Raw genomic sequence first — 64360 nt, 5'->3', positions numbered from 1 at the left:
AGATGTATGGGATGAATGGGTCAAAATTGTACCTGTCTTGTACAATCCTGGTCCCCATGTCACTGTAGATGAACACCTTGTTCCATTCAGGGGGCGCTGTCCCTTCTGACAGTACATGCCCAACAAGCCTGCCAAGTATGGCATTAAAATATGGGCATCCTAGGATGCCAAATCTAGCTACTATGCATGGAATATGCAAGTGTATACTGGAAATATTTTCACTAAATAATTGGTAAAAACAGTTTTGGGGGAAAAAATGTTTGTGATGAGGAAAAAAAGTTAGTTTGGAGTGTATTTGCACTGTACGGGTCATTTTGACCCGTAACATCATCAATGTCATTTTTTTTCAACATAATACGAGGGTTAAACACTAGCTGTCAGTATTACATATTGGACCTTTAAGTAGATATAGACTTACTTTTGAATTGAGACTGTCCTCCCAGGATGAACGACAGCATCAGTGATTTACAAGTGACAAAGCCCTCTATCGAATGTAGAAATTATTATAGGCGCAAAGGAGGAAGTCAGGTGATGTTTTGGTGTGACAAAGTCTGCATAGCAGAGGTCCCGGGTTTTTGGGGTATAGAATGGGTCAACGAAACATCAACAAAGATCCCCTAACCTAAATGAAATTTTAACCCAAACCATAATGTTTCACTAGACCAAGTTGTTTTAGTGCCTAAATCTAATCAAACCTTAACCATAGAATTGTAACATCATAAAAAAGATTTATTTTCCAACAGTGATTTGTAACATTTAAAGGAACAGACAAATGATGTTGTCATGCCGATGGGAGCATCAAATCAGAAAACACTTTCATGAGTAGTTTCATTAGGGCTTGGACAAATGTTTTTTTTTTTTTGGAGAACTTTTTTATTCCATGACATGCTTTGACATGTATACTTACCACTTAGCCTACCTATGTATTCAAATAGCATGCTTGGATATGTACTTGATTTATATGGGATTGATATGATGGAGGCCATTCTGGCCATTTTGTCATCTTTTTAGTCTGATGTGCAAAATGTATTGCAATAGCATTTTAATGACATGCATTTATGATTTACAAAAATAAATAGCAATATTAACCAAATCGTCTCAGTCTCCTCATTGTGTCTCTGTTTTGGTTGATTGACTGTACATTACACAACCAAAAAGCAAGAAGTAAAATATAATACAAAAATACAAAAAATTTAAATTGCATTATGGAGTGACTGTGACAGAGGTCTCACTGAAGCATGAAAGAGTTGGTAATGTTCTTAAAAATGGCCATAAAATCCCACCTCTCTGTTACAGTGGTAATGAAAATACTCTCTCAGGCCCAAACTAAAAGTGGTATAAAAAAAATGCTTTTACTATAAATGGCAAAATGATTCATTAAAGACGCTGATATATGTTTACATAATCTTCAAAATTTGATAGCACATGGTTGCTATGGTGTTTGGGGCACAATGAAGAAGTGGAGGGGGAGCGGGACAGCATCTTAGACAGATCAGAAAGTTCATTTGAACGTACAATGTGTAAATTTCTGCCGCTAGGGGTCTCTCAATCAAACCCATGGATGTAAAGATGGGCTTTGATACTCTGTCTCAAGAGCCAAAAGGCTTGTGTACACTTTTCCGCCACTGCCTCTGATTCCCGTGTACAACATTAAAAGGATTTCATTAGGACATCCTGTTAATAGCTCCCCGGTGGTTAGGTAGGTATTAGTCTCGCATTGCCAGACCTTCCTCCACAGCACTGCAAAGAGGGGTCTGGCTAATCCACAATGCATTCCGGGAGTGGACAAAAAAACGTGCTCTGGTTTATTGGCATTTCTTTAAACCAATCACAATTGTCATGGGCAGCGCTAAGCGCCGGAAAGAGCCACGGTGCCGCTGCAAAATAGCTTCGGGAAGGAACTTGTTTTGGTGGAACATGTACGTTCAAAAGTTGTTTTAGTTGTGCAACAGAAAAATCTGATTGGAAAGATAGTCTAGCAAGCTGTCTGGATTTACCCTGCAGATAACTGAGGCGCACTTAACCATAGCCCTCATAAATCAGTTTAAAATTCCAACACAAAGAAAGTGTAAGGTACATCCGCCTGAAAAGAGTGAAATCCGGCAGAATTTTGTGCGGCAGTGGAGCAATCCCGGAAGTGGAACGTTGTGAATATAGACTAAATGTCTTTAAACTTGATATAGAGCTTGGAGGGTGCAATGGTGTTGCATGCTTAAAGCTACATTGTGTAAGAATTTCTCCCATCTAGCGATGAAATTGTATATGAAAACCAACGGAATACTACTTTCTAGCCCCTCCCATTCCGAGCACGTTGTAACTCCTACGGTGGCCGTATCATTCCAACAAGTACGACTTCGCCCGTTAGTGTTCTTTCCAGTGTAATAATAGTTTTACGTTATTTTGGTACCATTTCATTGCTAACATCAGTTATCAGGTTCCCCAACATATGCAAGCTAATGTTAGTAAAGTATCAGTGCTATCGTTATTCTGTATATTGTATGAAATTAATAGTGTAAGGCAATGTTTACAGCGTAAGAGACGAGCAACAGAGTTTTTTTTTTTTATATATATTTATATATATATATATATTTCTCTGAGCAGTATAAACAAAGTCAATGAAACCGAAATTAGCTCTTAGTATCTCCATCGTTTACACGCAGCTGTTCTAGCTGTACCTAGTCTGTGTTACAACTGCACATGACGTGAGTTGTCTGCCAGGGAAATTACGACACATGATTACGTTTATGTTACAAGGTAGACAATCCTTTTTCATCATTGACACAAGGAAAAGTATCCTAGACGTCGTTCTAGCGTTATGCACAACCATGGTATAGTTAGCCAAAAACTTTGAATTCACACATCGGCGTCCCTTTTAAAATCATTGCTCCTTATCAATTCTTTCCATCTTGGAAAAGCCACTCCAATATTAACTTTGGTCTTGTTGCTTTGCCTATTTGGACTTTTCTGAGTGATGGATACATAAATGTCCTATCTGTGTGTGCGACCCTGAAGTTACAGACTACAAGCTACTAGTTACAAGCACTTGACTCTGTTTTTACACCTGAGCTGAATAGCCAATCAGCACAATTCACATTAATGCCCTCTGGCACCACTCAGGAAATCAAACCACTATGCAAAGTCCTTCATGCTATCCGACTTTTAAACCTTGACAATAGTCTCTTGGAATTAACATCATACTGTATTTTACTATTCTAAGGCTTATTTTGCTTGTGTCCCATTTGTCTGGGAATCTTATTTATTTATTTTTATCATTGTTCTTAACTTGAACTGAACTGTGTATACTCATTGCTTGGCCCTCGTGTGTTGTCTCTGACATACCCCTGCCAAGCTGTTTATGTGTAAATGGGTTTGTTTGGTCTGCAGAATGTTGAACTGAATTGCCCTTAGGGGTAAATAAAATTGTTTGAACTTGAACTTGAGCATGTTGCCCACTGATCATCCAATCAGAGAGAAGTCAAATAGGGGGGCAAAGGGTTCTGTTTACTTCGTCCATCTGACATGCTGGAGTCAACATGGAGGAGCCCGAGCCTACTCTTCTGGGACACAGGTGGGTTAATTACACGTGTTCACAGGACACACAAGTAAAACATTTTTAATTACCTACAAATATCAAGACAGCTGTGCATGCATCCCAGGGTTATTTAATTTTGCATATTTATTAGTTTATGTGGTCGTTGTTGCAGTGTTAATGTGTAGTTAATTAATTGACAATAATTATTATTTAATTCATTGCAGAATGCCTGCACTCTGTTGGTAATTGGCAAAAGTTATTAAATGTAATTAAAACAAAAAATACATTTGGGGCACCATCTCAATAAAGAGAAATTGACAAATAATGCCTTTTCAATCTCATAATCTGGAGGTCTGCTACAAAAGTTGGATAATAACTCGGTGTACAGTGATTTCAAAACACAAATTCACGTATTCAGGTTCCTTATAAATAAAGAATGTTTACTTAAGAATATACACTAATAAATCAGAATAGGCATAAATGATTGAAAAAAAGGAATTAATTCAAACTAACACAGAATTAACAAATGAATGGCAAACAATGAATGAAGCAACCATTTATGCAGAATCAGTCCAAATGGACAGCAGCTTAAGTCGAAAGGGAAATTAACACCATGAAGGCCATATAGTCAACCTATCTTCCCTACACAACCCAAGGAATCAACCCAGTTCACAGGTAAACAAAGTTTTGACCCACTCAGATGAGTGGCTGGATGGATAGATGAAGACACTGGGAACTTGGTTTTCTCAGCTGGTTATTTCCCTCGGCGCAGCTTGGCTGTTTCTGTCTCTCTACAGCATGAGGCGAAGGAACTTGTTTTGTTGGAACGTGTACGTTCAAAGGTTGTTTTAGTCGTGCATCAGAAAACTCTGATTGGACAGATGTCAGACAGCTGTCTGGAGTTACCCAAGGGGGTAAGCTTCGCTTCAGAACTCGAACCTCCTATGGCGCCATTTTGTTGCTACCTGGCCATCACCTCCCGCTAGCATTCCACTGACTAGCATTCATTTTGGCGCCACTTGACAGTGAATAACTTTACATCTGAAGCGTTTAAAGACTCTATTTGTCCATTGTTTAGTTCTAAAGAAACATGACAATGTATAAAAGGCTCCATTACCTTGTACCTCACGTTATGGCTCCGTAGCAAACATTTTTGTAAAAATAGGCTAACGATTGTGTCACATAGTAGAGGAATTACCGTATAGTACAGGATAAGCTTGCAGGCAGTTTCGACTTACATGAGCTGTTTAGGATTAATTACTAATGTTAACTAGCATTTTAGTTAGCAATAATTAGCCTGTGCCCATGTTCTCTCCTTACATATACCCACCCTCTCCCTCTCTGTAAGATTGGGAATGATTGAGATTTCTCTTGTTACAGCTACCAGAAGACTTACAACTTTCAGACACGTTGCTCACGTCACATTTACGTTGTCTCTCTCAGTTGGAGGCTGTGCAGTAAAGCTGGCCATCACCGGAAAAGTGCTTCTAATAGCCTTCACTGGTCTCCGTCCAGAGCAACAGGGTCTGTTGGTCCATTATATACTGTCTATGGATTTAACCTGCAGAGATCTGAGGACCAGGTAACCATAGTCGTCATAAATCGACTGGAGTTTAAAACACCAACACAAAGAAAGTGGAAGGTGATGGACATCCACATGCACAAAATGAGGGACATCCGGCGGAATTTTCGGCGGCACCTGAACCATACCGGAAATGAAACGTTGTTGATATAGACTACCTAACAAAAGATCGATGCATTCCTATGTCTGTACATATATATGAGTATGAGGATCTGTGTCTACACAATTTAAAAATGAAATAAATGGTGATGAAATCGCATGCTTTTGTTGGGTTCATCTTGAAGTCTCTGTGAGACAAAGCTTTCTGTTGCTTGTGTCCCTTGTTATCAGGCATTTGGAAAAGTACTTAAAATGTAAACATCTGTGTATTTTGTTCTAGATTAGGATCTCCAGTTGTGTCCTCTGCTCTCAGGGTGTTGGGTGTTAAAGAGGTTGTAAAGTGAAATTCCTATCATCTTGAAGTCTGTAACAGACTTGCTCAGTTCTAAATGAGTTTGGAATTCACTAAAAGGCTATTCATGCTACATTGCTAATGTTTTAGAAGCTTCAGTCTGATGGTTAACTTTTGTTGTTGTTGTGCCGTTTGAACAAGTAACATTAATGTAAAATACATTTTTTAACAGGTGCTTCCTGACATTAAGCCGCGGGCACTTAGGCTATAGCTATGGTAATGTTGAATCGCTAGCAAGATTTGAAAGTATCTGCAGCGGGCTGCTAGGTCCATCTGCATCCCCCACCGCAGGGAGACTTCTTTGCGGAGAAGTCAATAGACAGCCCACGACACGGACAATCTGGTTAGCCATTTCCCAGTATACAGTATCTGCTGTTCTCCCAGCGGGGAGTGAAGCGGTTAAAATATCCCATTTCCCTTTTTAAATGACCGCCACCTGCTGGCATGGAGAGTCATTTCCTCTTATGCAGGCGCAGCACATACACAGGGGCGTAGCACAAGATCCAGTCCTGATGGGCCCCCATGTTCCTCAAACACCCCCCTCCCCCCACCACCACCAAAAAAAAAGAAAATCAATCAGATCTTATCTTTCTCTATGAAGGATACATTTGATATTAACCTTTTATCCTAATTGTAACCTAATATAATAAAACACACTAAGATGTTAGTGTTACTTAACACCTTTCAGTCAAACTGGCTAAACATGGTTTGCTTTAATTTTGATATAAGCTCACCTTGTCTCAAATCCAAAGAGGATGATGAGGGGTCTGTTGCTACAGCTGCAGTTTCTGAAACTGTGTAATGTTGACATTATATGTATCTACCGATGAGCTACCAAGCTACCTATGATGACACTAATTAGCCTATTATTGCTAATTATAGACATTATAGCCTATTAATTTTAAATTAAACATGTTTCAAATTAGGCTATTATAATGGTGTGTTGTGCGCAAACAGCATTGTTAGTGTAGTTTATTTATGTAGCCTTTACCTCAGATTACATGTATAACCAAATTATCATTTGAAAGTGTATGTTCTGCTCTTTCAATGGGTTGTCTCAGTCCGTTTTTAGCACTTACAGTCGCGGAGATATACAAGCAGTTTAGCACCATGGATTTCGTTTTCTAGTTTGTGCTCACCTTTCTTTGAAAAGAAGTCAGTTACCAATTATTTTCCCTCATTTTGTTTTCTCTCCTTCTCCTGTCTTTCCTTTCTTTTTTGGTAGCACGATTTGGCTTTCTTTGAGAAAGACATTTCTACAGCAGAAGTTTGCGCTCCACCACATGCTCAACTGAACTAACGTAAACAAAATGCGTGCAGATGAACTAAACCATTTGGCGCATTAGCAAGGGGTGGGTGAGACCTTAGTCTTTTTTGTATACAAAATGTAGTCAGTCAATCAACAAAGTTATTCAGCCAATACACTAACTTTACATTTCCTCTGACATGCATTATGAAATTTAATTAGGAAATGAAAATATCCAGGTAAAATAAAATATGTTCCAGACTTTTCAAGGGCCCTCTCTCCCTTTGGGCCCTGGTAATCAGTATTGGTTTTACCCCCAGTCCGACGCCCCTGCACATACATGCTACTCAGCTGTAGTCATTGCTGTGTGTTCAAGTGCAACTTTTTGGCAAAGACACAGGCAACATGAGGAGAGTTGAAGCAACGTCAGATTCAGGCTTTATAGCCACTAGTTCTTTGATGTCTGCTGTCTGCTAAACTGTTTCTGCTTGATGTTACTGTTCACATCTTGCTTATTTACTTTGCTCCCTGTATAGGGGAGCAAAGTACACAACTAGAAGGGGCAGGACTAAGATGAGCTACACTTTGAAAGCAAGTCAATTAGCTTGCCTCTTCTGTTCAGTCCAGTCCATCAACTATGTTTACCTCAATCTTCTTGATATGGCTCTGCATTGTATTCTTCATCTTTCTACTCAAATCCCGGAGGCCCAAGAACTTTCCCCCAGGACCCCCTATCCTGCCGATACTAGGAAACATTTTGCACATGAGCCTAGAGAACCCCCTGAAGGACTTTGAGAGGGTAAGAAAAAACCGTGAAATTAATGTTTTGCTCTTCCAATGCCTGAAATTGTTATGGCATTGATGTAGTTACTAATACATTTTAGTAGGTAGCTAGTTAAAAGGTGTCTACAATGGTTCAATACTTACACTTCTGGCCAGTGTGTTTTTCCTAATAGTAATAGTTTCAGCAATTGCTGGACCACACTGCATTTCTAGACTATGAATGAAACCTATTGGCTGCTGAATTTTAAGTGTAAAATAAAAAACAATTGGGAAAGCCAGTACAATCTTTGCACAATATGCTTCTAAGTGTAAAGGATACTCACAACAGGTTGTCTATACATAGTTAAGTGCTTGTGGATTTGGACAAAAGCCAACCAGTGGTACAGATATGGAGTCATTATTGTAGCAAAGTTATTGCAAATTTGTGTGTGGAGATTTCTGCAACTGTATCTCAATCCATGTGTTCTCATTTGCTGGTTCTTAAATTGCACTTTCAGATGATAAAAGATTGAACTTTTTTGTGTTTATTAGTAAATTGCCCTTTCAATGAGTAATGTCCATCTGAAGTTATGTGATATATATGCATTTTAACACATTTAACATTGTTATATTGTTCTTTCCCAGCTCAGGAATACTTATGGGAATGTCTACAGTCTGTTCCTCGGTACCAGACCAGCTGTTATCATCAATGGGATGAAGGCCATGAAGGAGGCTATGGTGACCAAGGGCACTGATTTTGCTGGACGACCCCAAGACATGTTTGTCAATGACGCCACCCAAAGGAAAGGTAGCTCAGACACAATATGTCATAGGGCAGAGAATGTTTTATCGAACTTAACATAATATAGTACATACTGTATGTCAGTAATGTATCTCTTTCTAAGCACGTACTGTATGTAGGGATGGGGCAGGTACCATGAATCCTATATCTTGCAAAAATGTATGGTTGTGCAGTTTAAGTTTTTATTGTCATAATTACTGTATCCCAGTAAATTAAATGCTGGGAAATGGTGAAAAGGGAGAAACAATCACCTGGGGTAGAAATTACAGGTCACATGTTGCCTAGTTTATCTTTGTAGGAGGCTTCTCATCACCACTCTAAGAAAAGCAGAAGGTGCATACCACTTGCCTAGTAGTAACCTGCTATACGACTGTACAGGGTATTCAGCCATGTTAACTAAGGGCACTTTCACATCTGAAAGTCCGAACCAAGGTCTGGACCAAGGTTCATGTTTTGGCATTTGATCCAGCAAGTTTTGGTTTCACACTGCAGTTATGCAAGCGCACTAAAGAACTATACGTGACAAAACTACATCCTGTCATCATCTCAAACTTGAGCTACATCTCCTGACAGTTGTAAGTGATTGGTTTGTAGACAGGCTTCCCTGTCCTCTCGTATCCTATCCTCTGTGTCTGAGTTTTTCCAGCTGACCGCTACTCTCCCCGCGCTGCCGTGGCTCTTTTTGTTTTGTTGCGTTGTTGAGAAGCAAGACACAGGAACTTTACTTTGGGTTTGAGGAGCTGCAGCATTTATTGAAAGACAAACTGCAACCTACACTGTACATTTACTACCACTTAACAAGTAAACCACTGATTTAAAAGCCTAAAAGGAAGTTTTTCCTCGCCACTGTTGCACCATGCTTGCTCGTGGGAAATTATTGGGTCTTTGGAAATTATAGATTGTGGTTTGGACCTACTCTATCTGTAAAGTGTCTTGAGATAACTCTTGTTATGATTTGATACTATAAATAAAATGTAATAGAATTGAATTTATTCGCTGCTCTGATAGCCGCAAGCTGTCTGCTCTGAGCGCATTCACGTCACACTCTCTCACGTACACATTAAGCACTGAGCTATTCCTTAAAGGTCCTACATAGGTCTTATAAAGCCAAGATAGCCTGCAAGAGCTTCCTTTATTTGGTCTGAATGTCCGAACCATCCAAAACATGCTTTCACACTAGAAACAAACCGGACCACGGTTCAGCTTGATCGGGACCAAGACTAACTCTTGTGGTCGAACCAAATTTCGGCTCTTTGGTCCGGATTGTGGCTAGCGAGATTTGGCTCCAAGATGGCGCCAATGTCAATGGCTTGCCGTCTGTCCGTGCCTAGTCTGTTTTGTATTACTGTTTTAGCACTACTTATGACTCTGTTTATACATGCCACTTGTGTATGATCGCTCTACACTTTTAAATATCCAAAATATATTTGAGGAGCACTCCAAAGAAGCCTGGGAGGAACTCCAGTCCTATGCTGAAAAACCGCCGCAAAGGATTCCTACGAGGCTGCAACATGATCCCTGGTTCCCTTTGCCGAAAAGACGGTGTCGCCGTGGAAAGCGAGGAGGAAGACTGGTCAAACTAAAGGCATACCTGGTCTCTTCCCCGGGAGTGCCGCGGCATGTGGATGTGCGGTTGTGGGGCTGGAGCGGCGGTCGAGCACTGTGCTGGCGTGCTGAGAGCGGGGTGTCTGGATGGATTCGGCCTGTGGTGCCGGAGGGGCCCGTGGCGAGTCGCTTTCGGCGTGCACGGCATTTCCACCAGAATGGAATTGACGCGCAGAATCTTCGCCCTGTGTCATTTGGTCGCGGACAGTCGCTGGAGTCCATGGACATTGAAAGATCAGCTATAAGGTTGGCTTTGATAAATGTATGCTCTCTGAAAAACAAGTCTTTTATCCTAAACAAGTTTATCAGAGCTCGGGATTTAGATTTTGTTTGTATTACGGAAACGTGGATGAACACTGACAATACATACGTTCTGGGAGAAGATGTACCAAATCATTTCTCAGTTTTTAATTCTCCTCGACAAAAAGGAAGGGGAGGAGGATTGGCTTCTATTTTTAAGAACAATTTCATTTGTACCTTACTCAAGTTTGAGCAGTTTTCAAGCTTTGAACTTCAAGCCTTTGAAATTCAATCAATTATATGGGATTAGTTTTGTGACTTTAATTCCAAGCAAAACTTCTCAAGTATCAAACAAAAAACACTAACTCAAGCAAAAAAATTGTCACCTCAAAGGTAAAACTTAAAACTTGCAAATAAAACATTTGTGTAGTTGTAAACTATTGGTCTTTTATTTGTTTGATATTATGTCCTTTTGTTTACAGTTCCCTCTGCTTCTTTCTCAATGATCAGTCTTTTGCTCTCTCCATCACGTTTGCAGTCATGCTCCCAGCTTTCTCGTTTGCGCTCCCTGAGTTTTTGCTTGCGATTCTGACACAAACATCTCGCGTGGGCGGGTCTTACAGGGGTGCATCCCCATTGGCTAATGAGTGTTAAGGGGAAAGTTTGAGTGACAGCTCAGCCTCAGTGCAGGTAAACTAACGTTAGAGACTCAGAGTCTGGTCTGAAGGACATACAAGCCACTCCACAGGGGATTCCTACAAGATTAATAAAGTGTAAGTATTATTAATATATATATTATCTGTGATCTACGTTGCAGCATGGTTACTAGACATTTGTTGTTTTGTTGTATTAAGTTACTAGCTAGCTAGCTAGTAAAGCTTTCTTAAGTTAGCATTTAACGTTAGCTATACTGCAAACGTTATCTAAAACTTGTAGCCACCGGCTACCTTACTGAGCTAACCATGGGAATCATGTATTCTTCGTGAGGCCTTACTCAATGGAGCTGTATTAATTATCGTCTTCTCTCTGTAGAGACCTGCAGGACCCGAGCAGACCTACGATGCTCTCCCATGTAACCTTAGGTTAGTAACGTAGCTATATTATGGTCTATTATGAAAAATTATTATCCAGCTAACTACTAATTGTTGTGTTTGCTATTGGCTTGATAATACACAATGCTAGGGTATTGGTTAAGTTGTACAATGTAGAAGCTGTGAATGTAATATATATAGGGTTCGACACATACATTAGATAATGTTCCATCTGTAGACACTGTTCTTTCTTTGCACTACCTTAAGATGGCAGATAACGGACATATTTTTTGTATTTTTTAGCGCTGTAAATGTCAACAATATTTAGAATTAATGCATAGTGTTACTACTGTCCAAACTATGTACTTTAACTAACACACCAGGCCCTTGACAAATACTTTGCTTAGTGATCCTGATGGTTTGATGTGATGTGCATGTGTCCTGGTGGCTGGCCATATCTTACTTTACACATGTAGTCAACGTGGAGGTAGGAATCTAGAAAGTGTGATCAATAATATTCCAGAAATAAGTGTTCCAGTAGTGTTCAGAAAGCTAGAAAAATGTTTCTAGAGTGCAGGCTTTATTACAATTATTTATTATTGAGCTAATTTCAAACACTTTTTTATCATCCAATAAGGTACTTCAAGCTTTAAGAAGTCAAGGAAGTGAAGGACTACAGCCACATCCCAGCCCTTCAGAGAACTGTCCTGCAGAAAAGGCTGTCGTCCAGACTGGAGCGGGGGGGGCCATCAGTGAGCCCAGGAGACCAGATGATCCCAGGCGTCCAGGAGTTGTGTGTGATATTCCTGCACCACCCTCTGTAGTGTTGTTGCAGACACAAGTCAGCAGAGAAATACAGCTTGCCTTAGGTGAAACTGAATATGTGAAATATATACATAACCCAATTACTCAGTATGTTTGTGTATTGTTGGTGATGAAAAACTGACCCTGACCTGTGATGTACTGCAAATAATGACTGACACTGAGTCCCAGCTTCTTCTACCACCGGAGCCCCAGCTAAATATGTTCAAATATCCATTATGTATGTGAAGTTTTATATTGGACTAAAAATAAAGCATTATAATAGTCTCAACCTTATTTCCTGTTTTATATAATGAACCAAACAGACAAGGGTGAATGTAAATTTTTTTTTAATATATTATGTGCATTTTAAAATATAATTACAGTAAGACAATGTAAACACAAATTAAATTACAGGACAGTATACTGTAGTAGGATATATTGACATACAATGGACACTACAAGTACACCAATGAAAACTTAAGAAAAAGGTTATTGTAAGTGTTAATTGAGTATCTGAGCAAAATATGATCAATACATACACTATTGGTCTATACCCTGGCTGTTTGAAGCCTTCGCACACAGTGTTTCCTCCACAGAGAGACCGAAGGCTCCTCTCCCTCTGCTGCTCCACGTCCTCCTGGTTGGTCTGCTTGCTGCCTGATGTGAGCTGTGATAGAAAATTATAACAAAGTTTCTTACACAAATCAAATGGTAACAAAGTTCTTACTGATAACTGAGGCTTCCAAGGTTGTGTGATTTACAATTAAAATAACTTGCTTTTAAGTAGCCATTAGCAAATGTGTAGGCTTTAAAAACACTATGAACATTTTCCTTATGCTGACCTGCTTGCAAATGCAACAGAATACATGTAATTAGAGTTAGAATAGCCAGTCTTTGTCATAATTAGGAAAGTACAGATGAGCACAAAACTATAAAGATGAACCAGTTAAGCAGTGTTAACACTGCATTTGTACTGTACAGTATGTGTCGACCTCTAGATATAATACATTACATTCACAGCTTCTACATTGTACAACTTAACCAATACCCTAGCATTGTGTATTATCAGGCCAATAGCAACCACAACAATTAGTAGTTAGCTGGATAATAATTTTTCCTAATAGACCATAATAAAGCTACGTTACTAACCTAAGGTCACCTGGGAGAGCATCGTAGCTCTGCTCGGGTCCTGCAGGTCTCTACAGAGAGAAGACGATAATTAATACAGCTCCATTGAGTAAGGCCTCACGAAGAATACATGATTCCCATGGTTAGCTCAGTAAGGTAGCCAGTGGCTACAAGTTTTAGATAACGTTAGCAGTAGCCTATAGCTAATGTTAAATGCTAACTTAAAAAAGCTTTACTAGCTAGCTAGCTAGTCACTTAACACAACGAAACAACAAATGTCTACTAACCATGCTTGCAACATAGATCACAGATAATATATATATTAATAATACTTACACTTTATTAATCTTGTAGGAATCCCCTGTGGAGTGGCTTGTGTATCCTTCAGACCAGACTCTGAGTCTCTAACGTTAGTTTACCTGCACTGAGGCTGAGCTGTCACTCAAACTTTCCCCTTAACACTCATTAGCCAATGGGGACGCACCCCTGTAAGACCCCAGCGCGATGTTTGTGTCAGAATCGCAAGCAAAACTCTCGGGAGCGGAAACGAGAAAGCTGGGAGCATGACTGCAAACGTGATGGAGAGAGCAAAAGACTGATCATTGAGAAAGAAGCAGAGGGAACTGTAAACAAAAGGACATAATATCAAACAAATAAAAGACCAATAGTTTACAACTACACAAATGTTTTGTTTGCAAGTTTTAAGTTTTACCTTTGAGGTGACAATTTTTTTGCTTGAGTTAGTGTTTTTTGTTTGATACTTGAGAAGTTTTGCTTGGAATTAAAGTCACAAAACTAATCCCATACAATTACACCTGTCCTTTGTGCGGTTATTTACCGACCACCGAGAGCAAATAAGGATTGTATTTCAGAACTGGCTGCCTTCTTAGCCGACATTGTTCTAAAATATGATAATATCTTAGTGATGGGGGACTTGAATATCCATGTATGTTGTCCCTCAAACCCCTTAGCAAAAGACTTTTTAAATCTTGTTGATTCTTTTGGTTTTAAACAAATGGTGAACGGCCCTACACACAATCGTGGCCACACTCTGGACTTGATTCTATCACTCGGCTTAGGTGTCAAGGATGTTATTATTGAAGATTTTGTGTTATCTGATCATAATCCGATTTCATGTACTGTTTCTCTTCCCTGTCAGCTGAAAAAACCTTGTGCAGTTAAAAGATTACACCGTCCTCTAACACCGAACTCACACGTAGATTTTAATGTGTCTTTTATGGAGAAATTGCAGCATATGACTACGGACCTCCTATCTCCACATCTTGGTGTAGAAGAAACTATTAATAATTTTAATACTATATGCACAGAAACACTAGACTGTATTGCTCCTTTGAGACAGGTGAGCAGAAAAAATAAGCCTTCTCCCTGGTATAATGAACACGTTAAATCATTGAGAAGAGATTGTAGAAGATGTGAACGTAAATGGAAGAAAGATAAATTACAAATTTCGTATGAAATGTTAAGAGACTCCTTAGGTAAATTCCAACAGGCTGTAAAAACGGTTAGGTTCAGATTTTTTCAGACATTATTGAGAAAAATCGTCAAAATCCAAGAATCCTTTTTTCAACAATTGATATATTTCTGAACCCCAGATTAGAGGTGCCTGGAGTTATACCTATGGACTTATGTGAGAATCTTTTGGAATTCTTTGTCGGACGTATAGCGGACATCCGCAGGAATATATATATATACATATGAGTCTATGGATATACCTGTAATTCATGCTGTGTTGTCTGATTTTGAGCCTATTTCTTTATCCACACTTTTAGATATTGTTGGTAAATTAAAGTCGACAGTCTCTCCTCAAGACATTGTTCCTACAATACTATTTAAGAAAGTTCTTGAACTGATTGGTCCATTTGTATTATCAATAATTAATAAGAGTCTTCTGTCTGGAATTGTTCCAACTTATTGTAAACATGCTATAGTGCATCCTCTACTGAAAAAAACAAACTTAGATAAGAGTGTGATGTGCAATTATAGACCAATCTCAAAGCTGCCCTATCTAGCAAAGATTCTGGAAAAAACAGTCTTCATTCAACTTGAGTCCTTCCTTATTAATAATTCTATCGGTGAAGTTTTTCAGTCGGGGTTCAAAAAACAACACAGTACAGAATCTGCGTTATTAAAAGTTTTTAACAACGTTTTTATGGCCACAGACAGTGGTGACGTGACCTTACTTCTGCTATTAGATCTTACAGCAGCGTTTGACACAATTGACCACAATATTTTAATTGCACGCTTAGAAAATTATGTAGGTATCCGAGGTAATGTCTTAGACTGGATTAAGTCTTATTTTCAAAACAGAAGTTTTTCAGTGCAAATGAGAGAATGTATGTCAAGTTCAGCATCTTTATCATGCGGTATTCCACAAGGATCTATTTTAGCGTTTTTTTTTCCTTATATATGTTGCCTTTAGGTCAGAGTAAATATGATGTCTCCTTTCACTGCTACGCGGATGACACGCAGTTGTATCTTCCCTTACAACCAACTGTCCCTGCTGCTGTTGAAAGGCTGGCAGAGTGTTTTGGGGAGATTAAAAGGTGGATGTTGGCAAATTTTTTATGTCTAAATGAGTCAAAAACTGAAATGATTTTATTCGGCCCTTCAGAGTCCGCTAATATATCGGAAATTGAATTGGGCACACTATCTCCTTATCTGATGAATCAAGTAAAAAACTTAGGTATAATCTGCGATAGTGCACTGAAATTTGATAAACAGATAAATCAAGTAGTCAAAATGAGTTTCTTTCAGTTAATGGGATACTTCACCGATTTAGCATTCAGCTTTGTATCAGTAGAAACCCGATAGTATTTCTGAATGACCGTGCCTCCCTCCCTCATGTCCCCCTGAGACGAGAGATTTCTGCATTTGGGGCCTGGAAAAAATCTTCGGATGACGTAAAATGACGATTTTTGCGTCATTGGAAGATTTTTGGGCCAGAGGCAAAGGACTACAGCCAGTAGTAGGATCTACTTCTTCGTATGTTTTCAACACGCCCACAGGGGTTGGACCGGCCGAGTCTGGCCGAGGTATTCGGAACGAAAACGCCATCTTGAATCTTCGCTAAACAGGCTTCTCGGTTTTCAGCAGAAAACATTTACAACAATTATCTGCATTCAAACTACCGGAGCGCGTGTACCACCGGATACATCGGTACAGATTACAGACGCAATTCCGGCATAACTCACGGAGCTTCGCCTCGCACGGAGACCAGCGGTATCGCTCAATGCCGCTTGCCGGCTAGGGGACATCCTCATCGGCTAGGTGGAAAGCTAACGCTAGCTGTCCACCTGTCCCAGCCATCCTGCTTGCAAGTGTCTGCTCATTAAACAACAAGCTGGACTACATCCTCCTTCAACGAAAATCCCAACGTGAGTTCAGTGACTGCTGTGTTTTTGTTGTTGTGGAAACATGCCTGAACAACAGTGTACTGGACTATCCAGCTACCAGGCTGCTCTCGCCGGCCCGTGGAGGTGGGCTGTGTTAAACGGACTGGTGTAGAAATAAAATCCAACTAGCTACTGCTAACTGCTGGTGGAGCTTGTGACTGTTAAATGCCGACCATTCGACATTCCACGCTAATTCACGGCTGTGTTTATACTCTGTGTTTAGCTACACCAATGCTAGTATGCGTTAGCTGAACTTTACGGATCCTGCTTGCAAGTGTCCCGCTCATTTAGACCACAAACTGGACTACATCCAACTTCAACGACATTCCCAACGTGAGTTCAGAGACTGCCGTGTTTTTGTTGTTGTGGAAACCTGCCTGAATAGTGTACCGGACTGTCCAGCTACCAGGCCTGCTAGCCCTCCGAGCTAGAGATGCTCTGTCGCCAGGTAAAAGAAGTGGGCTGTGTTAACACCGAGTGGCGCAGAAATGTGGTGATTTGTATCCATTTAACTGCTAACTGCTGGTGGAGTTTGTGACTGTTAAATGCCGACCATTCTACATTACACACTAATTCACGGCTGTGATTATGCTCGGTGTTTACAGCCCACCAAGCGCTAATGCTAGTATGCGTTAGCTGAACTTTACGGAGCCTATAAAGTGTGTGTACTAAATGTAGCCTGTTTCGTATGTCGTTTTTATATATGTTAAATGTGTAACACCACTTGAGTAGCGATGAAACGTTGTTTCGTGTATATGGTTGAAATGACAATAAAACACGCTTGAGTTGAGTTGAATGCCTCTGTCGGTCTGTCAAGCGGTAGGCGTGGCTGGGGAGTGGACTCAAAGCAACGAAGCAGGTGCATTCTGGGATTTGGTGTTTTTCATCCATATAAGACCAAAACACATTTTCTGGCTTTTCTCGGCCTAGAAGGCACCAATTTCAATTTTGTTTTCACATTTCTACTACATAAGTGACCCAATTTAAAGATATATTCAGCTTTCCAGCGGTGAAATATTCCTTTAAGACTAATCTACTAAAATTAAGCCTTTTGTAACATGGAAAGACCTGGAAAAGATAGTGCATGCGTTTATTTTCACAAGATTGGACTATGGTAATGCATTGTACTATGGTGTTCATCAGAAAACCTTAAACAGACTGCAACTAGTCCAAAATGCGGCCGCAAGGCTACTGACAGGCACTCGGAAAAATTAACATATTACTCCTGTATTAAAAGAACTACATTGGTTGCCGGTTTTTGGGATTAATTTTATTAATTTTTTAAAGGATTAATTTTAAGATACTTTTATTTGTTTTTAAAGCACTACATGGCACTGCTCCGACATATATAGCCGATCTAATCCAGGTGAATAAACCAAAGAGAGCACTTCGCTCCGAATCATTAAATCTCTTGGTAGTCCCGCGGACGTACAGGAAAATGAGAAGGGATCGTTCTTTTGCGGCCGTTGCTCCCAGGCTGTGGAATAGTTTACCTCCTTATATTAGGAAATGTTCCTCTCTCACAGAGTTTAAACGACATTTGAAAGCTTACTTTTTCACTCTGGCTTTTGATCATCTATGAGTGCTGTGTTAATGATGTGATAGGATTTTAGTATTTTTTACTAGTGGCAAGGTCCAGAATTTATATGTGCTTTATAAATAAATTGAACAATGAACATTGAACAAAAGGTTTCACACCTGTAATTTTGGTTTCGGATCAAACTGAAAAGTCTGTGAGTCCGGACCGGAGGTGTGAAAGCCCCCTAAGATTACAAACTGTAGGAAGCAAAAATGCTCAGTTTAAAGGGAACTGTGAACTGAAAAACTAAACACCGGTTCATAACTTCGCCAGACATTCACATGCAATATTACCCATCAGTCATTGTGTCTTGCTGACATTTACGCCACATGGACCGAATTGGACCCTTGCCGACACATGGAAGGTATACATGTAGCTTCATAGTCTCCCTTTATCAAAACCATAACATTCAACCAGACAGTTAGACTTAAGAATTAACGTCACTTTATTGTCCTACATTGTAGGAAAATTGGATTGGGCTTCCACCTATGCTGCATCTATAAAAAAAACATTTCACACACATAAAAGAGGGGTAAGACAGCTACAGGAAACAAAAAACATAACCAAGAGCATAATAATAAAAAACATACACTGATGCAATTAATACAAAAGTATTAAAGTTAGGACTGATAACGAGGACATTAAGTGTAACGACGGGCCATCTCCTCCTCCTGCGAATTTTCAGTTAAGATTTGAGTTGGATTTTACAAGGTGTTTATGGAACAATTTTCACTCAGTACAAGTGCAAATAACACTGCTGGATTTAATCTTCATGGTAATGTGGATGATATGGAGTGAAGAAATGTGTGTGAGACATCCTTTACTTGAAAATATTACTAGTAATTGTTATTCCCACGTTTACTTTCTACAGTCTGACATCAGTTCACCACCTCACCATCTGCGTCGCCAATTCCCATTGTCTCCAAAATGTGCGTACGCGTGGGTCACAGTTTGCGTGGAGGACCGCACATTCTGCCATCAAGATTGTTTTTTATAAATTACAACCTTTGCGTGGGAAGTGGCGCACAATTTCAGCCCCGTTTTGTGCATACGCCATGTTTATAAATGAGAACCCAGGTTATGTTGTTCCTGCTCCAAATAATGTAATTTTGACTCAAGTTCAGATAATTCACCCAGTCTAGTTTTTTTGAGGTTAGAAGAAAAAGATATAGAGGAATTTCAAATACAGCCCTTAATTGCGTACCAAAGCATACGTGGATCATCAACAGAACCAGCATTCTCAGCCAAGAAGTTATTCAATGCCGTTTTAAAGTATTCACAGAAATCTTTGTTTTTAAATAGAGTTATGTTAAAGCGCCATCTTGTTGCCCTGAGGCATCTGTCCATGAGAGTTAATTTAGCAATTACTACACCATGGTCAGACAGTGGGTTAGGGCGAACATTTACGTCATGAACTTGTGATATAGCAGATGGAGAAGCCAGTAAATAATCAATCCTATAAGTCTTATGTCTATTAGAATAAAAGCTTTACTGTCTATAAGAGGGATTAATGGCACAGAATGAATCAGGCTGAAATCTGACATAAGACCTTGAAATGCAGCAGTTGCAAAATTATCAGAATGCTGGTTGCCCCCATGAGAACGGTCAAGCTCAGGGTTTAGAGTAGCGTTCATGTCTGCTCCTATAATAATAAATAAAACTTTGCATATCTGATAAAAGTGCAGTGACATTGTTATAGATATCTGGATCAAACTGATTTGGAGCGTAAATGGAAATAAAGCAAATTTTACACCCTGCGATGACAGTTTTGAGATATGAAATGCAACAGTCTGTGCTGCCTTAATGTTCTAAAATTGACAAAAGAAAGAACACGCTGAAGCACGAAATTTTTTGTTGTCAAACGAGGAAGAGGCAGCAGTATAATAACGCCTATTGGCAAAACAATTTAACATCTCTGTCTCTCATTTGCGACTCCTGTATAAATGCCACGTCAATATTATGCCAGGTGTATGTATGTAAACACATTGCCCGTTTAATTTGACCATTCAGCCCATTAATGTTCCAACTCACAACTTTAATAGCCGTCATATCAAAAAGCGAGAGTGGGCAGTATTTGAAATACCACTATAATACACCGAATGAAAACAAGTAATGTAAGCATTAATTTCAGTAAGAGATCTGGGTGGTATTTCAGGTACAAGGTTTAACAAACTCTGAGTCTAACCCTGAGGTCTGAGTTGATTTACCCTGAGATGGGAAACTCTGAGTTTTCGGTTTCAGAACAGCTGATATGAGTTGATTCAATCAACTCGGAATAGGTTCATGCGCGTGCACCACCACAATAAAAAGGCAGCATGAATGGAGCCATGATTCTACGATTCACCATGGTAACAACCACAAACAAACGGGTCGGCGGAAATACTCATGCGCACATACAGCGAGTTAAAAAAAAAAAAGCAACACAGCGGCTGCTGCAAAAGAGAGAGAATTTGCGTGGGAGAAAAGTGCTGCTAGAGTAAATGCGTATATTCCAATATAGTGTATATCATATTTAATCATAAGTATAGCCTAATATTACTGGTGAAATGGTATTGAACCTATAATCTATTCATTTAGGAGCAATCCTGCGGGCGAAAATGTCCTAGGCCTACTAATCCCATTCTGAGCCTGCAGCACCATCATTATCAGAATTATAATCCATAATCTTTTATTTCAAAGGGTTTACATCATTCACCTGCAATAATGTGGAACTCCTTTCAAAAAAATTTAAAATACGTTTCAGATCGAGTCACAGTCTTCTGACGGCGCTTTGCTGCAGTACGTGGCTGTACTAAAATGCTCCGCATCACCAATGTTGTAAAGACAAATGCCGTTTGCAAAAAAAAACAGTAATGCGATAATCTGCTGGGATGTAAGAGCATAGATGGGCGACGTTAGTGATATGAGGATGAATAAGGTTATGTATGCTACATAACTGATCAACTGGGAAGAAAAACGATACCGCTCAAATAGGAAGTTATCTGAAAATTAAAATGTTGGGGCTTCAATATCATCTCCCGACGTATGTTTAACTCTCTGTGAAGTAAAGCAGCTTCTTCATCAATGGGATCGTAGACAAAAGGAAATGCCATGTTTTGAGAAATAAAATGTTTTATAGGCTAGTCTGCCTAACATGGTTAATAAACCAATATATATATATTTTTTTTATTCATGCCGATAACAAACTGCGCTAAAATGCGCCTGATACAGACTGAATGAATGAATGAGGAAATGAAAGAGCGCTGTGTCAGAGGGAGGAGACTGAGACAAACTCGAGGTTTCTTGAAGAAAACCTGCTGGCGACCAGGTTAGGTTCACAGACTCAGTTACCATAGTAACTGACTCTGAGGTGAAGTTACTTCTCTTTCTGAAACAGAAAACCCAGAGTTTCCCTCATCTCAGGGTTAACAAACTCAGAGTTTTCACTAAACCTGCTTTCTGAAATACCACCCTGTTCCACCCCCTGGGTCGCCACAACCCCGATAAACAAACTATAAAACAACAATAAGAACACAAACATCCCCCTCACAAATACACTCTTTACATTCACTCGCAAGAGCTATGTCCCTACCCATGTAACTCAGTCCACTTGACTCTGAGAAAGTTCCCGTGCAGGGTTATTACAAACAGATACCTTGCCTATATTAGAGAAGATTAACTATAACATGACTAATTAACTTCAGTTTCTAAACGTGATTTTAACTATCCGAAAAACAAAATAGTACGCTAAGATAACTGGGCTTCAGTTCTCACCAACCATGACAACAAAAAGTGTCCCACTGCCGAGGAAGATGGAGCAAAAGAAAAACATTTAAAGGAATATTTCACCGCTGGAAAGCTGAATATATCTTTAAATTGGGTCACTTATGTAGTAGAAATGAGGAAAAAAAATTTAAATTGGTGCCTTCTAGGCCTGGGAAAAGCCAGAAAATGTGTTTTGGTCTTATATGGATGAAAAAGACCAAATCCCAGAATGCACCTGCTTCGTTGCTTTGAGTCCACTCCCAAGCCACGCCTACCGCTTGACAGACCGACAGAGCGTGTTTTATTGTCATTTCAACCATATACACGAAACAACGTTTCATCGTGACTCAAGTGGTGTTACACATTTAACATATATAAAAACGAAATTATATAAAAACGACATACGAAACAGGCTACATTTAGTACACACACTTTATAGGCTCCGTAAAGTTCAGCTAACGCATACTAGCATTAGCGCTTGGTGGGCTGTAAACACCGAGCATAAACACAGCCGTGAATTAGTGTGTAATGTAGAATGGTCGGCATTTAACAGTCACAAACTCCACCAGCAGTTAGCAGTTAAATGGATACAAATCACCACATTTCTGCACCACTCGGTGTTAACACAGCCCACGTCTTTTACCCGGCGACAGAGCATCTCTAGCTCGGAGGGCTAGCAGGCCTGATAGCTGGATAGTCCGGTACACTATTCAGGCAGGTTTCCACAACAACAAAAACACGGCAGTCTCTGAACTCACGTTGGGAGTGTCGTTGAAGTTGGATGTAGTCCAGTTTGTGGTCTAAATGAGCGGACACTTGCAAGCAGGATCCGTAAAGTTCAGCTAACGCATACTAGCATTGGTGTAGCTAAACACGGAGTATAAACACAGGCGTGAATTAGCGTGGAATGTCGAGTAGTGCGGCATTTAACAGTCACAAGCTCCACCAGCAGTTAGCAGTAGCTAGTTGGATTTTATTTCTACACCAGTCCACCTCCACGGGCCGGCGAGAGCAGCCTGGTAGCTGGATAGTCCCGGTTCCGGTACACTGTTGTTCAGGCATGTTTCCACAACAACAAAAACACAGCAGGAGTTTCGTTGAAGGAGGATGTAGTCCAGCTTGTTGTTTAATGAGCAGACACTTGCAAGCAGGATGGCTGGGACAGGTGGACAGCTAGCGTTAGCTTTCCACCTAGCGGATGGAAGGCCTCCCAGCCGGCTAGCGGCATTGAGCGACACCGCTGGTCTCCGTGCAGGCGAAGCTCACGTAGTGTGCTGAGTATTGCGTCTGTAATAACGTTTCCTCCATATTCTCCGATCTGTACCGATGTATCCCGGTGGTACACACGTCCAGTAGTTTGAATGCAGATAATTGTTGTAAATGTTTTCTCCTGAAAACCGAAAGCCTGTTTAGCGAAGATTCAAGATGGCTGACAGTCGTTTTCATTCGGAATACCTCGGCCAGACTCGGCAGTCCAACCCCCTGTGGGTGTGTTGAAAACATACGGAAGTAGATCCTACTACTGGCTGTAGTCCTTTGCCTCTGGCCCAAAAATCTTCCAATGACGCAAAAATCGTCATTTTACGTCATCCGAAGATTTTTTCCAGGCCCCAAATGCAGAAATCTCTCGTCTCAGGGGGACATGAGGGAGGGAGGCACGGTCATTCAGAAATACTATCGGGTTCCTACTGATACAAAGCTGAATGCTAAATCGGTGAAGTATCCCTTTAAGTCAAGCAAAGATGACAGCAACTGTCCTGATCCATGTTTAACCAAACTATAGCCTAGTCCATCCACATCCTAGTCCATCACTCGCTGAGTAACACCTGTTTATGAAACCTGCTGCTTAGAAGCAGCAGGGCTCATAAACAGGTGTTACTCAGCTCCCCGGATCAGCTTCAACTTGGCTGGGTAAATCAAGAAGGCTTGGAAGCCCTGCTTTCTCGCAGGATCCATCGCATCGGAGAAGGCTCAGCGTTCGGTGACGGTGTAGTTGCTGTTGTCAGCAGTAAGGCGAATGTTGTTGTTGTTGATCTTCAGTGGAGAATCTCTGGCAGCTTTCAAGATGCATGAAATGGAGCATCTTGCAAATAATTGTGCGGGGGCCTCTGGCTCCCTCATGTGGCGGGCAGATGCAGTGAGCTCTCATGATCGCCAACTTTCTCCAATTGCAGGGAACCATTTGGGGATGGATGAGTTAACATATTGTAGCGAGTTGGTGCCCTCAGCAAGTTCGGGGACGCCAATGATGCGGATATTGCCCCGACGGGACCGGTCCTCTTGCTGAGCTAAAGCTGATTCTAGTTCACCGTATTTCCCCATGGCATTAATTTAAATCATAGACTGTAACCTTCGTTATTCGCACGTCGAGTTAAGACCATTCCTTGTTTAGTTTCTTGATGTATGCTGTGCAGACTGAGATGTCCGACTGAATCTGGTCCAATTTTCCCACGAAAGTTGTAAACTGTGCTTTGATAAACAACCACTGCTCCCTCAAAGCTAATTCAATGAAGGAGGATAGCTTGCTATTAGCAGCTAGTTTGTCTATACTCACATCTTCTTTCGCCATTTATTGTTGTTTGCTTCTCTATCCTTCAGCCATTGCACACCAAGGTGCTCAGTACACAAAATAAAGTTATTTAAGTTAGGAGGATTTTGGCCTGCTCTAACATTCAATTTAAGAAAGCAGTGTTTTCAAAGTACTATGCCTTTTTTCTATTCAAAGCTCAAATCGAAGCTAAAATAAATCAATATAATTAATTGATATAATATATATATAATATAATTCCTGATATCAAAATACTGAGTGAAGTTTAGAACGAGTGAACGCAAAGTCTGATTACGTCATTCATGTGCATATAAAGTAGCCATGTGGTTTTATCACTCCAGCGGAGAGGATAATAATAATTTGACATGACAGGACTCTTCCTTGGATCACCAGTAGTCTGGATCGATGACAAGATGTCCCTTACCCTCCACTTTCTTTGTGTTTACATTAAACTCTGGTCGCATCAAGGAACAGCAAACCAAACATCTGAGCTATAAAAACTAACATTACACGCTGAAAATGGTAAATTTTGAAGAAAGTTTGAATTGTGCAGCAAGGCAGGCCTGCTTGGTTCTTTTGGGGAAGATTCACAAAGAATATGTTTACGGCATGTACTCTCTCTACTCTCACACGACGATACACAGGTAAAAGCAAATTATGTTTAACGATGTATCCAGCTACTTTATATAGCTCACTTTACTGTATTGTGTGAACAGTTAAAGTTTTTTATATTACAGTAATGAACAGCCGTTACATTATTGCCAAATGAGTTGACACAAAGCTTATTAAGACTATCAGCACCACAAAACTCTCTCTGTATTTCTCAGTATGGCTATGTTCAGATAAGTGTGTCTTCGACGACTTTCACACGCAGAAAAATCGAGCGAAGATAATTACCTTTCCTGAAGGGTCTATGTTTTTTTTTAATTCAATTCAATTCAATTTATAGTATCAAATCATAACATAAGTTATCTCGAGACACTTTACAGATAGAGTAGGTCTAGACCACACTCTATAATTTACAAAGCCCCAACAATTCCAACAGTTCCAGTAATTCCCTCAAGAGCAAGCAGTGCGACAGTGGCGAGGAAAAACTCCCTCTTGGGAAGAAACCTCGGACAGACCCAGGCTCTTGGTAGGCGGTGTCTGACGAGCCGGTTGGGGGTGATCTGAGTATATGAGTTAATCCTCTGAGTTGGTTACAAGCAACTGCATGGAGGAGGGGCTGGGCATGTATCATGTGGATGCACTGACAGTTTTGTTGTCATCAATTAGAATTCCTCATGGGCGAGACAGAAACTACACACTATAGCTTTAATTTAATTAATTAACTTAATTAAAAGACCTGTAAGCTTATACTGTATATTCCTTGTTGTCCTACACTGTAGGATTGATTTTGGCAGATTATGGCTCTATTTGGAGGGACCATCGTCGCTTTGCTCTGGCGACCTTGAGGAACTTTGGTCTTGGGAAACATTCCATGGAAGAGAGGATTCGGACAGAGTTACAATACACCATTGATACACTGGAAAAGAGTATTGGTATGTCATCTGAGGGTCCACACGATCCTAATACGGATGGGAGGGTTTTCTGAGCAGCACAAATACTCATTACTACTCATTGATAAGATGGATTTTGATTGATGTGAATGGATTTTGCATTGTGCTAGTTCAATGTTCTTTTGTGTTCTTGCACAATGCTGTATCATATTTTATGTCAACATCGTCTTTTACAGGTAATACCTTGAATCCTCAAGTTATATTTCATAGAGCGGCCTCCAACATCATCTGCCAGGTTCTGTTTGGTACACGCTACGAGTATGATGATGAGTTCATCAAAGTGATTGTTCAATGCTTTACTGAAAATACCAAGATAACCAATGGACCATGGACTGTGGTGAGTGAAAGCATGCTTCTGCCTTCAAACCTTGCTCAGAAATATTAACAAGTATAATTCCCAAAAGGATTGCACTCTTTTACAGCTGAACCTGCACAAATAACACAAAAGACTGGGGTAATTCTCAATGCATCAGCAAAGTGTAAAATGAACCCTAGGTAATTTGCATACATTCAGTGCAAAATTAGCCCATTTCGATGCAAGTGAGCCTTATTGCAAAAACAGTTCAACTCACAAAGGTTAGGACTAATAGCCACAGACAGTTACAGGGAAATTATTGGTGTCTTTAGAGAGTTGGTGGTAATGAAGCCCATTAATTAGGTGTGTCCTCTGCTTCAAATCATGCCATCTTTTTTTTTAAGTCTGATGGTGTGTTTTGGAAAACACCAACAGCACTGACAGACTGGCATATTCAAATCCCAAATACGGTTTCTCTCTGGCACATTTAAATACCTTGCCTGACTCATACCAATGATATAGGCTTAAGCAGTGTGCAAATAAAAAAATATCCGTCTGTATACAGCGCCCCGATTCCTCTACTTCTTTAAGGTGGGCCCTTTCATTGTTGAAATTTCACATCCAAGCTGTATAAGCATGTCAAGCTATAAAACAGTTTCACAGCACATTAAAGAGCACGTTGAGAACATTTGTTGAGACACAGCCAAAGAAATAGGATTAGGCCATCCCATTCTTGTTATTTGCTGTTCAAGATGCTCCCACTAAGTCTCTTGGTTTCTGTCCTTTTGAACTCATTTTTGGTCACGAGGTGAGGGGCACGTTGCACCTGGTTTAGGATCAGGTTATTAAACCGACAGGGAGGATCCTACAGTATGTCTCTTCTTTAAGAGCCAGGCTGCAGTCAGCCTGTGTAGTTGCAGGGAAGAACCTGGTTGCAGCCAAGGCTCAAATGAGGACCAGGTATGACAAGAAGGCTGTTTTGCGCACTTTTTATCCAGGTGACCTTCTGTTGGTGTTGGTTCAAGGACCATGTGATCAGTTGAGACCTGGTTTTACTGGTCCATACAGAGTGTTGAGGAAGGTTGGGGACCTCAATTACATTTTCAGCACCCCTTATAGGAAGTCTGAAACCATACTGTGCCATGTCAATGTGGGCATATGAGGATCGGGAAGTAGCAGCTTGCAATGACTTGACGTTTCCCTATCAAGTTGTGTTAATGTTTTGTCCGCGTCTTAAATGTCTACAAATGAACTGTCAATGGAGTGTCGAAGCTGATTCACACCGCGCCAATGACCTGGCTGGTCCGAAGAGCGGAACAACGGCCCGGCTATGACAAGCAGCAGCAGGCCGAGTGTTTGGCTCTCAAAGATTCATCGGCTCGAGTAAACCTAACTCTGGAAGCCTAGACACTGACAAGTTATTCCCAGGGTTGTAGTTATGTAGTGACAGTACTTAAGTTTCATATGATACCAATATCTTAACTTGGATCATTTTAGAGCCTGCTGCAGCCTCGTAAAGATGGTAGTGCCTGCAGAAATCACTGGTGGCCTTTAGGGATTTACACTGGTCTGACACTTTGGGCCAATCAGGTAGCTAGGCCACCGGGATTTCCCCTGATGCTCCAGATACAGTCTGGGCCTGCACCAATCAGATGCAAAAAAAAAAAGCAAATTGCACTCAAAACTTTATAGGCGTGTTTGTGCTGTAAAATCATTAGCTCAATATCTTTTGCGAATCGGACCTTGAGACAGGGCAGATAGCGGGTACAAGTGATGCACAATGTCTGTTTTATACAGACTACGGTTTGGATTGAAATAAATTAATGATTTATCTTCTGTTACAGCTGTATGACTCTTTCCCCATTATTCATGACCTGCCGCTGCCCTTCACTAAGGTCCTTAAGAATGTTGAGGTATGTTAAAATTATACAAAAATATGTGGGGTTGAGAATTTAACATGAAATTTATCAGTGGGAAGAATATTTTTTAATTCATTCAAATTATGAATGTTGACTTGAATTCTTTTCAGACTTGTAGGAATCTTGTGATTGGTTTGATGAAAGAGCACAAGAAGACCAGAGTCCATGGAGAGCCACGAGACTTTGTTGACTGCTATCTGGATGAACTGAATAAGGTCTGTGAGTGTGCGTGCGCCGCATGATCTGCATGTATCTTTAGCTTACGTGTGCACACAAGTTTTACTATTACTATTACTCATCATTAATAGAAGAAAACAAGAACAACCCAAGGTTTCTTTTCAGCACTGTAGCCAGGCTGACAGAGAGTCACAGCTCTAGTGAGCCTTCTATTCCTGTAGCTCTGAGTAGTGATGACTTCATGAGCTTCTTTAATGATACAATTATAACAATTAGAGATAAAATCCATCACTTTTTGCCCTCAACTTCTAATGGTTCACCTTTCAACGCAGGACTCCTAGAAAGAACGACTAGACCTGACATATACTTAGATTGCTTTTATCCTATAGACCTTCAACAATTAATGGTAAAGGTATCTTCAGCTAAGCCATCTACCTGTCTCTTAGACCCCATCCCAACGAGGCTACTCAAAGAAGCATTACCCGTGGTTAACACTTCACTACTAGATATGATCAATATGTCTCTATTAACAGGTTATGTACTGCAGTCATTTAAAGTAGCTGTGATAAAAACCTTTGAAAAAAAAAAACTTCTGAAAAAAACCACCCTCGATCCTGAGGTCTTAGCAAACTACAGACCTATATCTAACCTTCCCTTTCTCTCCAAGATCATTGAGAAGGTAGTTGCTAATCAGTTATGTGATTTTCTCCATAGCAACAGTTTATTTGAAGACATTCAATCAGGATTTAGAAAGCATCATAGCACAGAGACGGCACTGTTGAAAATTTCTAACAACGTTCTAACTGCTGCAGACATAGGACTTGTCTCCATACTCGTTTTACTAGATCTTAGTGCTGCATTTGACACTATTGACCATACAATCCTGTTACAGAGATAGGAACACTTAGTCGGCATTAAAGGAATTGCACTAAGCTGATTTAAGTCCTATTTCTCTGATCGATCTCAATTTGTTAATGTTAATGATAAATCCTACAAGTACGCTAAAGTTAGCCATGGCGTTCCACAAGGCTCAGTGCTTGGACCAATTCTATTCTCCTTATATATGCTTCCTCTTGGTAATATTATTAGGAAACACTCAATTAACTATCACTGTTATGCGGATGACACCCAATTATACTTGTCAATCAAACCAGACGAAACCAGTCAGTTAGCTAAACTTCAAGCATGCATTAAAGATATAAAATCCTGGATGACCTACAATTTTCTGATGTTAAACTCTAACAAAACTGAAGTTATTGTGCTTGGCCCTAAACACCTCCAAACTTGATTATCTAAAGATATAGCTACTCTGGATGGTATTGTCCTGGTCTCCAGCACTACTGTCAGAAATCTAGGAGTTATTTTTGATCAGGATATATCCTTTAACACCCATCTAAAACAAAGCTCAAGAACAGCCTTTTTTCATCTTCGTAACATTGCCAAAATTAGGAATATCCTGTCTCAAAACGATGCTGAAAAACTAGTCCATGCATTCGTTACTTCCAGGCTGGACTATTATAATTCCCTACTGTCAGGTTGCTCAAATAAGTCCCTTAAGACTCTTCAGCTGATCCAGAATGCTGCAGCACGTGTTCTGACAAGAGGTCATATTTCTCCCGTATTAGCTTCTCTGCATTGGCTTCCTGTAAAATTCAGGATTGACTTTAAAGTCCTTCTCCTGACCTACAAAGCCCTAAATGGTCAAGCACCATCCTATCTAGAACAACTCCTAGTACCTTATTGTCCCACTAGAGCACTGCGCTCCCAGAATGCAGAGTTAGTTGTGGTTCCTAGAGTCTCTAAAAGTAGACTGGGGGCCAGAGCCTTCAGCTACCAGGGTCCTTTCCTATGGAACCAGCTCCCAGTCCGAGTTCAGGGGGCAGACACCGTCACCACATTTAAGAGTAAACTGAAAACCCTCTTCTTTGATAAAGCTTATAGTTAGGGAGTGAGGAGTTGCAGCGTCCGCCTAACCCGGCCCACCTGCTTCTCTTCGTAGTCATCAGATTTATTTATCATATAATCAATAATAGAGTGAGAGTAGAGGGAGGCAGGCCAGTACAGCCCGATCCGGCAGGGGAGAGTTCAAGCCAGATCTGGCACTTCTCTCTAAGCTAACCTGCCTCTTTTAGTTATGCTATTATAATTCTAGACTACCGGGGAAGTTCCTTCCTTCCTATGAGACACTGAGCTGCTCTCTCATCTCTGTTTTCACTTGTTTCCTTTTGTATGCATCCTGTCCCAGAACTGCTTGTTACTAACCTAGCTCTGGGGAGTTTACTCCCCGGAGTCCTTATGTTTTTTTCTTCTTCCCCTGCAATGCCCGGCCGCGTCCTGCTGCGTCCTGCTGCGTCCGTCGCATCCACCCGTGCTCTGCAGTACCACGTTACATCCCACAACACCCTGCTGTGATGTTCATACACAGAGTAGTCAGGATCCGGTATAGGAGACTGCACTACTCAGTATGCCACGATGTGCCCTGCTATGACATGAACTACAACGACTACCTTCGAAGTCACTGTTGCATTATCTTTAATGTGACTATTATTGCCACTGTTCATCACACCCCCCCGTCAGACACCGCCTACCAAGAGTTTGGGTCTGCCGAGGTTTCTTCCTAAAAGGGAGTTTTTCCTCGCCACTGTCGCAACAGCCACTGCTAATGCTTGCTCTGGAGGGAATTACTGTAATTGTTGGGGCTTTGGAAATTATAGAGTGTGGTCTAGACCTACTCTATCTGTAAAGTGTCTCAAGATAACTGTTCTTATGATTTGATACTATAAATAAATTGAATTGAAGTTTGTGTAGTTTTAATGCCCCATAGTGTGTATTTGTGTGTATCTATACTGTCCTTGCAATGAGTTGCTTCTTCAAAGCTCGACAGTTGGCTGACAGTGTAAAGTTCTCCAAAAAACACAAGGCATAACTTTTCTAGGGGTTCGACGAAGAAACTTTACTTTCCTTATTGTTTTATACTGCAAAACCGTAACAAGGAGCAAAAGACAATCAGAAATGAGATGAAACCAATACAGAAACCCAAAGTATAGTGCAAACCCACAACTTATAGCAACAGAAAATGCTGAGTCATAACTAATAGCCATGCTAACTATCAATTTAGTGATTTGACATTAGAAAACTTCAATAAACAAAGATATGCCATGTACAATTCCTTTTACATTTTTTTAGTAATATATACTAGCCTGGGTAAACGAGACGACGACGTCCAAGACGAACTTCTGGCAAATTTCAGATTTGCTCTGAAGGGTCTGGTGTCAGCCAGGCTAAATATATACAGTACTTACGGACAAATAGTATCCAAGGCAACAATGTAGGAAGAAACAGCACTGGCACTCTGATCTGCAGCACAATCAATGGACTTCTGATGGAAATTTACAACTGAAAGTGAAACTTAAACTAAAGCTACTGCTGCTGGTTAGCCAAAAGGGGGCACTGCTGCACACACAATTATGTTAAAAAACCAAACTCTTTCTTAATTTACTTCAGAGAGGTCAGAACAGTATCAGGAATGCATAATAGCATTTAATGTCTGTTTATATTAAACAATCATTCTCCTCTTTTTAGAGAGGCGTTGATGGTTCTAACTTTTCAGAAGAGCGACTGATTATGTATGCTCTAGATCTTCACTTTGCTGGGACAGATACTACCTCCAACACCCTGCTTACTGGTTTCCTCTACCTTATGACCTACCCACACATACAAGGTATACATGCACATGTAAATTGCTTTTCTGCTACCGGCTCCATAGTTTTACCATTGCCTTTCTATCTAAAATATGTATTCATTTCACGGTTAGGAATTTTTTCTATGAAAGCCATGAACAGAAAAGGCATTTTTTGTCTTGGGACTGAGTTGTTCAAATACCATTAATTGTAGACCATCTAAAGCTGGTAGAGGACTGTGTGGTGGTTGTCTTTCCAACCCCCTATACAGACACCATGGCTGCCTTGAACAATAAATTTGCCAGCCTCACCAGTTCACACTTAACAAGATAGCTACAGTGATGTATGCTTCTGATATCCACAGAGGTAAAGTCAGAGCCTTTAAGAGATTTGCTCTCAAAGTTTGAAGCCTGGTTGGGATGCTCAAGACCCTCGGTGCTGACTGTAAAACCTTACTAAGGTGTTTGCCGTCCACCCAGTCCTTCATTCTGCTCATCCAATAACCACGCTCCTATTCCAGGATTAAGACTCTAAACTATGCCATCTGGGCCCAGAAAGAGCATTTTGGGAGCTGTGTCGCATTCTGGATTTTGATTGCCAGTGAAGCAATATAAAGACATAATTACTATTTGTTTTGAGTGCCGAAGATTGAAGGCGTCAATTCCAAAAATGGCTGATTTACCACCTGCAAGGCTCAGACTCTCAAAGCCAAAGATTGCTTCGGGCCATTCTTCATCAAAATTGGCAGACACAGTAAAAAGATGGGGAGTTGTTTTTAGGTGCCTTAGGTTTGCACCTAGATGTCCTGACAAACATCATTGTGGATTAATTTCTCATGGCGCTGAGATTTACTGCCCGCCGAGGAACCCCTGCAGAACTTTTAGGCTAGGGAGAAAAAGTTGAGACAAAACTGAGTTGACCTAAGCCTAGACCAAGTTGAAAGACCAACTGGCCAAACAACAGATATCTTTCCGGTTAGAGTGCTCACCCATTAGAGACCTTGGCAGTGGTCGGGTTTGTATCTGACCCACAGACCTTTGCTAGTAAGAAGATAGCGGCCCTGCACTTTGGTGGTGCATAGTAAAGAGAATTTGTTTAAAACTAACCCCAAAGCTCTTGCTAACCGGGCATCAAGGCACTGTGAACTTCTTCAAGTGATTAACAATGCAATGGAGCAGCTAAGCAAGCACCGCTGGAGATACAGCTTGATGCTTGCTACCCATTTCTGGTCACAGTTTGTGAGAAGCTACCTACCCAATTTACAAACCCGTCTGGCTGCACAAGGCAACATTCTGGGATAGGGGCAAAAACATCTGGGCATGTTTGTATTTCTTTAAACCAATCACAATAGTCTTTGGTGGTGTTAAGCCCCAGATGCAGAGACAGTAGGTGTGCCAATTTATGTTAGTTAAATTATATTGCTAATTATTGTTATCTCTCTGCTGTATCTGTCAGAGCGTTGTCAGCAGGAGATCGATGAGGTGTTGGAAGGGAATGATCAGGCCAGTTTTGATGACAGACACAACATGCCTTACATGCAGGTACATAGATTTCACTTAATAATTGTATTTTTATTGTATGTGTCATAATTTTACTTTCATTGTTTCATTGTTGTCATGGGTCTGCATGTTTTTTAGAGCATGACACAAACTTTGCTACAGGTAGGGGGTCATTTGCAAACATGTTAAAATCAACCATGAATCTGGTAAAATAATCTATTTAGGTTGGGGTCCTTGGGTTAGATCAATTATAATCTCTGCTTTTGAACCACATTGATCATGATATTTTTTGCCTGGTTGTCAGCACATTGCTGGCAGGTTCCCATATTGCAAGTTTATTGGTCTACTGTTTTGTGGCTGAGCTTCTGAGAGCCCGCATTGCTTTCCTTCTGCTCCATAAAGTCACATAAAGCATAAGAACATGTTTAAATCTCTCTTCATTCAGGCTGTGATCCATGAAGTGCAGAGGATAGCCAACACTGTTCCACTCAGCGTCCCTCACTGTACGACTAAAGACACAGAGCTCATGGGATATTCCATTCCCAGGGTAAGAAGCAACTGGTATCGTGAACACTATAGTGAAGTGTTGTGGAAAGAAACCTCATTGTACTGTATCAGCACAGTACCTTATTGTGGAGGCAAGGTATGGTAACCTCTGTAGGGAACAAAGTTAAACTCTTATTCAAATTTTAATTCTCATTTGATTTGAGTTAAAAAAGTTTAGTGTCTTTAATGTTGGTTAGAATGTTTCTAGTTTGGATCAACGGGATTACCAGAATAAACCTATCCCCTACTCTTATCTGTGTGTCGAAACAACAACAACCTCAGAGCTAGCAAGCTAACGTTACATGTTCAAAATGGAAGGGTATGACGTCATTTTGAATCTTGTATTATTATGCAGGCCTGCTTGGTCCTTTTGGGGAATGAGTGTGAAGATTTAAAAATATGTTTACGGCATTTACTATCTAACTGGGATGTTTCGGCACCGATTGGCAGGGATTGCTGTGGACAAAGTACACGCAGCGATTAAAGCAAATCATGTTTAGACATGTATCCAGCTAATTTAAACAGCTCACGTTACTGTATTGTGTGAACATTAACACTTCATTTAATATTTTATGTAGTGTTTTCTTTTGCGGGGTGCAAATGCTGCACAAAACAAATTCCTTCCCGAAAACATTTTGCAGAGCCACCGTTGCTGCGTCTGGAACTTATCGCTGCCAAGGCAATTTTAATTGGTTTAAAGAAATGCAAACAACCCAGAACGTTTTATTTCCTCCTTTCCTAGAATGTATCCTTGGTGTAGCCAGACCTTACTCCACAGCGCTGTGAAGGTCTGGCAATGTGACACTACAGATTTTCCAAACAGATTACAATACTGTTTGTACCATACTTCAATAATGGTACACTGTAAACCCGAATAAGTTACCAGAACTCAAAAAAAGTGAGGCAATCAGTTGCCTCACTTTTTTTAAGTTGATTAACTTAAAAGTCAAAATTTTCCAAACTTAAAAGGTTGGTTGAATTACTACTTGTACCTTTTGATAACAGTTAAATTAAAAGTGCTCATTTAGCTCAACTCAAATATTTGCAGTTAATATGACTTAGTTTTCTGTTAAGGGAACTCAATTATTTTCAGTTATTATGACTTACAGTTTTGAGTTTTCAAACCACAGGAATAAGTTCACAGAACTTTAAAAAATAAGTACACAACCACACAATTTTTATGTTAATAAAACTCAATGTTTATTAGTTTGTTTTGTCATTGTTTTAAGTACACATTAGTCAAATATGTTGAGTTTGTTTACTTAAAACATGTGATTCAAAACTTAAAATTTTTAGGCAACCGATTGCCTCACTTACATTAAGTTTAACTAACTTAATATATCTAAAGGTCGTGAACGTCTGCTTTTGAACAGTTACATGTTAAAATGAAATAGAAAAACATTTATAAATTAAAATAGAAAATTTTTTTAAAATATACTTATATACTTTAATTGTATATTAAATAAATAAATAAATAAATTTGAGAATTTTTAAGAAGAAAAACTAAAAATTCTCTGATCCTATCCTTCCAAATGTTCCTGGTCACTTAAACGAAACGCCGACTTAATGGGACTTTGTCTTATTCACCGTATCCTCCAGAGTTAGAGAAGTCCATAAATACCCTTCTCATCTCAGTGTGTGTTGTAACTCTGTCTCTGGGCACCCACTGCTAGCCTAGCTTAGCACATGTTGTACAAATCACAACATGTAAATAGGAAAATGTTGGCGTTATTTTGTCACTTATTAGGAGCATAGATGGAGCCAGATACCTCCAGGATCTGTGCTAAGCTAGGCATAGGGTCGGTCAGACAGAGACACGACACGCACAGAGATGAAAGCGTATGTATGGACTTATCTAACTCTGGGGGATACTGTGAATAAATCCCAATAAGTACCGTATTTTCCGGACTATATTAGTCGCACTTTTTTTTCCTACTTTGGCTGGTCCTGTGACTTGTGCGACTTGTATATCAAAATATATATAATTTAACATGTTTTTAAATGTTAATTCATACTGAACACATTACCATCTACAGCCGCAAGAGGGCGCTCTATGCTTGTGACAACTAAAATGCTGCTCCTAAAGACAACTGAGAAAGAGAAAGAGATAAACTGCAGGTAGAAAATATGCAGCCAGAAACGTGACGAGCAGCAGAAAGAAAGTTTGAAACAAGGGAGAAACTTGTGAGGGACTGGCGAAAAGGTGACTCTTATGCAATGAAGAAAACAAAGAAAGCTAATCGGCTAATCGGGCTGAAAGCAAGATGGCCAGAGCTGGAGGAACGAGTCACACATGGGTGCTTGAACAACGTGCTGCTGGGAGAGGCTTGTCAACGGTGCAGTTAGCTCGCTACCGTCACGCCGCCCTGGTAGTTGTTCTGTGTGCTATTGTATAGTTTAATAACTGTTAATGTGTTACGTTAACATACCGGACACCTACCGTATTCAGCCTGTTGTTCTGGGTGCTATTGTGTAGTTTTGGATTTTTGTGAAATACATTTCTAAATAAATGCGACATATAGTCCGGTGCGACATATATATGTTTTTTCCTCTTCATGGCGCATTTTTTGACTGTGCGACTTATACTCGAGCGACTTATAGTCCGGAAAATACGGTAGGCATGTTTCTTTAAGGCCCTAGGAAATAAATATTTATCACACATTTGTGATATTGACCAGACAACTAATCAGATAGTCAGGAAAATAATCGGAGTAATCAAAAACAATAATACCAAAATTAAATTATCGTTCGTTACAGCTATAAAAGAAAAACACTGCTTTTGGCTTCCTTGCTAATTCCTCAGTAAGGGCGACAGGGCAGCAATTTGGATGAAATTTCAAAAATTCTATAGAGTTTAAGAACATTTTCACTTAAAACTCTAAAATGTAAATGTTTTACAAAACCATATCAAATGCACAGTGAAATGTGAGTCATCTTGCGCAGCCCACAATGGTTAAGAAAAACATTAAAACATACAAAAAACATAGCGTTACTTTTGCATTATATTAATGAGAACAAAGGCATATTGTGTAGTTTGGGCCTATTGGCTGAACACCTGCAGTAGTGCAGTAACTTTTGAGGCATTATTTAGACAAAAGGAGATAACTTTGAACTAGCCTTTTATAATGCTTTACCCTGCAGCCTTTTTTTCAGATGAGTTTCTACATCATTAATTCATTCTTGAGGGTCTGCAACCTCAGGGATAGTTTACCACTTTCTAGACCAAGTTAAATCTTTTGAGTGAATTCAAAAGTGTTGGTCAGTGCTTTGGGATAGCTGAGGTGCAGTGCATAGATCACTCCACAGATTACCAGGAAGGCATCGCCAAGTCTGGGAAGGCTGACCACGGCATCACTTTCAATGACGACAGTGATTCTCACAGGGTGGTAGTGAACTGGACTTGCGTCATGGTCACCGATGAAAGTAATGAGGCCCACTGCAACACCATCAAGCTCTGGCTCATCAGACTCATCCTGAATGAATGAAAAAAGAGATACTAATCACAAACTAACACATGGAACAGAACAGATGACATAATTTGTCTTTCCTTAACCAAGTCCCATTGAAATCCAATACCACTTTTACAAAAGAGACCTGGGTCTCATTGTAAGAGTTGAAAAACATAAGATCCATGTTCTGCACACATGAATCAGCCAAAATACCAGAGAATCTAAGTGCTGACTGAAACCAAGGACATTTACAAGAAAATGTTTTACTGAACATTGAATAAAATGTTAGTATTTACGGGTTAGATAATACACAGCAGAATCTGTTAGTGACTTAAGGAGACTCACTGTGCAGGTTCTTAAACATCCAGAGACGTCCTCGCGCAGATACACAGGAAGGACGTGGAGAACAGTAGTGCGCTTGGTGTGTATGTCATGGACTTCCTATTCAGATAAAAACAGAATTGCATATACTGAAGAGTTTACATAAAGCTGATTTTAAACAGTCCAAACAGAACATATGTCCACAAATAACCTGTTAACATCTTTAATGCAATCAGACAAATGGCAAACAAAGTGGACTAATTGCAAAAGTCAAAAAGCTCATTTCAATCATTGAACCTGTTCAATGTTCTACTGGTTCAACCTATGAAATGTGTAAAAATCTATTTACCTGTTCATCGTGGATTTTTAAAATTTCAGCCAGAGCATCTGCTGTCTTCCCAGTTTTTGATGCCTTCCGTCTGAATAAGGTCATCAGTCGAGGAAGATAGCGGTCAAGCTCAGCATATGCGACGGGTTGGGCAGGTTCTGATTTGTAATCCGCTGGAACTCTGCATACAACTACATAGAAATAACAGCCAGAGTAGAATACAGCAACAACACTTATTAAAAAAAACAGTTCAATTTGAAGAATCTTGCACACATTAATAAAGCAAAAATATCAGCCAAATGAGTAAGAATCACAATTTTCACTTTAAAAGAGAGAGCTGATCCATATTACCTCAGACTCTATTTTAAGAGCAAGCCAGAGATCCATGAGGTCGTTCACTGGTGGGCAGGACATCACTATGGTCTGTCGGCGTAGGGGAAATGTGGTCTCCATCATCTTTCTAATGAGGGGCAGTTTCTTCTCAGTCTTCTTCAACAATTTTTGCTAGCAAATACAAAGTTAAGTAAAATATGATTAGTAGTATTCGTGAACAGAACACATTCATTAATTGTTGACTTAAATAAAGCAAAACACTTTATTTTGATCAAACAGGAAAGTAGAAAAAACAATGATGTGTGTATGTGGGAGTGCGTATGATTTGGGGTTACCACACTAAAACCTTGTCTGAGAAAAAAAAACGATTCAAGTTATTGGTATTTAGAGGGCGGGGAGGTGGGGGGTGATAGAAGAATTCACATTCATTGGATTACCTGGTATCGTTATCACATCTCCAGTTATCTTCCTTAACTTCTTGAAACTGGAACAGCAAGATGCAAAGGCATAAACTGATCTGAAACTGAACAATTAAAAGCATTCAAAGAGTGTCAAATTATAAATACTTCCATTTATAAATGTTCCCTGTTAATGATCTTTTCATTTAATCCCCATAAGTGTCAAGTTACTAAAGCCATCAAGCAAAATTAACATTACTGTAAAGAAAAGCAGCCACACTTGAACCTTAGTGCATGGTTAATCAACAATAATACCATTTCTACAAACCAAAGCTTTACTGTTAAGGGTTTTTACTTTATTCATCTTTGTCATGAAAAGCAGCTTGCCTCCAGCAGGGTCGTTTGTTTTAAAACCGAGGCAACACAAGTAGGCAGGCACGGGCAGTTGACTCGTTCTGTTAACAGCAATCTCCGTGTCTCAGACAGTCTGCTCACACAGAATTTAAAACTAGCGTCCCTAGAAGCTACACAGAGAGCGCGGACTTGCAGTGTAGGAACTCAGTTTGAGGCGTTTATGCTCTTTTGTGCACTATTGAAAGTTTCAATCAACAAAAAACTAACTATCGCATATGAAGTGTCTGTTAGTGCTTCTACTAACATACCAGGTGTCTGTTAGTGCTTCTTCTAACAACAAATTTTCTAACACCACCTTTAAGCGGGGAATGAGCGTGTGATTACTAGATTCATCCGTCGTCAAATTCTTCAGGGAGTCGGTTAGTGGTAGCTAGGTCGCTAGTTGTGCTGCTGGAGTGCGTAACGTCAAAGTCCTTCTAAATAGTCTCTGGTAACGTTATTGGTCGCGCTAAGTGGCTAGCTAGCTCTTTAGCAGCTAACCTATATCTGACAAGTTGCAAATCCCTACAAGACTCCCGTGATAAGCCAGTGAAGGGCGGGGGCTTGGAGAAGGTCTACGCTCTCTGAGACAAACACATACAAAATTTATAAAAGAAGTAAAAGCGAATGAATATTAACATTCAAAACTTACAGTAAGTCCAGTGAGGCTGATTGCTGCTGCGTAGGTAGTTTCTGCAACCCTACTGTCTGCTGCTTCCCGCCTTGCTGCGTTGTTCAAACTTTTCTTCTTCTGTGTTTTTCCAAAGAGCGGTAAGGAATCAGTGTAGTGTGCAAATTAGCGCCACCTTCTGCTTCGCAGGTTGAATCAGAGATTAACTCTCCATACAAAATTATCCCTGCAGCTGCTTAAATAAAAATAAAAAGAATATATAGGCTACATTAAACTGATGAAGCAAAAAATAAATACATTTTGTCCTCCACTAATGTCTAATGCATTTCAGACCATTTGCTATTGCAATTTATTTATTATGATCGATTTTACTTATTTGGTAAAGCACTTTGAGATTTTATTGTATTTTAACATGTGCTATATAAATTCAGTTTATTTTTAAATCATCCCTATTTTAAACAATAGAAATAACAGGACTTTATCATTCTTAGTATGTTATTACTCAATTCTATTACATTGTACTTAAGTTATGTTTTTAAGTTATGCTTACTTATACACAAAATAGTTCCATTTAATCAAAAAATATTAGTTAACAATACTCAAAAAGGAAGAACATGTTACACCAACTTGACAAAATTAAGTTAGTAGAACTTGTTCTAAAACTTTGAGTATACACTACTTAATCTATTTAATTACTTTGAACGTTCGGGTTTACAGTGTAGGAGCATTATCTTATTAGGGTAACTTAAATAAATCCTCTAAGAAATGTTTTCTGCCTTCCTCTATGCCCTTTACTCTTTTGCTTCATTTTCTCCTAAGGGCACACTGATCATCCCTAACCTGACGTCAGTGCTGAATGAGGAGGGACAATGGAAATTCCCCAATGAATTCAACCCTGAAAACTTCCTCAATGACCAGGGAGAGTTTGTTAAACCAGAGGCCTTCATGCCTTTCTCTGCAGGTATAAGAGCATAAAACAACAACAAAAGTATGGATCTCACTGTATGAAAAATGCAGCGGCATGCAGACAGGGTGGGTTTAAATCAAACTGTTGTGGATGACTTTGAGGTCTTTTTTTTATGTCCCAGGTCCTCGTATGTGTCTCGGAGAGGGTCTGGCTCGTATGGAGCTCTTCCTCATCATGGTGACCCTGCTGAGGAAGTTTAAGTTCATCTGGCCTGAGGATGCAGGAGAGCCAGACTACACTCCAGTCTATGGGGTCACGCTGAATCCCAAACCTTATCGCATGAAGATCCAACTCAGGGCAACACAGTGAGGCTGTCTGCAGACACACAGACTGGTATTTGCTCTTTCCTTAGTTGTCAGCTGCCCTATTCACAGCAGTCACTATCTAAATGCTATCTATGACAGCTAAAAACACACAGTGAATTATGCCAGGCGTCATATCTACATTATATCTGTTTAGGTTACAGGCTACAATATGCTTTTAATGTACTGTGTGTTCCATTAAGTAGACTTACTAGATACTTTTGCATTGAGACTGTCCTCCCAGGAAGAATGACAGCATCAGTCTTTTGATATGTAATTGATTTATATGGGATTGATATGATGTAGGCTATTCTGGCCAATCTATCTTTTTAGTCTGGAGTGCAACATTTATTGCAATAGCATTTAAATGATATGCATTTATGAGTTAAAAAATAAATGGCAATATTAACCAAATCTTATTCTCTGAAGAAATAAATTACAGTTAACATGCTAATGTGCCTAAATACCAAAATGACATTACATGTTTATAGCAACTGTGGAATAAATATAGAAGTTCATTTCAATATGTGTGTGTAAGCTTGATTAGATAATCAATTATGCTCTTTGCAATATGTGTGTAAACTGGATTAGATATTCAATGGTGCTCTTTGCAATATGTGCGTAAACTGGATTAGATAATCAATGGTGCTCTTTTCAATATGTGTGCAAGCTTGTTTAGATCATTACCCTCCCTGTTACCACATGACGAGCGGTATTGACAGGTTACATCAGTATGGGACAGTGGAAAAATACAAAATACCTAGAGACAGGATGAGAAACATAGGTTGTGAAACAACTGTTATGAGTGTGGTCATGTGAGAATTATAGGTACACTCCTCAGTGTTTCCCACAGGTTGAGAATTTACTTGTGGTGGTGGGTGGGGCACGATGTGACGGTGTGACGTGTGATGGCTGGGTTCAGTAAAAACTGAACAATATCAAGATAAGACAATATCTTTCAGATCAGAAAGTTTATTTGAATGTACAATGTGTAATTTTCTAGGGTACGGTGGCCGACAGGGGCAAATGCCATGCAACTTCAGAAAACACATGCAAATAGACAAAACACAAGCAAATTAAGAAAACAACTTTGTTATTTTGACAACACATGTGCAGCATTCAGCAAACGCGCTGCATATACACACACAACACAACCAAATACGTAAACGCGATGCAAATACACACAACACAACCAAATACACAAACGCGATGCCAAAAAGAAAAGCACACAAACCCCGAAAACAAATGCAACAAAAAAACGCTGCATCCAGATTCCACAACGGAAGTTCTCCAGACCTCTAGAGGGAGCAGCTAAGTGGAACAGCTGGATTTTCGACCCCACAGGGAGAGAGAACTCTGCCTTTTTATTAGAGTCAGGGAATGGCTGCATAGTAAAAAGAGAACTCCCGTCTCATGCCCTTCCGTCCATAGACTGTATATTAAATTCATATTATTATTATTAATAAAATAATATATTAGTAATATACAGTCTATGCTCCTGTCTCATGCTCTCCCGGCTGGTGCCGTGCTCGAGCTTTGACTTTTCAAAATAAAAGCTTGTGTCTGGTCCACTCTTCTTCCTTTGGTGTTTTGGATGTTTTTGAACTAAACAGTAGGCTACGGCAATCATGCAAATGATTACAATAACTTTTTCAGCAGATGTCTTACTTACAACATGATGGAGCAAGCAAAGCAGTTTTGTGTTTATGTGCGGGCGGGATTTATTTAGTTTGATAAATCCCACGGTAAACTGTCTGGTTTACTAAACAGGGAGGGAAATCTGTCTGTTTTTTGTATTTCAAGAGCGAGTTGTATAATCACAATATTACACTCAAGGAGGCCTACACTTCAGTGATGCACCTTCGGACCTGGAAATTAAACCCTCATGTAATATGGCTTTTAAAGCAAACGTCAATATTAAACGCTGATGCAGTTTTAAATGTTTTATTACCACGAGTTTACAGACAGTTTACTGACTGAGTATCACCTGGGACCTGAGCCGAGACACACCCACCAAATGAGAGAAAACATATCTCAAACATAGACTTAATATTTACAGTCTATGGTCTCACCGTTGCACACCGTTCTGAGATTGAACGTCTCTCTCTCTCTCTCTCTCTCTCTCTCTCTTTCGCTCCCTCTCCCTCCCCCTCCCCCTCGGGTCGAAAATCCAGCTGTTCCACTTAGCTGCTCCCTCTAGAGGCCTGGAGAACTTCCGTTGTGGAATCTGGATGCAGCGTTTTTTTGTTGCATTTGTTTTCGTGGTTTGTGTGCTTTTCTTTTTGCATCATTTTTTATTTGCATCGCGTTGCTGTATTTGTTTGTGTTGTGTGTATTTGCATCACGTTTATGTATTTGGTTGTGTTATGTGTATATGCAGCGCGTTTGCTGAATGCTGCACATGTGTTGTCAAATTAATGAAGTTGTTTTCTTAATTTGCTTGTGTTTTGTCTATTAGCATGTGTTTTCTGAAGTTGCAGGGCGTTTAACCTGTCGGCCACCGTACTAGGGGTCTCAAAACCATGGATGTAAAGATGGACTTTGATGCTCTGTCTCAAGAGCAAAAAGGCTTGTGATCACTTTTCCGCCACGGCCTCTGATTCCCGTATACAACATTAAAAGGATTTCATTAGGACATCCTGTTAATATCTTCCCAGTGGATAGGTAGGTATTAGTCTTGCATTGCCATACCTTCCTCCACAGCACTGCAAAGAAGGTACTGGCTGGTCCATACATCATGCCGGGAGTGGAGAAAAACATGCTCTGGTTTATTGGCATTTCTTTAAACCAATCACAATTGTCTTGGGCGGAGCTAAGCGCCGGAAAGCGCCACGGTGCCGCTGCAAAATAGCCTCAGGAAGTAACTTGTTTTTGTAGAACGTGTACGTTCAAAAGTTGTTTAAGTCGTGCAACAGAAAACTCAGATTAGACAGATAGTCTAGCTAGCTGTCTGGATTTACCCTGAGGAGAAGTTAACCACAGTCCTTATAAATCGACCGGACTTTAAAATTCCAACACAAAGAAAGCAGAAGGTTAGGGGAAAAGGGCGCGATCCGGCGGAATTTCCGGCAGCACCGGAGCTATCCCGGAAGTAGAATGTCGTGGTTAAAGACTAGGTTGGTATTGGTTTCCAGCACTCCTCCAGTTAATCCAGGACCAACGATTTCCCCTGCCGGTCCGGGCGGATCGTGTCTGCCAGGCAACTCTGCAGCTGTGGGCATGGCCACTTCACAGCCCCTCCCTATGGAGTTGGATAATGTTGTCATGAGGACCAACGCTAGAGCTCCTTCCATACGTATTAGTTTTTAGTGCCTTTAAGGATATTTCTGTATTTTTCAACCTGGACCCTATTTTCCCATGCATTTGTGTCTAAGTGACTTTTTGGCTATTGGTGCCATCCAATTCGCTAGATGGCGCCATTGTAAAAAACTACAGTCCTAGAAATGTGGACCTACAAATGCAGCCCTAGGACTACCGTCCTGAAACTAAGATTCCTTTATAGCAGGAACATAATATTGTGCATTGGCCTGTGGATCGTACGTCAATGTAGACGCCAGGCAACTTGTATATAACTTCTGGAAAAGAGATGTCTGTCGAATTTGTGTCAGAAGTGGCGTACGGACGAAACATAGGATGTGAGTACGCACAGAAAGATTCAAATTTATATAACCATGCGAATGCATGTCCTAGACTGGTTTCCCTTTATAAATCACAATTGCCTCTAAATGTGGAGCAGCTTTGGCGGCTTCATGTCACGTAGGCCTGCACGATAAATCGTTATATAATGGCGATCTCGATTCACCCCTGTTCGTGATTTAATTTTTACATGACTTTAAGTGTTTTGTTTTTTTTCTCCAATTAATTTATTGAAAGCATTTGACATTTCCATTAACATGTTTTAATTATATAAAAATACATGTTCAAGTAGTTCAGATAGAGCCTGTATCAGGGCCATATTTAGTTCAATGTGTTATATGTCATTATTTTTGGTAGCCTACTGTACTTAAATGGCCAGTATGTACTTTATTTTCTTTATTCATTGAAGCATCTATGTTTACGGGCTTGTGGTGATGCGCAATGTATAGGCGCCAAAAAAGAATCCATGTTTGGTACTGCCAATTTGTTTTGTTTTGTCATGATTCATGTGTGCAATAAACATTACACTGTGTGAGAAAAGAATTGTGGCATAGAATCGTGATATCAATTCTAAGCTAAAAAATCATGATTCATATTTTTCCCCGAATCGTGCAAGCCTAATGTCACGCCCATAGTTGCACCTAAATAGTCAGTGAAACGCTCCAAATTAGTATTCATCCATACCAATATCATGCATACAGAGGAAAACAAAGCAAAGGAATTTCACTCGATGTGAAGTTGTAGTTCTTGTCAGAGAGGTGGAAAAGAGGAAAATATGTTTGGAGTGCACTGGCATTTGTTTTACTAATGCCAGAAAAGCTGTAGAGTGACAACATGTTGCAGACGCAGTTAATGCCGCAGTCTCAGAGGTTGGACCATGGCCCAAATTAAAAATAAATGGTCCGATATTAAAGGTGATTCAAAAAAGCGCTACACAGAGAAAGGGTTTTTTGCTATGCACGTGGGACCCCGGAGCTAACACTTCTTGAAGTGGGACTGGCACAGCGTGGTTTCTCAGAGTGCTCCTCTGTAACACTGGGCCCAAAACATCGCAGAGATCCAACAGGACAGCTCGAGGCTCGTTTGCCAGCAAGTCTTCTTGCTGTCAGTCTGAATTTGCCACATCTTCCAACAGTGAAAAATCAGCCATTGTGCGTCATTACGCATGGCATGCCTTTTTATACCCATCAATTTGATTGTATCTAAAAAGCTAAATGTGTCGGAATCAACCTAATTGTAAATGACAATTAGTTCTGCGCAAGGAGCACGTAGGCTATAATTAGTAAAATAAAATAAACATTTAAAACAAAAATAAAACGATCTAAAGCCATAAATATAAAAACTGTATAAAACACTATGATCCTGTATATGATGACCATATTAAGACGACGTGCTCCGCCGGACGGAAGCATCGAAACCTGCATCACTGTAAACATTATTTGTCCTGTTTATCATATTATTTATGAAAATAAATTCCATAACATGCCAATATAATTACCGAACATATTTGAATTTTCTTTTTGCAAATATATCTTCATTTGAATACGATAGTAGCCCATCTTGTTTTATTTTTGTCTGTTTTTTACTCATGCATTAATATATAAAGCATTCTGTGTTTATTCCAACTAAAAGTCCAAACCTCAAAATTATTAATAATCAATGGAAAAGCGGCAAATATTTGAGAAGCTTGAACTGAAATGTTTGGCATCGTTTGCATTACTTACACATTTATGAAAATAGTTGCCAATGAATAGTCTGTCAATCGACTATTCGCTTAATCAATTATGTGTTTCAGTTGAATTTACTGTTGGATATTTTTATTTAGAAAAAAACATATTTGTAAGCTGTTCATATGTTTTCTATGCAAACGTCTAATTTGTCAACTAACTCAAGCTGTCAAATAATTGAAGTAGAGTACAAAAGTACATTTTCCACTGAATGAGCAGAAGAAAAAAAGAAATATTACGATTTGATTTAGCTCTGTTTAGACCCCAAGGCAGATTCAGATGCTGACGCACTGGATTTAGTGTAGAAGATTCTTTATTTGGCTTAAGCCAATACCTGCCAGCAGGTGAGATGGCTATCCAGGTGGAAGGTGATCTGGCATATTGTGGCAGGGGACTGGTGCAGGCTGGTGAGTTTGGTGGCATGTTATGGCAGGTGGCAGGCTCAGCTCAGGTTCTGGCAGGTACTGGAGGTGGAAGAGACAACGGGTGAGAATATTTTCAGCACAATCACCCCAACAGAGTAAATCAAGTTTCTTTCACTATACAAGGGCCTGGAGAGTTTCCACATAGAGAGCAGAACAATCTGGTGATGAGTGAGTGGAGAGCCAGGGTTCTGATACTGAGCTTGATGGTTGATAAGAGTCAGGTGTGCCATGTAAAGATTGCTGAGTCACGCCCCTGCTGCGAAACATGCACACACACACACACACACACACACACACACACACACACACACACACACACACACACACACACACACACACACACACACACACACACAAATAGGAGGGGCCAGGGACAAGTCTAGAGGTCACAGAAAGGGCTGTGACAAGAAAGTGGTATAAAAAAGAAAATACTTCAAATGTGCAAGTATAGGAATTCAGTTAATGTGCTTGGATTACATTGCACCACTGGCTGGAACGCATTGATTTATTTCACTATTGACAAGCCATGCCATTAGCTAAATTTGCTTGTTTAAAACAAATTTAGCAATATATAACCTGAGTATAGTGTTTATAGTGGATAATTCAAACCAAAGTCTGTGTCAACTTGTGCCTCTAAAAGTGTGTGACCTGTTTCTGTTAGATGTTCCCATTCACCTTTAATACAAGGGAGCAAGGTACACAACCAGAAGGGGCCGGACTAAAAACTGAGCTACACTGAAAGCAAGTCAGTCAGCTTTCCTCTTCAGTTTAGCCACATCCATTTAACCATGTTTGCCTCTATCATCCTGCTATGGCTCTGTGTTGTTTTTCTCATTCTTCTACTCAAATCCCAGAGGCCTAAAAACTTTCCACCAGGACCCCCTATCCTGCCAATACTAGGGAACATTTTGCACCTGAGCCTAGAGAACCCACTGAAGGACTTTGAGAGGGTAAGAAAAAACACTTGATTGATGATTTGATGAATTGATGTAATTACTACTAAACTATAGTAGTTACCTAAAATGTGTCTACAATGGTGCAATACTTACACTTGTGGCCACTGAAATTGTTATGACATTGATGTAATTACTATTATTAGTAGCTACTTAAAATGTATCTACAATGGTTGAATATTTACACTTGTGGCATTTCTGCTACTGTTCCGAATAATAAAAGTTTCTAAACTGCTGTGGCACTGCACTTTTAGTGTAAAATATAAAGATGTGGGAAAGTCACTAAAATCTTTGCACAATATGCTTCTGAGGGTAAAGGTTACTCACAGCAGGTTGACTGTACAAAGTTTACTGCCTGTGCACTTGGGCTATTAGCCAACCCATGCAGTACAGGTATGGGGCCACTGTAGCAACAATATTTCCAAATGTGTAGAGAGTAGAACAACTGTATATGTGTAGACAAATCTGTAGGTGCGTACATGGATATTATTGGCTGAAAAGTCAATAAGACCTTTGGCAACACCGACACTGACGCCAGTGTTTCGCCGCTTGATAGGGTCTTATCGGTCATCCTTTTCACCATAACTGGAAATCATGTGTAAATGCTTCACAATAAATATGAGCCCAATCAGCCACATAGTAGCACTGTAGTTAACGCCCCAAATGCCACGCCTTTTACACTGTAAGTGCGATTGACTTGAAATGTCACATATCCAACTCACTCTGCTCTACAAAAAACCCAATCTTGGACCGTAAACGTCCCGCCATGATGGATGTTTTGCTAATAATAATGGAAAAACTGAAATATTAAAACGACTTTAAACTGTACAGATTCACAAATCTCAGTACGTATTTAGAGAGGATTTTACACACATAGGAACTGGATAAGGCACACACGGACTGACATGCAGGTTAACATTCTATAATAACTATTGCTAATAAATGATAAATTGATGGATTATTAAACTTAAGTTAATAGTTATTTTATTGTTAACTAACAATGAAATGATATTTAATTATGCTATAATTTATTTTATTTTAACAGTTTATTGTTGCACAAATAACAATATCTGATATGTTATATTAAGTATTTGTTAATCATTAAGAAACTGTTCATAAGCCGTTAATAAACATTATTTGGATGGCTATTAGAAAGTTGCATTTGATGAATATTATACCTTGTTAATAGTTAATTAAGACTATGTAAATCATTTATGAAGATTTAGATAGCTATTATCAGTGCACAAATAATTGGATAATCATCTCTTGTATAGATCACCAAAAAAAGATTTAATGGGGCTAAATTATTAATCATTAACTATGTATTATAAGCATTAGTTGCAACTGTATGATAGCCATCCAAATAATGTTTATAGATGGTTTACAAAACAATTATTTTTCCATTGACAAAGTATTAACTATCTACATTTATAACAGATACTGAGGGCTACTTCTGATTTGGACCCCCCCTTTGTTCAGGGACACATTATTCCATTTTTCCACAATTGTTCAGTTTATGTCTTAGTTGTTAAATCTTTTAATGTTCATGCAAGTATTTGCATATGTTAAAGTGATGGTTCGGAGTAATTTCACCCTAGGGTCCTTTGCACCATGACCTCGAGCCAAACACCCCCCAGAAGCTTTTTTCACCTGGGTCTAACATTAGGAGAGTTAGCGTAGAGTAGCGTTAGCCGCTGAATAGCTTAGCGCAGAGGCTAATGGATCCGAAGTGTCTCTTAACATTACCCCACTAATAATGCCCGAAATGATACCAAAGGTCTACACTAGTATATATAGGTTATGCTCTCATAAAACGATGGATTGTAAAGTTTGTAAGAACCCAGAAGGTTATGTAAATAACACTTGCCTGCTGGCTTCTGCTCTCTGCTGTTGTTGTTGTTGCTGTAAGACGAGTGCTTAGGGCATCTACAAATTACAACACCGAAAGAGATGCAACAAAAATATTTTTTAATTTAACTTATTTTTTAAAGTAAGTGCTGTAGTATAACAAGTAATAATTGAGGTAAGTTTGGAGACATTACCTTATTTAATCATTAAATTAATAAATATTTTTGTTGCATCTCTTTTCGGTGTTGTAATTTGTAGATGTCCCTAAGCACTCTTACTGCCCGGTAGTAACAGCAGCAGCAGCAGCAGAGAGCAGAAGCCAGCAGGCAAGTGTTATTTACATAAACTTCTGGTGTACTTACAAATTTTACAATCCATCGTTTTATGAGTGCATAACCTATTTGTACTACTGTAGACGTTTGGTATCATTCGGCATTATTAGTGGGGTAATGTTAAGAGACACTTCGGATCCATTAGCCTCTGCGCTAAGCTATTCAGCTGATAACGCTACTCTACGCTAACGCTCCCAATGTTCGACCCAGGTGAAAAAAGCTTCTGGGGGGGTGTTTGGCTCGAGATCATGGTGCAAAGGACCCTAGGGTGAAATTACTCCGAACCATCACTTTAAGTTTGCTTAAAATATAAAAGCAGTTGAAAGTGACAGGACGTTTCTTTTTTTGCTAAGTATATTACATTAATAATGACATAACATAAATTATAACCTTACTAATTAGTTAACAATCATTATTTCATTGTTTGTTAGCAGAAAAATAACTAAAGTTTCTTTAACTTTCAATTTACCATTTATTAGTGATGGTTATTATAAAGTGTAACCAGATTCAGTTGCATAAGTCTCCACACACATTTGCAAATGGTTTTGCTACAAAAATGGCACCATATACAGGACATACACATTGTGTGTTGTCTAACATACACAACAGTAGAATACTTGTGAAGCATATATTTGTGAAGAGATTTTTAGATCTCCACTGCTGATATCTCAATACAATTTAGGTAAAAAGGGTTAGTTACTTGTATAATAATAATATAATACATTTTATTTATATAGCGCTTTTTATAGTACACAAAAACACTTTACAATAAAACCAGCACATTAACAACAAGGGAAGCAATAACACCAGCAAATAACAGTAGATGAAATGTGATATTATTTTAGGGTGAATGCTTATCAAAATAGGTATGTTTTGATAAGTGATTTGAATGTGTCCAGGTCAGTAAAGTCCTGTATGTGTATGGCTAGAGAGTTCCAGAGGGAGGGGGCTGCAATGGTGAAAATTCTGTCAACCCAGGTACGGTGCTTGGTCCTTGTGGTGGGGAGAGGAGGTTTCTGTTGGAGGAGTGGAGGTTATGGAGGGGATATATATATATATATATATATATATATATATATATATATATATATATTTTTTTTTCTTTTTTTTTTTTTAAACACTGACATGTTATCTTGTTCTCTGCCAGCTGAGGAAGTCATATGGAAATGTCTACAGTCTGTTCCTCGGTACCAGACCAGCTATAATCATCAATGGGATGAAGGCCATGAAGGAGGCTATGATGTCCAAGGGCACTGATTTTGCTGGACGACCCCAAGACCTGTTTGTCAATGACACCCAGAAGAAAGGTAACAGTCATGATATGTTATAGGGCAGGCAATGTATTATCAAACTTAGCTAATTAAAAAAGAGAGTACATACTGTAATGACAGTAATGTATACATTTCTATGCATGTACTGTTTGCAGAGATGGGTCAAGTACCATGATTACTATATATCTTAAAACATATAGTTGTGCAAGTTTTTATTGCCATTATTGCTGTATCACAGTAAATGAAAATGAGCTCGATCAACGGCACACATGCTGCAGCATGCTGGGAAATAGTGAAAAGGGAGCAACAAGCACCTTGGCTGAAGGGTTCCCTTTGCCATTCTAAGAAAAACAAAGTGTGCACTAAATGATGTATGTCTTTTGATATTGTGTGAAAATCAGTAATTATCAAAAGAATAGTGTATTATAAAATAAATATGGCAAACATATTTCATGATAAGTCTTTTTTTCATTTTCAATATCCAATAGTTTATAACAAAATACTACAGATTACCAACACCACACAACTCAAAAGTAGGGAAACAAGCATAAGTTTTGTAACGTGTGTATGTTTGTAAACTGTACTATTCAGTTTTCAGAAAAGTAGGTAGGGCCAAAACTGACTAAAGCCTCAGAATCGAACATACTTTTCGCATTTAGCTTCCGCGGACTGGTACTGGTCATGCGGACACACACGCAGTTCCATTCATACCTTATGGTACGTGTCCACATGAACCATCTTTTCCACGCTTCCCAGCAGCTGTGCAATACATTTTGGTTTGTGCCGCGTGAGAGAGATGGGGCATTGCGTTAACCGCTCCTCATTCGCATGAAGTTGAGATCTAGTGTCACAACCTCATTGACCTGCTGCTTGCTAATTTTCCACTTACCCTACCTCTGCTCCACTCTGTCAACTGGCCACTCCCACCTCATCAGCCACTCTGCTCACCTGGACACACAGCTACTAGTCATCTGCGATCAAGTCACTACTTAAGCCTCCCCAGTTCACTCACTCAGTTTGAGTCTCTGTTACCAACCCTGCCTGTTCTTGTTTCTCCTGCCTTGCCGTGTTCCTGGAAACCAGACCTCCACTGTTGCAATCAAAGACTCCGATTCCCAGCAATCAAGTCAAGAGTGCCGTAGAAGTTAGTGCTTGTGTGTTTCCTGCTGACAAAAAATAAAGGTTATTAACAACAACTGTGCTAGTTTTCTGTGATGCATTTGGGTCCTATCCTCACTCGTAACAGTACAGTCTGGCCAGTTAGAACCCAGCACACACCACTTTGCCGCCCACCATCGCTAACGTCCAGCAGGCAACAACCTACAAACAGTACTTACAGTACAAACAGGCTCGAAGAAGAAGCAGAACCCTATTAGCCGCCAACCTCCCATTCGACCACGTGGATTCACAACGTATATGCGGGGCTGCAGCCAGGAGGGCCTGAACCCATGCAGCTTGGTGTGCACCTGTCTAACTCCAGAAGAGAAGGAGCGTCGATGACAGGCTAATCTCTGCATATACTGTGGTCAGGCTGGCAACTATGCCTGCTGTCAATCAAAAGACAGGGCTCACCAGTACGGGGTAGATTACTGGTGAGCCATACTTCCTCTCTGTCTTTCTCCAACCAAAGACCCCTCTTCCAAACAAGGCTTTTTAAGAACTATCAAGAACTGCTACCTACTCCTTCTCATCTTCTCCGCCTTTGAATTGCTCCAGGGGGTGACCATCTTAATTAAGCTTGACCTCTGTATGCCAATCATCTGGCCAGGATGCAAGAGGGTGACAAGTGTAAAACTGCTTTCATTACCCTTACTGGAAACTGAATACCTAGTCATGCCCTTTGGTCTGACATCCCCACCATGTTCCAAGCTCTGATTAATGACGTGCCGAGAGACATCGCTATGTATTCGTCTATCATGTCCAAGTCCTAAGAGTAGCATGTCTACCATGTCCAGTCAGTCCTGCAAAGCTTACTGGAGAACTCTTTCTTCGTCAAGGCTGAGAAGTGTGAGTTCCATGCCTCCTCATCGCCTTTCTGGCTTACGTCGCAGCTCAATGTAGAGTGTAGGCGAACCTGGCTAAGGTATCGGCAGTCACCTCCTGGCCAGTTCCAGGTTCCAGTTCCAACTACTCTTCTCTAAACCTGCAACAAGCATCCCGTCCATGGGCATGCAGGTCCATCTTGCATCACCTCCACAGTCCGCCGGGGGCGACTTGCGCCAGGGGGCTTTGGACCCCGTTCACACCTGCTTGCAGGTCTAGTTCGACAAGACTGATCAAAAGCTTTTTGTGCTTAAAGTCATACAACAATGACTGGGAGAATTTCTAGTATTTGCTTGTAGCAAAATGTGAAATAGCCATTGCATATCATTTGCTAATAGATGGCCTGAGATGACAAACTATTACCAGAATGTTCTAATCGCAGGAAGGCGATAGTTTCTCAAAATTACTATGAATAAACTTAACTGATTTGAATCTTGTTTCTCATAGAGCCGCCCTCATAGAGCTGTCTCAGGTTTGAAAGTTAAAAAAAGAATATATATTAATATGCTGTGAAGAGTTAATACTAAAACAGGTTGGAAAGTACATACGCTCTGGAATAGAACAGCAATGCTCACAATGGACAGTGATACTTTGACAATATTTGACATTAGATGACATGTAAACTAATACTGTATGCTCTTTGTGTCACTATACTATACCTAGGTGTGATTTTGGCAGATTATGGCTCTAGTTGGAAGGAGCATCGTCGCTTTGCTCTGACAACCTTGAGGAACTTCGGTATGGGGAAGAATTCCATGGAGGAGAGGATTCATGGAGAGATAGATTACACCATTGATACACTGGAAAAGAGCATTGGTATGTCATCTGAAGGTCCATACAATCTTCATACGGATGGGAGGGTTAACTTTAATCAGGGAAATCTGAGCAGCACAAATACTCTAATATTGTTTGATAATATAAAAAGGTGGGCATTGATCATACATTTTCATTAATATAAATTAATGTTGCATTGTGCTATGTTTTCTCTTGTATTCTTGTACAATGCTATTTTATACTTCATGTCAACATTGTCTTTACAGGCAAACCATTTAATCCTCACGTTATGTTTCATAATGCGGCCTCCAACATCATCTGCCAGGTTCTGTTTGGTACACGCTACGAGTATGATGATGAGTTCATCAAAGTGATTGTTCAATGCTTTACTGAGAATGCCAAGATATCCAATGGACCATGGGCTATGGTGAGTCAAAGCATGTTTCTGCCTTACAACCTGGCTTAGAAATATCAACAAGATTAATGTTCAAATTCACAAAAGGATTGCACTTTTGCAGCTGCTAAACCTGCACAAATAAGACAAAGACACTGTAATTCCCAAAGCACCCCAAAGGGTAAAATGCATGCTAGGCCCAATTTTATTTGTCACACATTTATCACATGAAATTGTATGAGGTACAATTCCTCGTTTAGGATCCTAGCGGCCTGAGGGTAGAAGCTACTCTTTAGCCTCTCAGTACTTGCCTGATGTATCAGGTATGTTGTTCCCGACCTCAACAGGGAGAACAGGCTGTTTGCAAGGTGGTTTTGGTCTTCAATGAATCTCCTAGCCTTTTTCTTGCAACGCCTGGTGTAAATATTCTTTTGGCAAGGTAGGGCACCACTGATTGTGTGTTCAGCCGAACAAACCACTCTTTGCAGGGCTCTCTTGCTTGGTCCCATTTCTGTACAAGGCAGCTCTCATTGATGGAGAGGTAAAAATGCTCAGTATTTAAGGGGATACCCAACATTTCTTAAACAGTCTCTGCCTTGCCTTTTTGACCACTGAGTCAGTATGTAGTGCCTAAGTCAGACCCTCTGTAATGCGGACACCAAGGTACTTGAAGCTGTTCACCCTCTTCACCTAGTACCTGATATTAAGGGGGGCCAAGTTCCTTTCCAGCTTCTTCCTACCACAATCATTTTTTTAGTATATCTGAAATTCATGAGTAGGTTGTTTTCCTGACACCAGTGGGTCTGGTCCTCTACATCTCTCAGGTAAGCCTTTTCATTGATCAGGCCCATCACAGCCGAGAGTTAGACAGCGTAACCCACTGCCAAGACCTTGACTGTCGGAGCCAACAGGAGTCACCCACTTGGAGCTTCATTTTGGCTCTTCAGAAACCTATGGCTGACGTTATGGAAACTACTTCCATATTTTATACAGGCTATGGTTTGGATTGAAATGAACTAATGATGTATCTTCTTTTACAGCTCTATGACTCCTTTCCCATTATTCGTGGCCTGCCGCTGCCCTTCGCCAAGGCCTTTAAAAATGTTGAGGTATGTTAATTGTACCTAAAGATTTAATGTAAATATCTATATTAAATCATGGAAAAAGTCTAAATTGTAAAAGAAATATAATTAAGGATTAAACATAAAACAAAGAAAAACATTAATGGTACAATGGATGTTTTTACTAACCTCACACACATACATACAGTGACAACATTTAAAAAAAAAAAGTAATTTGTGCAGTGGAATGGAAATACATTTAAATTAATACAAATTATGAATGTTGAACTTGAGTGTTTTTCAGACTTGTCAGAATCTTGCGATTCGTTTGATGAAAGAGCACAAGAAGACCCGAGTCCCTGGAGAGCCACGAGACTTTGTTGACTGCTATCTGGATGAAATGGATAAGGTGTGTGTGTGTTGTGTGTGTGTGTGTGTGTGTGTGTGTGTGTGTGTGTGTGTGTGTGTGTAGCGTGTTAAGAGTTCAGCTCACTACCAAATGTACGCACATGTCCACAAGCGTGTATAGTTTTGCCCCATAGTGTGTATTTGTGTGTATCAGTAAGGCATTATTGCATTTAATGTCTGTTTGTATTAAAACAATCATTCTCCATTTTTTAAGAGAGGCGATGATGGTTCTTCCTTTGAAGAAGAACAACTGAGGATGTACGCTCTAGATCTTCACTTTGCTGGGACAGACACTACCTCCAACACCCTGCTTACTGGTTTCCTCTACCTTATGACCTACCCACACATACAAGGTATGCAAGCACATGTAAATTGCCATCGGCTCCATAGTTCTACCATTGTCTTTCTATCTAAAAGTTGTATCTATTCATTTCATGCTGTTGAATTATTTATATGAAAGTCATAAACAGAAGGGCATTTTTCATGAAAGACATTTCAAAATGTTTTCACGTGAAAAGGGCAGTGACAAGACGCAACACCAACCAATAATACACTTGACTTTTTGCTGCAAATATATTCAGTTATAAAAGGACAGTATACTGTAAATCACAGCAGCAGCTCAGGTACACCATATTTCTGCAGTAAAGGCACACTTTAGCACAAATGTGTCCCCTCTGAAATAGTTAATTAAATTCCATAGCTCGCTAATCACAATAACGCACTATGCTGTACAAATGAATCGTTGTATGTAAATGTATCTGTGTTCTGGAGGCTCCACCTTCTAGCTATTCAAGGTATCAGCAGCAACAGGGGACAACAACCAGACCTCCCCTGGTCCCAATGCCCAAAGCAGAATATGTGCCAGCTCAACAAGCCTCCATTATGGAAGCTTCATATCATATTAAACATTTGATTCCTTACTTTGTACATACGGAACTGAGCAAATGTTCACGTCTGAAAATAACCCTTGAGAACATGCTGCTTCCACATGCGACTAAGTTATTTAAATACCAGCTATTAGTACACCATCTGGTGGCTGATGCCTATTTGAACTCTCCTACTACAATACACATACAATGGCTGCACTGGACGAAAAATGCACTTAACAAGATAGCTACAGTGATTAGGTGTTTTCATCTCTACATGATAAGACGACCCAATGTGTATCTGGATACAGTGACTATGATATGGTTCAGGGACAATACATTTGAATATGGAACGATTCAGTTTGATTCGGTGTGGCCCAATGATAGACTTCTATGACATGATAGCCAAAGAGTGTTGTGGGACTTATTTTCTAGTGGGAAGACGGACAAGCCTTGTAGTTCCTAACTCAAAAGTACACCAAAAAAATACTTTATTTCAGTTACAAGAGTAAATGGAATTTTTTACTAATACACCTGCATCCAGGTTTACCATTCACCCACGCTCAGTCATGTTGTTCATCGTGTCATCATCTTCACATTTTAATTATATTGCGAATTATTGTTATCGCTCTGCTCTATCTGTCAGAGCGTTGTCAGCAGGAGATTGACGAGGTGTTGGAAGGGAAGGATCGGGCCAGTTTTGACGACAGACACAACATGCCTTACATGCAGGTAAATCATCAGGCCTATTTGACATAATAATTTTCACTTTTATTTTATGTGTACACATGGGTCTAAGTGGTAGGTAGGGGATCATTTGCAAACTTGTTAAAATCAAACAATAAATCTGGTGAGATAATCTGTTTATGTTGGGGTCCTTGGGGTAAATTAATTATAATCACTGCTTTTGAACCACATTTATCATGATGTTGTTTGCCTGGTTGTCAATATATTGCTGGCAGGTTCCCATATTGCAAGTTTATTGGTCTACTTTTATACAAAAAAGTTTTTTTCTGCCCCAAGTCTCATAAAGCATAAGAACATGTTTAAATCTCTCTTCATCCAGGCTGTGATCCATGAAGTGCAGAGGATAGCCAACACTGTTCCACTCAGCGTCCCTCACTGTACGACTAAAGACACAGAGCTCATGGGATATTCCATTCCCAGGGTAAGAAGCAACTGGTATGGTGAACACTATAGTGAAGTGCTGTGGAAAGAAACCTCACTGTACTGGATCAGCAGTAAGTGTAAGAAAAAAGTTAAGTGTCTTTCAATGTTCAGATTTTCTAGTCTGGATCAAGGAAATACATAACCAGGACAAGCCCCTCCCCTACTGCTATATTTGTTACATTACATTACATGTCATTTAGCTGACGCTTTTATCCAAAGCGACTTACATTTGCTATACATGTCAGAGGTTGCACGCTTCTGGAGCAACTAGGGGTTAAGTGTCTTGCTCAGGGACACGTTGGTTGATGTATCACAGTGGGAATCGAACCCTGGTCTTCCACACCAAAGGCATGTGTCATATCCACTGTGCCATCACCATTTGTGTCAAAACACCTTCGCTACAGGAAACAACTAGAACAACCCAAACTAACAAGCTAACGCTATAGTTGTAAATGGAAAGTTTTGACAAAATTTTGAATCGTGAAATAAGGCAGGCCTGATTGTTTTTTTTCAGTGAATGATTGTAAAGTTTTACAAAGAATATGTTTACGGCATTTAACTTTCTATCTAACTGGGATATTTTGGGACCGATTGGGTGGTGATTGCAATGGACGAAGTACACACAGCGATACACTGGTAAGAGCAAATTAAGTTTAACCATGTATCCAGCTAATTTACTCACGTTACTACTCTTAACTACGTTACTACTTACATCATTTAATATTTTATGTGCCGTTTTCTTTTGTGGGTTGAAAGGGTTCTACGAGACCAAATTCCTTCCCGAGACTATTTTTCAGAGCCACCGTTGATGCGTGTGATTGGTTTTAGGAAATGCAAACAACCCAGAGAGTTTTTTTCCCGCCTATTCCAGAATGTATGTGTGGTGTAGCCAGACCTTACTCCACAGCGCTGTGGAAATAGATCTTCTACACTACAGATTTTCCAAACAGATTACAATACTGTTTGTACCTTACTTTAATATTGGTAGGAAAACAATCCTACTTGGATTACTTAAACGTACAATATGTAACTTTCTGCCGCTATGGATCACAATAGACAGTTAAAGACCAACAGATCCTGTTGCTCTGGACGGAGAGAGTGAAGGCTATTAGAAGCACTTTTCCGGAGATGGGTGAGCGTTACTGCGCGGGGAGGAGATTTTTGGCTCGAACACCGGTAGAGCTAACAGAGACGTAGCTAACATTATGGATCGACATTGTTCTTACTCGGGTGCCTGGGTCTGATATGGTCTGTTTCCCGATGCTTCATTAAACTGCCGTTAGCGTCGTTAGCATCCGGCACTGGAGTTAAGTATTGGCCGGGTTTGGATTGCTCTAATGATAGTGGCTGGCTGCTAGCTGACTGGCGGCTAATGGTATCAGCTGTGTCAGCTGTCATCCTGACTGAAGTCTCTCTGCCGGGGGAGTGAGGCAGACCGACCGGGGTGTGCTAGCTGGCTAAATTAGCATTAGATTAATCATCTATCTATGCAGCTAACGTTAACGTTACTAGTGAAGTTATTCGTGGGTTAGCCCAGTGCTGTTAACCGTGGTAAAAATAATCTTACTAAAAATAACTTTATGAGCGTGTTGAACGATGTTGTAACCTCATAATGTTACCCACCAAGTATAAGCATTAACGTTAGCTACTTGTCAACCAGCACATTGTAGTAATGTTAAGCTGGATCAATATTGAAATGTATCAATAAATAAGGTTTCTGTTGTATTACTGTGTCAAAAAGTGTCATGTAATTAATCACAAAATGATGCTGTGTGGTTACGAGTATTTCTTTCTGACGTACGTATCATCTGGATGACCGTGTTCTGACGGAAGTTACGAGTAACTAGAGGGTGAAAGGTTATATGACGCCACTGACAGGCGACTAAAGGAAACGTCCTGTGTCAAAAAAATAAAATAACAGATTTCTCTGGGTTTGAAATTTGGTGGAAACATTTGGGATAGTGTCAGAACACAACTCATAAAAAAATATAACATAGGTATGGTCGTTTTTAGACATTTTAATGCAGAGATGTTAACATATTGTATCTTTAAATAAATCCTCTAACAAATGTTTTTCTGCCTTCCTCTATGCCCTTTGCTCTTTTGCTTCATTTTCTCCTCAGGGCACACTGATCATCCCTAACCTGACCTCAGTGCTGAATGAGGAGGGACAATGGAAATTCCCAAATGAATTCAACCCTGACAACTTCCTCAATGACCAGGGAGAGTTCGTTAAACCAGAGGCCTTCATGCCTTTCTCTGCAGGTATGCGCACATGAACAAAACAAATCTCAATTGTATCACACCTTCAGTGGTATGCAGACAGAGTAGGTTTAATCAAACCGTTGTTCAGTCAGGAGACTAGTTTAAGTAAACAATTATTTAATTAATACATGCACAATAGATGTTAGCTAAAAAAGTCTTTGGCGATTAGACCCCATTGTGACGGCATCATATTTTAAAGGGTTTAGAGAAGCCATGAGTAGTGTAAGGTACCCATGATGGAGTCCAGACACTGACGGTGGTGGTGATGAATGAAGAGGAGGCTGAAATCTGGACCGTTGAGAAGTGGGGCGGGCATTGCGATCTCAGACCTGGACGCTGGAAATGATGTACTAAAGACAGGGTGGAGAAAGGTTGCGACGATTCACACTGAAATGACAGCTGACAGCAATAGAGAGGAGACATTTTTGTTAAATGTTGACAGCATGGACATGATTTGCTGATAGAGACTTTGGCTAAATCTGAGCAGTTTAACTAAGGTTGCTTTCACACCTACCTCGTTTAGTCCGTTTAAAACAAACCCTGGAACGTTTGGTCGGATAGTCCGGTTGGTTTGGGCTGGTGTGAAAGCTCATCCGAACTATGGTGTGGATCAAATAAATGAGCCCTTGTCCGCTTGAAAACGGGGGTCTCGGTTTGTTTCCAAGTGAATAGAGTGCGGTTCACTTCAGGTGAGAATGCGATCTGACCCAAATACAGGAAGTAAACCAAAAACAGAGCATTTACTAGCCTGCAATTTTAACCTTGCACAGAATTTACGGACTTGTATATGATTTAAGGGATGATAACTTTCATATCCATAAGCTGTTCTGAGCCCCCATGGCTGGTCGTCTGTGTGACATTGTCATCTCTCTCTCTCCTTCACTCACTGTGTGTCAGCTGCTCACATTGATCGCCTTCTTCTAAAATATTAGAAACCCTAAAGCAGAACCAGAAAACCCAAGATGTTATAAATGTGGTGTTGCTCCATTATTTCTGAGACCAGAATTGTCGGTGAGTTTTGGATATTCTGTCCAATAAACAAGCGACCAAATCGCTCATGTGAGTGTTTGGCACGTTTGACAAAGTACAGTGTAAAAGCAAACCGAACCAAATGAAAAATGCAACAATGTTGTAACTTTACCCCCGAATCGCACTGAGTCCACCGAACTATAGGTGTGAAAGCGCCCTAAAAGAGTAAACACCCCTAATTAGCTGATAAGAGGAAGAGGGAGAAGAGGGTGAGAGAGAAAGAGGGGGTAATGAGAATGCGTGAGTAACATAAGATAGTCTTCATGATTGAACTTGTGCTAAGCTTCATTAGATGACTTTGAGATCTTTTTTATTTCCTAGGTCCTCGTATGTGTCTCGGAGAGGGTCTGGCTCGTATGGAGCTCTTCCTCATCATGGTGACCCTGCTGAGGAAGTTTAAGTTCATCTGGCCTGAGGATGCAGGAGAGCCAGACTACACTCCAGTCTATGGGGTCACGCTGACTCCCAAACCTTATCGCATGAAGATCCAACTCAGGGCAACACAGTGATGCTGTCTGCAGACACACAAACTGGCATTTGCTCTTTCCTTAGTTGTCAGCTGCCCTATTCACAGCAGTCACTATCTAAATGCTAGCTATGACAGTTAACAACACACAGTGAATTATGCCAGGCGTCATATCTACATTATATCAGTTTAGGTTACAGGCTAAAATGTGATTTTAATGTACGGTGTGTTCCATTAAGTAGATATAGACTTACTTTTGAATTGAGACTGTCCTCCCAGGAAGAAAATCAGTCGTTTCAGCAAGTACCCCAAAACAACATGTGTTTACAAGTGACAATGCCCTCTATCGTCTGTAGAAATTATGATGAGAGCAAAGGAGGAAGTCAGTGGCCAAGTCTGTATAGCAGAGGTCCGGGTGAGTGGAATGGTAAACAAAACATCGACAAAAATCCCCTAACCTTAATAGAACCATGGTGTTTCTGTAGCCTAAACAGAGTACTTATTTTAACCCAAACCATAATGTTTCTCTAAAGCAAGATGTTGTTGTGCTTAAATTGAACCAAACCTTAACCATAGCATTGTAAAGTCATAAAAGCGATTTATTTTCCAACAGTGATTTGTAACCTTTTTAAAGGAACAGACAAATGATGTTATGTCGATGGGAGCGTCAGATCAGGAAAACACTTCTGAGTAGTTTGAGTAGGGCTTGGACAAACAACGTCTTTTTTATGTATATTTTAGAGAACTTGTTGATTCCATGACATGCTTTGACATGTGTCCTTACCACCAGGCCTACCTATGTATTCAAAGGAGTATGGAATCAAGTAAGGTTTTTAAATATTTTGAGCTTGTGAAATGATGTAGGATTATTTTGTGCCTGTGTGAAAAGGTTTTGTGCGCACAGATATACAGTAATTTGCAAATGTGTAAAATGTTTTGTAGCTGAAGAATTATTTTGTGCATGTGTAAATAAAAATTGTGGAGGAATATTTTCAATAGTGACATTTCACAAAGTGTGTGAAGTTACAGACTAAGCTACAAGTTACAAGCAAAAATGTTGACCCTGAGCTGACTAGCCAATCAGCCCATTGCCCACTGACCATCCAATCGGAGGAGAAGTCAAACTATCCAATCAGGGGGCAAAAGGTTCTGTTTTGTTTACTTCAACATGGAGGAACAAGAATGACACGCTTTGGTAATTGATTTATTTGGTATGATGGAGGCCATTCTGGCCCATTAGTCATCTTTTTAGTCTGGTGTGCAACATTATTTGCAATAGCATTTTAAGGATACGCATTTATAAGTTAAAAAATAAAGAGCAATATTAACAAAATCTTATTGGTCTTTCCATTGTGTCTCTGTTTTGTTTGATATACTGTACATTAAACACCAAATGCCAAGAAAATAAAATAAATACAGTACAATTGCATTATGGAGTGACTGTGACTCAACTGTAAATGACCACAGATTAGAATTACACCTCTCTGTCACAGTGGCAATGATAACCATGCACACCATTAAGGGTAGTACGGCTGGCAGAGATGTACGGAGCGCTCCATGTACATTTTCTCATTTTCGTTTTTCCAGGGTCAATATGGCAGCAACAGCACCACCGGGTTCAGCTTGATGGTGTACCTGGTGTAGTATTATTTATGTTTATTTAACCAGGAAAAGATTAAAAAGATTAAAAATCTCTTTTTCAAGAGTGTCCTGGCCAAGACAGGGAGCAGTACAACCACACATACGTACAAACGCAAAATACATAAAAACATAAAACAACTGAATCAGCAAATCCCTCAAAGTCAACCACAATCCTAAACACATCAGGCAAAACATCTACAGCAGGGGTGTCAAACTCAATTCCACGAAGGGCCACACTGCAAAACAAGAATCACATCCAGGGCCAGACATATTTAGGTTATTCACATGCTATTATTTCATCGTAAAAGTCAAGCATCTTTTATTGTATTATTGCATGTCTCATATATTCTTCTCACTTACAGCTCAGTCGACATAAAGACCCAAAAAAGTCAGCAAAAGAAGTTGAAAAAAGCAACAAAAACGTCGTAAAACGGGGCAAAAAACATTGGAAAAAGTGGCAAAAAAACCAATGAAAAAAGCTACAAAAACTATGTGGGCCAACGTCTATTGTGAACCTAAACTGATATGCGGGCCGGATAAAAATCTGCGAGGGGCCGGATTTGGCCACAGAGTGGCTTCCTCCGAGTCAATAAACATCCTCTAAAAAGCAACCAATGAGACCAGATCAAAAGGTTTCATGGATTTCTGTAACTTGTTCCAGGTAGAGGGAGCAGCAAACTTAAATGCCTTTTCCCCCAGTTCAGTTCTAACCTTTGGAACAGACAGCAGGAAAGGATCCTGGAAACGAAGATTGTATGTCCCAACACTGATATAGGTCAGAAGGTAG

At 39.9% G+C, this 64360-nt stretch overlaps 2 protein-coding genes and 1 long non-coding RNA gene across 5 annotated transcripts; 2 read left to right on the top strand and 1 right to left on the bottom strand.

Moving 5' to 3' along the window:
• The first annotated feature begins 7350 nt into the window (after nt 1-7350).
• Nucleotides 7351-42297, top strand: LOC120563673 (cytochrome P450 2F2-like). Its single transcript, XM_039808019.1, has 11 exons — nt 7351-7610; nt 8219-8381; nt 25856-26008; nt 26203-26363; nt 28166-28234; nt 28351-28455; nt 32000-32138; nt 33553-33638; nt 34042-34143; nt 40815-40956; nt 41084-42297. Exons 1-11 carry the CDS (start codon nt 7449-7451, stop codon nt 41269-41271), a joined length of 1470 nt encoding a protein of 489 aa, XP_039663953.1. The 5' UTR covers nt 7351-7448; the 3' UTR covers nt 41272-42297.
• Nucleotides 38383-40182, bottom strand: LOC120563685. 2 transcript variants are annotated; one of them, XR_005639999.1, is made up of 4 exons: nt 40017-40182; nt 39011-39057; nt 38592-38744; nt 38383-38431 (listed from the first exon to the last, which is right to left on the bottom strand). It is a non-coding gene; the product is annotated as an uncharacterized LOC120563685 (long non-coding RNA). The 2 variants fall into 2 exon arrangements; XR_005640000.1 differs by having other exon boundaries at nt 38592-38729; nt 40017-40181.
• A 5498-nt stretch (nt 42298-47795) lies between the features above and the next one.
• Nucleotides 47796-63303, top strand: LOC120563674 (cytochrome P450 2F2-like). 2 transcript variants are annotated; one of them, XM_039808020.1, is made up of 11 exons: nt 47796-48002; nt 51333-51492; nt 54163-54315; nt 54540-54700; nt 55708-55776; nt 56033-56137; nt 56351-56489; nt 57649-57734; nt 58069-58170; nt 60296-60437; nt 61788-63302. In XM_039808020.1, the coding sequence occupies exons 1-11, from the start codon at nt 47841-47843 to the stop codon at nt 61973-61975; spliced, it is 1467 nt and encodes a 488-aa protein (XP_039663954.1). In that variant the 5' UTR covers nt 47796-47840; the 3' UTR covers nt 61976-63302. The 2 variants fall into 2 exon arrangements, with proteins under 2 accessions (XP_039663954.1, XP_039663955.1); XM_039808021.1 differs by lacking the exon at nt 47796-48002 and adding an exon at nt 51092-51163 and having other exon boundaries at nt 61788-63303.
• Nucleotides 63304-64360: the final 1057 nt, after the last annotated feature.

This window comes from Perca fluviatilis, chromosome 8, assembly GCF_010015445.1.
Source record: "Perca fluviatilis chromosome 8, GENO_Pfluv_1.0, whole genome shotgun sequence".
In the NCBI taxonomy this organism is placed as follows: domain Eukaryota; kingdom Metazoa; phylum Chordata; class Actinopteri; order Perciformes; family Percidae; genus Perca; species Perca fluviatilis.
This window is presented reverse-complemented; position numbering and strand designations above follow the sequence as displayed.

Bases quoted from the DNA above. Each gene is read 5' to 3' on its own strand.
- LOC120563673 (XM_039808019.1), top strand. From the start codon at position 7,449: ATGTTTACCTCAATCTTCTTGATATGGCTCTGCATTGTATTCTTCATC. The intron at 26,364-28,165 runs GTGAGTGAAAGC...CTTCTGTTACAG, and splicing joins CCAATGGACCATGGACTGTG to CTGTATGACTCTTTCCCCAT. The intron at 32,139-33,552 runs GTATACATGCAC...TGTATCTGTCAG, and splicing joins GACCTACCCACACATACAAG to AGCGTTGTCAGCAGGAGATC.
- LOC120563674 (XM_039808020.1), top strand. From the start codon at position 47,841: ATGTTTGCCTCTATCATCCTGCTATGGCTCTGTGTTGTTTTTCTCATT. The intron at 54,316-54,539 runs GTATGTCATCTG...TTGTCTTTACAG, and splicing joins TACACTGGAAAAGAGCATTG to GCAAACCATTTAATCCTCAC. The intron at 54,701-55,707 runs GTGAGTCAAAGC...CTTCTTTTACAG, and splicing joins CCAATGGACCATGGGCTATG to CTCTATGACTCCTTTCCCAT.